This window comes from Bos mutus, chromosome 11 (assembly GCF_027580195.1).
Source record: "Bos mutus isolate GX-2022 chromosome 11, NWIPB_WYAK_1.1, whole genome shotgun sequence".
NCBI classification, from domain to species: domain Eukaryota; kingdom Metazoa; phylum Chordata; class Mammalia; order Artiodactyla; family Bovidae; genus Bos; species Bos mutus.
In genome coordinates, this window is record NC_091627.1 from 99,424,621 (window position 1) to 99,496,709 (window position 72,089).

Here is a 72,089-nt window from a genome sequence, read left to right on the forward strand (position 1 = left end):
CCGACCTCCAGGCCGGCTTCTGTCCCCTGAGGTTCGCCCAGGTGACATGGGACCCACCCCCAAGGACAGGGGACACAGCTCCTTTCACCTCACCAAGCCCAGCTGCTGAAATGAGTGAATGAACCAGTGGTGGCCTTTGGCTCTCCTACATCCTGCCTTTTTGTCCATTTCCTTGACACTTAAACCTTCTGTTTTATGCACATTGAGCGTGAGCCCTTGTCAGCTGAGTTGCTTCTCTGGTGGCTCAGTATTAAAGAATCCAGAAGCAATGCAGGGTTCAATCCCTGAGTCAGGGAGAACCCCTAAAGTAGGAAATGGGAATCTGCTTTATTCTTACCAGGGAAATCCCATGGACCGAGGAGCCTGGTGGCTACAGTCCATGGGATCGCAGAGTCAACACGATTGAGCGACTACATACATACACCCGCACGCACGCCTTGTCGGCTGACAAATGAATATTCTCAGCTCTTTACCAGCCAACCTACATTTCAGTGGCAAAGCCAGTCTAACTGAATTATTTGTCTTTTCACCTTATTGCTTTCCTACGATTTCATTAAAATTTGAGTGGAAATTAAAAATGAAGGTGCTGAAATAGAGAATGATTTGACAATTCTTGGGTATTCACAATGGCAAATATTTCACTTGAAATTTACAATTTGTGATCTTTAGCATCTTAGAGATGTGTTCAGCTGCTGAGAGAAAATATTAAAGGATCCCAAACTAGTGAAAATGCACATGTTAAGGACTGCCCACAGGCCGACCCCCACCAGCCTCTATGATGCTTCCTTAGGGTCATACTCTAGTCTGCTTGGCTGCCGTGACAAAATACTATAGACTGGGAGGCTTATAAGCAACAGAAATTTATTTCTCAGTGTTCCAGAGGCTGGGAGCCTGAGAGCAGGGTGCCAGCATGGCCGGGTCGGGGGGGGGTCCCCTTTCCAGCTGGCAGATTTCTTATTATATTCTCATGTGGCAGAAGGGGCAAGGGTCTGGGGTCTCTTTTATAAGAACACTGATTCTATCCACCAAGGCTCCTCCCTCAGGACCCAGTCACCTCTCAAAGGCCCCACCTCCTAAAAGTATGATGCCAGGAATTGCTGTTTTTCATTCGCTCAGTCATGTCTGAGTCTTTGTAAGACCGTGGACTACAGCACGCCCAGGATTCCCTGTCCTTCATTATCTCCTAGAGCTTGCTTAAACTCATGTCCATTGAGTTGGTGATGCCATCCAACCAGGTCATCTTCTGTTGCCCCCTTCTCCTCCTGCCCTCAATCTTTCCCAGCATCAGGATCTTTTCCAATGAGTCAGCTCTTTGAGTCAGGTGGCCAAAGTACTGGAGCTTCAGCTTCAGCATCAGTCCTTCCAATAAATATTCAGGGTTGGTTTCCTTTAGGATTGACTGGTTTGATCTCCTTGCAGTCCAAGGGACTCGCAAGAGTCTTCTCCAACACCGCAGTTCAGGTGTTAGCATTCAAATATATGACTTTAGGGGATAGGAACTCTCCGAGCACAGCAGCCACCTTTGCAAGCTGCTGTTGTCAACCACAGTATAAGAGCTGGACTGTATCTGAGCTCCTCCATGTCGGGGTTTGAAAGCACTGATAAGACTTTATAGTCAATTTTAATGTCGACGATCCTTCTGAGCTGTTCAGTCATGAACTGGCCTGTGAAGAAGGCACGCTGGCTGGATGACTTTGTCTGCTCAGAATAGAACTCCATCATCTTGGTGTGGTGACGTGTCTACCACGGGTGGCTCAGAATTCTGGCTGCCAGAGGCCAACTGGAAAAATAAGGGCCCTCTGACTTGTTTTGGTTGGACAGGCAAAGCAGGAGGCCCACCAGCAGCGGGGATTCATGGGCAACCAGAGTTGGTCCCCGCAGGTCTAGGTGACTTCCAAGTTTCTTCCAGTGTCAAGGTGCCCAGACTGCAGTGTCACAAGTGTTTATTTGCACAAGAGGCGTGAGAGGGGCTGAGGATGGGGCCCTGGCAGGCTGGTCAGGTGTGCCCTCTGCCAGCCCTCCCCAAGCCCACAGGGTCCCCCCATGGATCTGACCACCTAGGCTCCTGTCTCCAGCCCCATGGGGGTCACACCACCTGCCAAACCTCCTGACAGCTGAACCATGACTCAAACCCTCCAAGGCTCCTGCCCAGGGGCTCAAAGGTTAATCCTCCATGTGCACAAGTCTTCATGAATGTTCAGAGCCAGTCAGTTAATGAGGGCTTCTCGAGAGGTGCTTCTTCCCCTAAAGAAGTAGCTCTGAGCAAAGGCAGCAGATAAACCCAGGTCTTTCCATAGGACACAACAAGAAACAGTGAGCTTCAAGCAAACAGCCCAGATGCAAGGCTTCCTTGTCTAACTGTGCACAACCCTTGGGATGATATTCTTTCCATCAGGGGAGATGAACCCCGTGTGGGCCTCCCACTTGCTGGCCGTGAGGTCAAAGGGCGTGTGCTTCAGCAGCTGCACAGGAGGAGAAGGTGGCCACCTCTTGGGAGGCATGCGATATCTCACTTTTTTCCAGAACTCGGTCTTCGCACACTGGGACTGTTCTGTGAAGTCTCCACTCCACTGGACGGCCCCGTGCTTCTGTTTGATATACTGAATGGACTCCGGCAAGGCCGTGTAGTCCTTGACCTTCCCCAGTTCAATCAGGATGACCTTTATCCCGTCCTGGATGAGAGCACTGTAGACCGCAATTTGTTCTTCTGACAGGTTCTTTGATAGGTCAAAGCTCAGCTCGTCAGGATCGATAATGATGATCAATCTTCTGCACAGCCTAATATTTTCATCGATGACATTGACCACAGCTGGAAATTAAGAAAGAAGATGTAAAACAGCTCACAATGAAAACAGCCCCACAGGGACTTCCCTGGTGGTCCTGTGATTAAGAATCTGCTTTGCAATGCAGGGGACACGGGTTCAATGCCTGGTCGGGGAACTAAGACCCCAAATGCCTGGAGCAACTAGGTCTTTGAGCCACAGCTTGAGAGTCCATGCGCTTTAACAGAAGATCCCACATGACCAAAGGCAGCCAAATCAATAAATTTTTAAAATAATAATAAAATAATAAATGAAAAAAAAAAGCCACTGGTTATGAACTACTCAGAACAAGGATCTTATCATGTCTAACCTTTTTTTTTTTTTTTTAGGTTTCTAACTTTATTTCCCCAAAACTGCATTCCTATGGGAAGTACAGGGCTTCTAGAATTTTCTCCACCTGAATAAATAAATTTTTAGTAAAGCATTTTCTTTATTGACTAAGATCCATAATATCTAGAATCCACTGTCTGAATTAACTATTCTGGTGAAAAGTCTATTATTGTCTGTTTTATAGTAAACCACTGGGATCTTTAAATTTTTATTGATTAATGCAAAACTTATTAAGCTCATAGTATATAATTTACTTGCATATGTATAAATATTCAGTATTTGTTATAATTCCCATTTTTATGTCTAACTTTGTATATCGAAACTTAGCTAAAGGTCTGGTATATATTAGAGGATAAATGCTTTTCTTTTTTTAAATAACAGACTTTTAAAGGATAGGACACATGTACTCAGCTCAAATGTACTAATCTCATTTGTGTTTCCCGCTTGTGCTTCATGGCTATTTAAATGACTAGGACTTACAGGACTAACTTGAAACCAAATAACATATTCTGCTGACTTGGGGAAGGGAAATTAACTTGGGGTCTTTTAGAAATAAAGACCAAGTTTTATATCACCCTTATCCTTAGGATATAAGAACAGACTGTAACCTCCCCAAGAGCACGTCCTTCTTCTCTTTGGTTTATTTTAATATTTCTAGTGCCTACAACATTGCCTGGCACACAGCAGGGGCTCAATAAATGTTTGTTGAAGAAGTGAATGAATGCAGCGTTACTGAAACACGAGCTCTTCTGCATGTTTGTAACAAGCCCTGGATCATACTTTCATTTCTTCCTGGAGAAGGATTTCATAACTTGAAAAGATGTGATAAGCTATGGATAGGAGCAGCCTACAAAACCAAGGTACTTAGAAACCTTTTATTTATTTATTTAAATTTTATTGTATATTTTTGGCTGGGCTAGGTCTTTGTTGCTGCAGGGGTTTTTCTCTGGTTGCAGCAAGCGGGGGCTATTGTCTAGTTGCGGGGCATGGGCTTCTCATTTCGGGAGCTGCTCTTATTGTGGAGTACAGGCAGTAGGCACAGGCTCAGTGGTTGTGACACATGGGCACAGCTGCTCGGTGGCATGCGGGATCTTCCCAGACCAGGGATCAAACTGTATCTCCTACATCGGCAGGTGGATTCTTTTACCACTGAGCCAACAGGGAAGCCCTATTCATTTTTTATCAAATTATTTCTTTATTCGGCTGTGCCAGGTCTTGGTTGCGGCACATCGGATATTTGATATTTGTTCTCACATGCAGGACTTTTAGTTGAGACAAACTATTTGATCCTAAAGGAAATCAACCTTGGATATCCACTGAAAAGACTGTTGCTGAAGCTGAAGCTCCAATACTCTGGCCGCCTGATGCGAAGAGCCGACTCACTGGAAAAGACCCTGATGCTGGGAAAGATTGAAGGTGAAAGGAGAAAGGGCCCGCAGAGGATGAGATGGTTAGATAGCATCACCGACTTGACCGACATGAATTTGAGCAAACTCCGAAAGAGAGTGGAGGACAGAGGAGCCTGGCATGATGCAGCCCATGGAGTCACAGAGTTAAACACAACTTATTGACTGAATGACAACAACGAGGGGAGGATTGGAGGTGATTGAAGCTCATAAAAACCAGCTTTAAATATGTATTAATTTACATATGCAAACCAACAGAAAATACTCAGTGATTAGTCTCAAGGATTCCACAGCCAAGGACCAGTTGTCTGTTTTGGGTCTCTTGGTCAATGCTAGGTATCTGATCGACCGAATTGTCCTACAAATGCGTCAACCATATCCGTACCCAGCCAGGAATCACAGTTATCCTGTCAGAGGAATGAACCTAAAGAAAGAAGAGAGATTGATCCTAACCTCCTCAGCTTGGGGGCTGTGGGCAGAGGAGGTGAAGGGCTCCCTGTGGTTCCATGTGGAAGGCAATCATACTTCCCGCCATTTGTGAAGTACAGGAAGAGAGAGATCCCTTTCCATTTTCTTTTTCTTTTTTTTCAATTGAGTCTCAGCATGAGGGATCCTAGTTCCTGGACCAGGAACAGAACCCATGCCCCCTTGCAGTGGAAGTGAGGAATTCTAACCCCTGGACCACCAGGGAATTCTTGTTCCTTTTCATTTTCTTCATTTCTTATTTTTAGACCTCACTGAAAACATACCTTGTCCAGGAAACTCATCCCTGCCAAATATGAATAACTTGTATCCACACTGCCTCTCCAGCACCTCCGGAAGAATTTTCAACACCAGCGTGTCCACATCATGACTCTGGCTTTCTCTCTGAGGCTTGGGATATAAAACATAAGCATCGTACAGCTTCCCATCTGAAAAGGAAATGGGGCAAGCTCGTGAAATTATTCCTACCAAACTGTGTGTGTGTGAGTTGCTCAGTCATGTCCAACTCTTTTCGATCCCATGGACTATAGCCCACCAGCCTCCTCTGTTCGTGGACTTCTTCAGGCAAGAATACTGGAGTGGGTTGCCGTTTCCTCCTCCAGGGGATCTTCCTGACCCAGGGATAAAACCCCTGTCTTCTGCATCGGCAGGCAGGTTCTTTACCACTGAGCCACCTGGGACACCTCCCTAATGCAAGCAGCTTCTCAAAGACATAAAATATTGATAGATGACTAATGAGAACCTACTGGATGGCACAGGGAACCCTACTCAACGCTCTGTGGTGACCTCAACAGGAAGGAAGTCCAAAAATCTCCTTGCAGGAGGCCCTTTTGTCCTGTCACTCAGCAAAGCTATATTTCAATTTAATCTTTACATCAGGTGCCTCCATCCTTAACTCATCTCTGTCTGAAGCACACCTTTCAAATATTTTGATCACATAATACCTTGCCTAACCTGTTGACTCCTTTCTTAGATTAAAGAAGCTAAAATGAAGAATAAGTAATTCGAGATGACCAGATCTCTTCCCCAGCTTCCCCTTCAGTCAGCTCACAAGCTGACTGTGTGAACAAGAGAGCTTCTAAAGAAAGACCCCAAGGAGTCAAGGAGCCTGCCTGCAGTGGGAGATGGCAACCAGCCTGGCCCCCATCTTGATGATTAACTAAAATTACTTCTCCTTTTCCCTTTAAAAACGTTCATGGCCAAGCAGAATCTTAGGAAGTAGTTCTGGGACATTAGTCCACCCTCTCCCAGGTTGCCAGCCTCCTGAATAAAGTAGCCTTTCGTTTTCCAACCAATCCCAGTCTCTCGAATAGTGGCTTTTGAGAGGCGAGCAGTTGGAGCTGAGTTTGGTAACATGTATGCCACTAGGGCTCCTCTGGTGGCTGAGACAGTAAAGAATTTGTCCGCAGTGTGGGAGACCCAGGTTCAATCCCTGGATTGGGAAGATCCCCTGGAGAACGGAATGGCTACCCACTCCAGTATTCTTGCCTGGAGAATTCCAAGGACAGAGGAGCCTGGAGGGCTACAGTCCATGGGGTCGCAAAGAGTCAGACATGACTGAGCAATTAACAACAACACAATAACATGCTACCCGTCACAAGTCCAGAGTGTTACCTTTGCTTCTGACTACCCAGCTATAAACTGGAGATTCCCATGAGCCCCGCCTTGGGTTCAATTATTTTGCTAGAATCACTCACAGACTCAGAGAAACATGCTACTATTAATAACTACATCACTGATTTATTATAAAAGGATTTTTAAAGGATATGAATCAAAAGGCAGATGAGAAGATGCACAGGGCAAAGGATGGGCAAGGATGCAGAGGCTCAATGCCCTCTCCAGGGCCCTATTCTCCCTAGACTCTACCTGGTCACCAGCCCAGAAGCTCTCCAAACCCTGTCCTTTAGGGCTTGTATGGAGGCTTTGTTACATAGACTCGTTTGATGAAATTAGGAAAAGGAAGCTTCACAAAGTTCATCCCTGAGTCATTATGGGCAACTGGGTCAGATTGTATTTTCCAAAAATAGCTCCAGAAGTATTTCCAGTCCCGCAGGCTCTTTTCAAACTTCGCCACACCCATAAAGAGCAGGATTCAGTTTCCCCTCCCTTTGCATTGGGTAAGACTCTGCAGCAGCCTTGATGCATGACCGTGGTAGAACCGACACTAGAAATCCAAGGTCTGAGTCATTTTAAAAACTATGTGGGTGAGAGGGGAGGGCTTCTCTGCTGGTCCAGTGGTTAAGAATCTGCCTGCCGATGCAGGGGACATGGGTTCAATCCCTGGTCCAGGAATACTCCATGTGCTGCGGGGCATCTACACCTGTGTGCCCGTGGGCCACAACTACTGTGCCCGTGCTCCTTAACAAGAGAAGCCACCGCAGTGAGACGCCTGTGCACTTCAGTGCCCACTCCAGTATCTTGCTGGGAAAATCCCACGGTCACCAGAGGAGCCTGGTGGGCTAGAGTCCATGGGGTCGCAGGGTATCGGACACAACTGAAGCGACGGACCAGGCACGCATAAAATATTGATCGATAACCAATGAGAACCTACTGTACAGCACAGGGCCCTCTACTCAGTGCTCTGTGGAGACGGACCCTAAATGGGAAGGAAATCCAAAAAAGCGGGGATGTATGTACACATATAGCTGATTCACTTTGCTGTACAGCAGAAACTAACACAACATCGTTAAGCAACTATACGCCCAAAAAAAAAAATTTTTTTTTTAACAGACAATACATAGAACTTATGGACTTTAGCCAAGACCGTCCAGGACTACTTAATCAAACTGTGAATTAGACACACCTCACTATGAATCACTCCTGCAGCTTGACTTATCTTGTTGGAATAAACTTATCAGGAGAAGGACGCATTTTCTCTTCTTCATTGGTATTTGCTGCCGCTGACTCCGCATGTTCCCAAATAACCAGAGAATGTCCTCACAGGGCACAAAGCTGGGAACAGCATCTGGGTTCCCCTCAAGAGTCTCATCACTCACTGACTGTTGAAGTCACACTCAGAGGGGAATCAGCGAATGAGCTGGAGGAAATGTAGCTATAAAGGACGCATGCACTTTGCTGACTTAAAGAAGAAGAGAACCTCTGGCTGACTGTTCCCGTCTCAAGTCCTCAGCCCACTGGCTCCGATCATGGTCAGCAGCCCGGTCTGAGCAGAGGGCGGGGCTCCCTGAGTCGCTTGTCTGTCCAGCTTCCGCCCTCGGGATGAGATGCCATACAATTCCTTTTCCTCTTCCTGCTCCATCTGACTCACCCTCGGCAGCTTCACCGTGGGCTCTGCACTCACGCTCCCTGGAATCCCGGTGAGTCAGAGAGACGGAGCTCTGGGGACACCCCAACAGGCCCCTGTCCGTCAACGCATGAAGCAGCTCTGTGTCAGGAAAGACAAACAGCTTTGCTGCCCTGAAGCCTCTTCTCAAACAGATGCAGGAGGATCACGGGCAGAGACGGGCTGACATGGAACAGGCTCTCCAGGGACCACAGCCCAGCTCAGCCCAGACCACTGCCCACAGAACTAAAAGAGTTTCAGGGCACACATAGGGAACAGACTTGTGCACACAGCCAGGGAAGGAGAGGGTGGGATGAACATGGAAACATATACTTACCATGTGTAAAACAGATAGCCAGTGGAAAACTGCTGTGTGACAGAGGAGGCTCAGCCCAGTGCCCTGTGACAACCTTGAGGGGCGGGATGGAGTAAGGGGTGGGCGGGAGGTTCCAGAGGGAGGGGATATATGTCTGCCTATGGCTGATTCATGCTAATGTATGGCAGAAAACAACACAATACTGTAAAGCAATTAACCTCCAATGAAAAATAAATTTTTTAAAAAATCTTAAGAAAAAAGAGCTTCAGGTTGCACTGGTCACACACAGCCAATTTCCACAAGTTAATTTTGCTATCAAGAAAGAATTCATTGTTTCCCAGGTTGCTCAATGGCTGCTGATTTTGAATTCTGAAATTTCATTTAAACTCCAAGTTAGGACACCTATGCTTTATCAAACCTGTGCACAAGCATGTGTTTTTTCCTATGCAAAGGCAGGCACTTCATGTGAATATTGCCCTTCTGTGCAACAAGGATTCCTAACGCGTGCCTGGACTCCCCACTCCCCTGAGTTCCCATCAGCATTGCAAGTCTGGGGACCTGAAAGTGATGCCTCCGCAGATCTCCGTGCAGAAAGCTGCTCAGACAGACCTCTCCCAGCCGTGTATGCCTTTTTCTATCCAATTAAGAAAGATTAAAGCAGATTTAATGATGATGAAGCTGAAGCTCCAATACTTTGGCCACCTGATGGCCCTGATCCTGGGAAAGAGTGAAGGCAAAAGGAGAAACAGGCAGTAGAGGATGAGATGGTTGGATGGCATCACCGACTCAATGGACATGAGCTTGAGCAAACTCTGGGAGATAGCGAAGAACAGGAAGCCTGGCGTGCTGCAGTCCATGGGGTTGCAAAGAATCGGACATGACCTGGTGACTGAACAACAGCAAGTACGCTCACCTTCTATGGGCCCTGCAGAATGGAAGGAACTTCGATACCAAAGTACAATGTCGATCTTAAAAATGTTGTAGATACACATGGCAGACACCACTGCACCAGTCAAGATGAGAAGCCCTCCTATCAAGTAAGCTCGAAAATCTGGAACTACAAATGACAGAAAAAATAAAAATAAATAATAGTACTATGAAGAGTCATTTATGCACTTTACTTATATGGATCCCATTACATATGCCAAATAGAAATGCACTAAATGTTAATGAGAATAACACAAAGATTTCTTTACAGTTAAATAATAGGTTTTTGTTATTGCCGTTTAGTCACTCGTCATGCCTGACTCTCTGTGACCCATGGGCCTGACTGTAGCCCACCAGGCTCCTCTGTCCATGGCATTTCCCAGGCAAGAACACTGGAGTGAGTTGCCATTTCCTCCTCCAGGGGATCTTCCCAAGAGAGGGATCAAGCCCACGTCTCCTGCATTGGCAGGAGGATTCTTTACCACTGAGCCACCTGGGAAGCCCAAAAATCTCTTCACAGTTAAATAATAGGTATAGGGAGTAGATGAACTTGGTCTTGGCCATGAATCTGAGGAAGAAACGTGCTCTTGGGAACTTGGAGAGGGAAACTCTGTAGACACCTAGCTCCGGATGGTAGATGTGATACAGCTCTGACTGCAGAAGACTGCTCACCTGTCAAAGCACACCTGGCCAGGTAACTCCTTACTCATCGCTAGACTCTCCAGAGGTCAGACACCACTTAGCGACTGAACCACAACAGGTGGGACTAGGGGGAAAGGATCTGCCTGCCAATGCAGGAGACACAAGAGACACGGTTTCAATCCTGGGTGGGGAAAATGCCCTGGAGCAGGAAATGGCAGCCCACTCTAGTAATCTTGCCTGGAGAATTCCATGGACAGAAAAGCCCGGTCATCTATAGTCTGTGAGGCAGCAGAGAGTCAGACAACACTGAGCACGTCTATCTATCTATCTACAGCTGATTAACGTTGTATTAGCTTCAGGTGTACAGCAAAAGGATTCAGTTACACATATACATGTATCTATCCTTCAAATTCTTTTCCCATTTGGGTTGCTACATAATATTGAGCATATTCTTGATTCTGTTGTATTACTCTTATAATCACCTTCCCAGTGACTCAGAATTGAGCCCCATCGAGGGGCTTCCCAGGTGGCGCTAGTGGTAAAGAACTCGCCTGCAATGCAGGAGACATAAGAGATGCGGGTTCGATCCCTGGGTCAGGAAGATCCCCTGTAGAAGGAAACGGCAACCCACTCCAGTATTCTTGCCTGGAGAATCCCACGGACAGAGGAGCCTGGTCAGCTACAGTCCATGGTGTAGCACAGAGTCAGACATGACTGAAGTGACTTAGCATGCATGCACACGCCCCATGATAGACAAAGAACCACCAGTTGCCACCCCTGGAAGCCATCCCCATGGCTGCACAAGACTGGCCAAGAGCCAAACTCCAGCCTCATCTGCCCTGTTCACCAGCAGCAGCCAGGGAGGCACCTGTCTGCAAGACACTAGCTCAGGAAGGGCGTTTACACCTGGTTGTGTTTTGTGAGCACCTTGCTGAGCAATTAAGGCAAAAAGCAGTGGGCAGATGTCCAAGGAGCAGAACCAGTTTCTCTGGAACTCCAAGTCCCTGAGAACATGCTTCTACATATCTGAGAAGAGGAACAGCCCACAGCTTTCTGCCTTACCATGGCCCGAAGTTGTGCTGCCAAAGAAGGAGGCTCCAGGAGGGAGAGAATCAGAAAAGAGGAACCAGGACAGGGGAAGAGAAATTCTGTCCATTCTTAGAATCCACCGCACGTCTACCACTTCCTTCATCCTCCCTGGTCCTCTGGTCCCCACTGGAAAGTGTGTGTGTGGGTAGGGAATGGGGGGGGGGCGGCGGGGAGGGGAGCTTACTAAAGAGGCAATCACAAGCTGCCCCAGGCCACACCATGTTGCAAACATTTTGCAAAGAAATCCTTATGCACACTTGTATGTCTTCAAATCCATGGCACAATAAAGCACGATAAATAAAAACACCTTCTGTACCCTAAAATCAATCCACTGATGAAGTCCCAGCCCTGCCAAGTGGAGCTGCTCTGCACTCTGGTGCCGTTGCTCCTGACCTCTTGTCTGAGCCTCTAGCTCCTAACTATTCAATGGATTCTCCTCCTCCTCCCTCCCACCACCCCCGATTTCTTCACCCTTTACCAGCTCTTGGACCAACTGTACCACCTGTCTTTTTAGGAACACTGCGTCTGGGGACCTTCACTGTACACGTCAGGGATATTGGCATTATAAAGAGATCATGCCCACAATGTTTATGAGATTCAAAAAGCCCCTGGTAAAGTAGACAGGAGTGATGGCCAGATATTCTTAGGTTGATCATTCACTGCATTCAGGAGTGTCAATTCCCTCTGCTCTATAAATAAGCTAAAAGACGATGACATTCAAAACAGGAAACTAACGAATACGTTCAAAGGGAGTATTGGCTTTGAAACTGAAATAAGTGGGAATCTCTCTGTTGAGACATCAGGTATCCAAGTGAAAACTCTATTTAAAGTGGGATTTCTCATTTGGGTCCACATGGCCACCACCAGCCTTAAGCTGAGATGGTAAGCCAAGAACAAGCGATTAAAAGAAATTTATAGAAGGGCACACCCAATCCAAACAACTCTCTAGAGATCCTGATAAACGAAATCAGACTCACACCTATAGGTGTCTTCAAGAAAAATCAGGAAGTCTAACGGAGAAGCTGTCATCTTACCTCTGGTTTCAAGTAAACCAAGATGAGGCTTGAATTTAAGTTCCTAAGAATTTAGGGAAAACAAAACCAGAGAGCACCGGTCCAGAAATACATTGCATGTGAGATATGAAATAAGCGTTAACAGGAACAGTGATGAATTCAGTGAGTGTAGGTTTCTTAACTAACCTAAAACAAAGTGGACAAAGGACCCTTTCCTTCTGTATGATTAAGCAGGTGTTCACCGCCAGCACCATTCATTTGCTTTGAGCCTCAGAATCCTTCTGAACACAGTGCTTCCATGTGGTCAGTATCTCTAAGTCAGTATTGACATGGAAATCTCATCTTCAGTCTAGTTGAGGCAGATTTCAGTCATAGCCATTTCAGGTCTTGTGCGAGCTCCAAGGTTTCCCTCAGTCAGATTTCCCTCTTTCCTCTGGGCTGGACACTGAGATACTCTGTCCAGCAAATCTACTCCTGATGATGAACCACAGAGAACTGCTTCTACATGAGTACTGCTGGCAAATCAAAGCCTTCTCTCTTGTGTGAAGAGATGCGAAAACTAAAGAGTTGATATTAATAGAATTATTTTTTTAAAAAGCTGTCTTGGGAAACCACAGGCAAGTCTCCTACAAGGTACTTCAAACCCTTCCTCTGACTTTTCTCCAGATGATTTCACCCTTCACTTTCTACTCTCTGGTTCCACTGCCTCCATTAGACAATGAGCACACTCTGCACAGTGCTAAGTTCACTATCTGCATACACACACGAGGCAAAGTCCAGGCTCCAGGCAGCTAATGATGTTAGCAATTCACCCCTGCTGATGACACGAGAGAAGAGAAGGGTCCCTCCTGCTCGAATACCTGAATTTAGCCTCTATCGATAATTTTACACAGCTACATGAAAAAAATATACATTGGCATTTTATAGCACATGGCCTCTAATAAACAACCGAAAAGCTGAAAATCACAAGCACGTGATTATAAAAGTTGAGCAAATCAGGTGTCATAAAGGAATACCTCTGCTTCCTGGAGTGCTGATACATAAAATCTCAATGAATATTCAGAAGGAGCTTTCCAAGGACACTGCAGTGAAAAAACAGCCTGACCCCAAGAGCATATTCAGACAGGGTATCAGCTTTTAATTAGATTTCATATTGAGTTTCCTTACTCCAAACCACTCTGCGGGCTCGCAGCAAGCATTTAATGCTCTTTCCTGTGTGTTTCCTTGCCATCATCTGGAACTCTCTGAGCAGTGCCCACCCCAGAAGGACATTACCTGGGAGCGTTAGTATAAAGTAAGCAGCAGACACTCCAGCATGGCACACGAAAGGGTGACCATAATCTTCCATTTTCACTTCTAAGAAGGTTATGTTCACTGTGTAAAAAATATGTTCTGGAAAAATAGTGTAGTTTCTATAAAAGAAAAGAGCCCATCATTAATACGTACATGAGCTGTCTTTACCCACCAGATTTTTATGAACTTTTGTCTGGAGAGTAAAGTTCTTTCTTGGAGTACACTTGGAACCATTATTTTACCCTGAGAATACCCCGCTGGCTCAATGAGGCAATGGATTATGTAGCTCCAAATGTAATGTACATTTTCTTTCAGAAAGTGACACAAAAGTGCCCTCCTTCTCATTCGAGACACTGTCCTCAGCCCTAAGGGGTCCTCCCCTGTTCTTCTCCACCCATTCTAACTTATTTACACTGCAACACCCAACACACGTCTGTCCTTTGACTTCATTCGCCTTCTTTTCTACCACTTGGCTTAAACCATCATCAGTTGGGTTTGTACCACTCCATGAGCTAATGATCATGCACCATCTCCCCCAAGAATCCCCATGTCACTGTCCACTTCACTGCTTAAGCCTTGAAGGCCCATGGCTCATGATATAACCAAGTAGGAATGAATGAGACTGATTATAAGGCCTAGCTGAGGCTGCTTGAAGCCATGTTTGATTGTTTTGCCTCCTTTCTCTAAGACGTAAGCAGGATTGGTAGCATGAGCATCTTTTTTAAAAATCATTTTTACTACTGATTGATTGGCAGCCCTGCGGGACATGAGGGATCTTAGTTCCCTGACCAGGGATGGAACCTGTGCTCCTTTCGGTGGAAGCTTGGAGTCTTAACCACTGGAGCACCAGCAAAGTCTCTGAGCATCTTCTCTGACCCAGATGCTTGGCTTTCTGAAACATAGCACCAAAAGGAATGAGGGAGAGGCTGTGAGAGTCACCTAACAAGCAGTACCAGCACCAATGTCATTTAGATGGGGAAATTCTTGCTAGGTTTTAGAGAAGCCAGGAAAGCAGGACACCCACTCAATCCCTTCCTGAATGCGCTTGGATTCCCCGTAGTAGTCGTCCACCAGGGTGTTGTTGACCCTCCAGCAGCGTGGGTTTGTGTTGTCCCACGAGTCTGTTATGTTGCAGTTGACGATGAGCGTGGAGCCTGTACAATCAAATTCAGAAACACTTAGTGAGATCCCAGCCAAGGTGACCTGCTTCACAAAGGCACCTTGCTGCTGAACCTTGAATAGCTTTCAATGACCAAAAATATCCTCCCTGAGGTCAACATCCATCTGCTTTGTTCTCTCCCTGGACAGAGATGAGGAGGACACGAGACCGTGCGGGATGTGTACTGCACGCAGACAAGAATAAGCGGCCAAACATCACCAGGCTGGGGCCAGTGTTTGTCACATCAGGGGCACAGATACTACTTCTCCTCTTAGCAAAGAACGTTACAATTTAAAAAGTATTTCACACATGTTTTGGTCTTCATCTCTAAAACACTCCTACAGAGCAGAAAAGGAGTGGTGCCATTATCCCCATCTTACAGATGAGAACATTGAGGTCCAGGTAGATCAAGTGACTTGCTCAAAGTCACACATTAGAGGAAGGAGCAAGATATGAACTCTGGTTTTCTAATTCCAAATCCAGTCAGATTAAGCACATTCCGTTTCATTTCTAATTTTAAAAGATTTTTATTTTTAAATAATGAATTCTTAGTTCAAGTTTCCTAAATGACTTTTCAGTATCTATGCAGTAAGTGTATCATTTTTTTTTCTCCTTAAGCTCATTTATGCAAAAGATGAATTATCTAATATTAAACAAGTTTGCATTGCTCCATGTAACCCCAGTTTTGCCCTTTATGTACATTGTTAAAATAAATTTGCTAGCAATGTGCTTTACATTTTTCATCTGTATTTATGAATGATTTGGTCTGAAATTTTCCTTTGTAATAATGTCCTTGTTAGGTTTGGGTGTCCAGGTTTTCCTGACCTTATGAAATGACATAAGGATTATTTCCTCTTTTTCTTCTCTCTTAAACAATTTGTTGAAAATTGGTGTTAATTCTTTATTAAATGTTTTTTAGAATTCACCAGGAAAGCCAAATAAACCCAGATTTCTGTTTGTGGGAAGATTTTAAATTAATTTATATGACTATTTTGCTCTGCCAAGGCTTATCTTTTCTCTCTTAATTATCTAAGCACAATGACTAGAATTTTCAAAGACAGGAGAGGGGAACAAAGTTAACTGAGAGTTAATAACCGCTATACTTACCTTGTCTAGGTGTTTATGAAATCCACAAGAGTATTCACATGGTGAGTGATTTGTAAACAAATATCCTAATTGTTATTATTATTATTATTGAACTTTCCTTGAAAATTCAAGAGGACGAAAGAACCCTCCTTAAAACATGTGGGTCCAGAGACTTTTAAGCAGATGGGCTTCCCTGGTGACTCACATGGTAAAGAATCTGCCTGCAGTGCAAGAGACCTCAGTTTGATTCCTGGGTTGGGAAGATCCCCTGGAGAAGGGAATGGCAAACCACTGCAGTATTCTTGCCTGGAGGATCCCATGGACAGAGGAGCCTGGTGGGCTATAGTCCATGCGGCCACAAGGAGTCGGATATGACTGAGAGCACGCACACATCTGATTTCCTATTTTGCTTTATAAGCTTTCTCATCTCTGTCTTTAATGTTTGAGTTTCTCTGCATTTGAGAGATTCAGTTTGCTGGAGCTTTCTCTCCCTTTTTTATTCTGCCTCATACCTGCCCCAAGCCTTCGGCCCTTAGCAACTTCAGAGGCTCCGATAAGTTTACTCACCAAGTTTTACTTCAATTGAATTGTTTTTTGGATAAATGATCTTAGGGATTCTTCCTCCATTCCCTACTTTTTCTGCTAAAAAAATCATAACACATGAGATTGTGTTAGAAACATACTCAACTACTTGAATGCAATCATACCATAAAACATGGCACTGAGCAGACCTTCAATAAACATTGGTCAAGAAAAAAACAAAACTCATGGTGCGACCAAATATCACTCCATAAATGCATATTTTTCAACCAGGTTATCATTGAATTGCTAAGGGGAAAATCTGAACGCTGGGCTACCAAGAGAAGTCATGTCACTGTTATATATATGACATAAATATAAACAGATGAGATCGTGTGATAAATTCTCACTGCCTGGTCATCCAATATACTTCCAATATACTGCTTAGTGGCAATAAGTGAAGCTCTGACCTGAGTCCTAGACAGAAATAGTAACCCTAATGGTCTATCGCCAGTTCCATTCTTCCATCCTCCGACTCTGCCCTTCTGCATTCTTCACGCCGTTCCTCCCCTGTGTCCTTCACCTTTTGCATCCCTCTCCCTCACGTTATAACCATCTTCCCTGTGTTGACTCTCCAACCCTTTGACTTTCTCCATGTCTTCCCTTCTCCATTTGTCTACCAATATTTAGCAACTGGGCATCCCAGGTGGCTCAGCGCTAAAGAATTCACCTGCTGAGGCAGGAGACAAGGGTTCGATCCCAGGTCCAGGAAAATCGCACATGCCACGGAGCAACTAAGGCTGTGCGCCACAACTGCTGAGCCTGTGCTGTAGCAGCTGTAACTGCCAAAGCCTGCACACCCCAGAGCCTGTGCGCCACAAGAGAAGCCACTGCAATAAGCCTGCACACCACACCTAGAGAGTAGTCCCACTCCCCACAACTGGAGAAAAGCCCATGCAGCAACGAAGCCCCAGCACAGCCAAAATGAAATAAGTGAAAAAATTACCCATCTCATTCATGAATCATCTGATTTATCTCGGCCTCTTTCCCACTCAGACTTCAGGGCTCCATCAGAGCAGCGGTCACGGCTCTTCTCATCATCATGATCTCCCTGCCCGGCACAGGACCTGACCTTGATGAGCACCCAGTAAAGGGTCCATACGTGACTGCCTGAAGAACAGTCCCCTACCGCTTGCAGCCAAGTGCAGATGATCACACCCAGAAGATGCTATGGCAGCTTTCTAAGTGGTCCCTAGATCTCAAGACCCTCTTCAACTCCTTCTCGAACCATCTCGGAACTGATCTCATCCATCGCGAGTGCAGCCTTGGGGCTCCGCATTTGCATGCATTCAAGGACTCCTCAGTGGCAACTTGGTAAAGCCAGTGTATAATCGGCCCCCTTGACCTTGCCCCTCTAACTCCACGACCTCAACTCCCATCACTGCTTAGCTCACACTTCTATATGCCCTAGAAAGATTACTCTTAAAGCCAACATGAACTATGATGGTACACATTTCTATGCATTGTCTGAGGCTCTTATCTCTGCCTTTCCTCCCTCTTCTTTACTTCTGTAAAACCTGCTCATCCTTCAAACTTCAGATGAGAAGATACTTCCTCTTGGAAGCCTTCCAAGACCATTTATTTATGTGCCACCCATGCATCTACTTTTGATTTTTTCCTGCTCCCCCAGACCCTGTCTATAACTCTCTCTTTGCCACATAATGTTAAGACAATCCATTTATATCTCTAGCTCCACTACAACTGGGCTGATAGCTCCTCAGTAGAAGAAAGAATTTAAAAATTTTTCTTATCATCACATTTTAACAAGTTTTGGCACATAACAGATTACAAGTAAACGTTTATTGCAAAGATGTGACATATAGATGATTGGACTCAACGATTCCTTAAGGTATTCTTCATTTTGCCTTTGAAACTTCACCTTATAAAGAACTCCCAATGTAATACTAAAGCATAAGAGTAGTCAATCATTCAGTTCATTGATAGATTTGTGTGTAGTCTAAGTCAGGCTCTGGAGTATGTGTTGGGAATTCAGTGCTCAATAAGACAATGATTGTGCCTTCTTCTGGGGAGACATATTTTTGCTGTTGTTGAGTTGCTGTCATGTCCCACTCTTTGAGATCCTGTGGACTGCAGCATACCAGGCTTCCCTGTCTGTCACTATCTCTCTGAGTTTGCTCAGACTCATGTTCATTGAGTTGGTGATGCCATCCAACCATCTGATCCTCTGCCGCCCTCTTCTCCTCTTGCCTTCAATCTTTCCCAGCAACAGGGTCTTTTCTAATGAGTTGGTTCTTCGCATCAGGTGGCCAAACTGTTGGAGTTTCAGCTTCAACATCAGTCCTTCCAGTGAATATTTAGGGTTAATTTCCTTAAGGATTGACTGACTGGTTTGATCTTCTTGTTGTCCAAGAGATTCTCAAGAGTCTTCTCCAGCACCACAGCTCAAAAGCATCAAATCTTTGGCGCTCTACCCTCTTTACGGTCCAACTCTCACCTTTGTTGAATATCTGTACTTTTTCAGGCACCCCATGAGCCTCTCTATAGACACAATCTCATTTAATTTTCATGCATAAACCAGGAGTTTTGAGTCTTCTGTTTTTTTCAGATGAGAAAATTAAACTGCTCATGCCCTTTCACCCCACTATTCCTAACTTCTGATCCTAATAAAGACATATTTGAGAGCCTGTTAATCCTCAGGAAAATCAGGATGGGGAAACTCTTCTGCCCAAAACCACTCATCTCGAGCAAACCCAAGAGCAGTCAAGGTGAAGGGTAAGTGCGTACTTACTGACAGTCACAGAGATGCTATTGAAAACAGTGTGCTGTTTCTTTGCGTGTGTGAGGCTGGCTTCACATTCATAGTTCCCTCTGTCCTCCACCGAGACATTCTTTACTAAAAGCTTTCTTCCCCGAGAAATAAACCGTTCTCCTTCTATCTCTATACAGTCCTTAAAAAACAAAAAACAAAAAAAACACTTTTTTTCAATTCAAAGAGTATCTTAGGGTATCAGTTACATTCATAATTAGCACCAGTCCATGAACCACGGAGAGACAAGAAATCTATGTGATCTCTAGACCTTAGGTAATTTATAAGCTAATTGAAGACATATATATTTATATAGTGAAGCAGCTCAGTTGTGTTTGACTCTTTGTGACCCCATGGACTGTACAGCCTACCAGATTCCTTCTCCAAGGGATCTTCCTGACCCAGGGATTGAACCTGGGTCTCCTGTCTTGCAGGCAGACAGACATTTTATTGTCTGAGCCACCAGAGAAGCATATATTTATATAAGATATATATTTTATAAAATACATATATATTATCTCCTGCAGAAGGGAATGGCAACCCACTCCAGTATTCTTGCCTGAAAAATTCCATGGACAGAGGAGCCTGGTGTTACAGTTCATGAGGTCGCAAAGAGTCAGCCACGACTGAGCACACCAGTACGTATGTATGTGTGTGTATATATATATATATATATATATATGTATATATATATTTATATAAAACATATATCCCCAGAAAATTTGAAAAAGAGTATTCTACAGGCTAGAGTGATGTTATAAACATGAGTTGAGAGAAGAGAAGCCTGCATAGACAGGAAGTAAGACTTCATGGGGAAGGATTACACCTGCTCCATAAAGGAGCTTGGTAGGAGGATGTGATCAAGCAAGAATGTCTTCCACCCACCAGAGCCCAAGTCCCCCAGTGCACCACAATCCAATGGCACCAAGTAAGGCTGCAAGCCCAGGTGAGTAAGGAATGCCCCCTCATTCCATCCGTTCTACCTCACACACTGTCTTGATGATCCCCACTTCCTAACTCAATTTCTCAAATAGCCTAAAGATCAACGTGGCACCATACTCAAGTCCTTCTGATTGATTCACCAAGTGAGGACTTGACTGAAAAAGTGGGCATCAACAAATGAATGGATAAAGGAGATCTGAGGTATATATCTGCAACTATCTACCTATATTTCAATATTACTCAGTCATAAAAAGAATGAAATAATGTCATCTGAAGCAACATGGATTGACCTAGAGGTTATCATACTGAATGAAGTAAGTCAGACAGAGAAAGACAAATATCATATGATATGACATATATGGAATCTAAAACAGGATACAACTACTTATTTACAAAAACAGACTCAAGATATATGATTGTCAAAGGAAGGGATGGCGGAATAAATTAGGAGTTTGGGACTAGCAGATATAAACTACCACATATAAAACAAACAACAAGGACCTACTATACAGCATTGGGAACTAGAGTCAATATTTTGTAAGAAACCACAGTGGAAAAGAAAAAATAAAATAAAAGGCAGGGAAAAGGACATTCATTGCCACATTCCTGTGAGAGAAGAAAACAGAAACAAACTCAATGAATGTGAAATATATAACAGAGACGATCAACAAAGGCGAAGATTGGTTCTTTGAAAGGAGTAACAGAACTGACAAATCTCTTACGAGACTGAATAAGAGAGAGTATGTGTGTGTGTGTGAGACAAACAGAGATACAGAGAAACACACTGTAGTAGGGAGTAAAGGTAAACCTTACTATAGGAGACATTAAAAGCAGAGCATTGAAATTGTTTAGTAATTTCACGCCAGAGCATCTGTAACATTTAATGAAAAGAACAACTTCCTAGAAAACAAAATCTTACCAAAACCCATTCAAGATAAGCAAGAAATCTGTATAATCCTATGACCATTAAATAAATGAAGTCAGTAGATGGAAACATTCCCACAAAGAGAACTTCTGACCCAGATGGCTGTACTGGCAAAGGGCTAACAGGCAGAGCCAGAGGAAAACTAGCTTAAATGTTAAATACTATGCTAGACGGTGCTCCTGCTTGCCCAGGATTATGCCTTATACATTATTATCTGCTGATACGGTCAAGAAAGGAGAAAGTCTGAAGGTAAAAACACAACGTGTAGAAGGGTGAGCATATGATGCCCCATTTCCATAAAAAAGGAAGGACTAGGACACATGGCGACCTTCTCCAAAAGGATTTAAGCCAGCATGCTGAGCCTCCCAGGACGGCTGCTACCAGTATGCTTGTATGGAATTACACAAGGATGATGCAAAGCCTGCAACGAACTAATGATAGCAGCCAATGGGCCCAGGAAATATGGATCAGAACTGAGAAGGAGACTTTCCAGGGCATGCCTTCCGATACTTTGTGATTCTTGAATCCTGCGCGTGGACTGTGCATGCAGAGAAACCACTATCCATTCAGTGAAACTACTTAATTAATCTTAATGAAAAAGAATAATGAAACATAGTCTGAAAAGCAAAAATAACTGGGGCAGGAGTGGATACAAATAAGCAATTACAAAGCTCTAATAACTATAAATTAAAAATAAGTAATTTGCAGGGTTAAATTATCAATTGCAATTAGGTCACAAATCTCTCTCTTTAGCAATTTTGCTTTAAAAGGTACAACGAAGTGTTTCTGTGGTGGGAAGACCTGGGTTTGATCCCTGGGTTGGGAAGACCTGGAGGAGGGCACAGCAATCCACTCCAGTATTCTTTCTTGGAGAATCCCCATGGACAGAGGAGCCTGGTGGCTACAGTCTATGGGGTCAACAAGAGTCAGACACGACTTAGCGACTAAGTACAGTACAACACAGGGCTTCCCTGGTGGCTCAGTGGTAAAGAATCTGCCTGCCAAGGCAGGAGACATGGGTTCAATCCCTGGTCTGGGAAGACCTCGCATGCCACAGAGCAACTAAGCTAGAGCACCCCAACTACTGAGCCCACACACCCGAGAGTCCATGCTCTTCAACAAGAGAAGCCACCGCAATGAGAAGCCTGAGGACCACGCTGAGAGTGTATCCCCTGTAGCCACAACCAGAGAAAAGCCCACACAGCGGCAAAGACCCAGTACAGCCAACGAATAAAGTTATTTTTAAAAAAAGGAAACTTTAAAAAAAACAACAAAAAAACCTGAGGTTTTAAAGAGCAGGAAGGAAAATATCATTAGAATTTTTTTTTTTTTTTACCTTATACCACTTTACTGAATCCAAATAAAAATTGTTCGGGAAGTTGAGGTGACATATAAGGATGTCATCTCTTCCGACCTGCAGGATCTGCTTGTACTCATGAGACACATTCAGTTGACTGTTTTCAGAAGCACTACACCAATATTGTTCAAACACAGTGAGGTTGACTTGCATTCTGGGACAGATGTCCGTATCACTGTAAGAAAACAACAGGTTGTAACTTCAGGAACTCAAACAGTCACAGAACCAAATGATTCCGTCCATCTCCAAAAATTTCCTGATCCTCTTCCAGGCACTGTGCGCAACCCTTTACCTCAACAAGACAACATACATCTCACAAGTCATTCATTACAGAAGGAAAAAAAAGCATTTGGCTTGTGGAAACGTGGGAGGACATCTTATCCAAATAATCAAAATGAACATCCCCAAGAACAAGCATGTGAACAAGAGGCACCTCTGAGTGTGCTGTCTGAAAAGAATGCAAACCACTTGCATAGCGTTCCAGCCAAGGAGGCTCAGCCTGAACCGCCTGAGGAAGAAATATCTGGCAAACCCAACTTAAGAGATAGAATATAAAATAATTGCCTATACTCCTTAAGAATGTCAACGTCACACACTTTCTCTCTCTCTCTCACACACACACACACACACACAACAAGCTGAAGATCTGTTCCCAATGAAAAGAGATTAAAAATAAACAAGTCCATTCTATTCATCTGAGTCTCTATTCCACAAATAGATTCATCAGTACCATTTTTCTAGATTCCATGCTGCTGCTGCTGCTGCTGCTAAGGCTCTTCAGTCATGTCTGACTCTGTGCGACCCCATAGACGGCAGCCCACCAGGCTCCCCCATCCTTAGGATTCTCCAGGCAAGAACACTGGAGTGGGTTGTCATTTCCTTCTCCAATGCAAGAAAGTGAAAAGTGAAAGTGAAGTCGCTCGGTCATGTCCGACTCTTCGTGACCCCATGGACCGCAGCCCACCAGGCTCCTCCATCCATGGGATTTTCCAGGCAAGAGTACTGGAGTGGGGTGCCATTGCCTCCTCCGCTAGATTCCATATGTATTAATATACAATATTCATTTTTCTTTTTCTGACTTCACTTCTGGACATAGCGGGGAAGGAGAGGGTGAGATGAATTGAAAGAGTAACACTGACATATTCACACTACCATGTGTGAAATAGACAGCTAGCACGAAGCAGCTCTATAGCACCAGGAGCTCAGCTCGGGGCTCTGTGATGATCAAGAGGGGTGGGATGTGGGGTTGTGGGAGCGAGGCTCTCCAGGAGGGGACACATGTATACTTACAGCTGATTCACACTATTGTACAGCAGAAACCAACACAGTGTGTGTGCATGCTCCATTGCTTCAGTCATGTCTGACTCTTCGTGACCCCACAGACTGTAGCCCGCCAGGCTTCTCTGTCCATGGGACTCTACAGGCAAAAATACTGGAGCGGAATAATACTGGATATAATTTAATAATATAATAAAAATACTGGAAGGGAAACTTCCCAAGGATCGAACCCGTATCTGCCTGCGCTGTCTCCTGCATTGTGGGTGGATTCTTTACCCACTGAGCCAGCAAGGAAGCCCACCAACACAACACTGTAAACCAATTATCCTCCAATTTAAAAAAAACAAAAAATACAGCTAAATGCAATGCAATGATCCTGAATTGGAACCTCTACAGGAAAAGGAAGAAAAACATTTATAAAAATCATCCTGTAGAAGATAGATAAAACTACTATATGAATCAGGGAGTAGATAAAACTATTGTGTTGATTAAATTTCCTGAATGTGATAACTATCTGGTGATGATGTAAGAGAATATTCTTGTTGAGAGAAAATACATATTGAAATGAGAGAAATACATCAGGGTCCCTGATGTCTCAGAAGGTAAAGAATCTGCCTGTAATGCAGGAGACCAGGATTTGATCCCTGGGTCAGGAAGATCCCCTGGAAAAGGGAATGGCAACTCACTCCAGTATTCTTGCCAGAGGAACCTGATGGGTTGCAGTCCATGGGGTCACAAAGAGTCAGACACGACTGAGCAAAGAAAACTTGCACTTTTCATATGTATATAACTGAATCACTTTGCTCTACACCTGAAACTAACACAACACCGTGAATCAATTATCCTCCAACAAAAATAAAGAAAAATAAAGCCCCAGTTAGAGTAGAAAATGAATAAATCCAGACTGGACAACCAGACAGATTCATGTGACATCAGATCTCCAACTCCAGTTAATTAATAACCTAGAGGAAACGGGAAATCAGACCCCATAAGACATGGGCAGCTGGTCTGCAGAGAATGAAATTGTGGGACGGGACTACCGGCGCTCGCACGTGTGTCTCTGAGTAACAGCGTACCCTGAATCAATCACACGGAAATGAGGAATCTGGCAGCAATCAGAGAGACATGTGGTCATCTGGAAACACAGAAAAGGACCTAGAGACCCTAGGGACTGTGAAAGAGGAAAGATGCAACTGCATTTCTGGGGTACTTCACATGGGATCTGGGGTAATTTTTACTTCAATCCTATCTGACTGGCCTGATTTCCACTTTACAGATAAGAAAGCCAGGCTCGTGGAGGTTAAATAATTCATGCAGGTCATGCCTGTTGGCTGCTGCTGCTGCTGCTAAGTTACTTCAGTCGTGTCTGACTCTGTGTGACCCCATAGACGGCAGCCCACCAGGCTCCCCCATCCCTGGGATTCTCCAGGCAAGAACACTGGAGTGGGTTGCCATTTCCTTCTCCAATGCGTGAAAGTGAAAAGTGAAAGTGAAATCGCTTAGTCGTGTCTGACCCTCAGTGACCCCATTGACTGCAGCCTACCAGGCTCCTCCATCCGTGGGATTTTCCAAGCAAGAGTACTAGAGTGGGGTGCCATTGCCTTCTCTGGCCCGTTGGCAAAGGAGGATAACAAAATGGGACCCTCAGCCAAAATTAGGTCTGCAGAAGTGTTTTAATTAGGACACACACACAAAGCTTATTGGAAAGGTAACCACATACACACTCATTCTAATTTCCAGGTTACCTTGACAATTTGGAAGATGTCTTTGAACTAAATGAGTATGTGTGTTAGTCGTTCAGTTGTGTCTGACTCTTTGCGACCCCAAGGACTATAGCCTGCCAGGCTCCTCTGTCCATGGGATCCTCCAGGCAAGAATAATGGAGTGGGTTGCCATTCCCTTCTTCAAGGGATCTTCCCAATGCAGGGATCCAGGTCTCCTGCATTGCAAGTGGATGCTTTACTGCCTGTGCCGCCACTGAACTGAATAGACGGCCGATTTTGGTGAGGCATATGTTTTCCTGTTCACCGCAGTCCCCGCCAGACTCAATTACCTCCCACCAGACCTGTATCACTCACTTGAGTTACTTCCTAGCACGAGCCTTAGTGTGAGGTCTGGAACACACCTGATGCTTGGACACTGTTAATTCCTACAACAGATTCCTTACAAAAAAACCTTTATTTCAAGAAAGAAGGCAGCAATCATATTAGGATAAATAGGCTTTGTAAGCTGGGCTGACCTTTGGCAGCATTTCAATGAGAAAAGATGCATTTCCTGTTTCAATAGCCGATTTACAAACTTCTTCTGTTTAAAAGCCTATTCACTGAAACCATCTCATAACAATCACAAAAACTATACTCTTCTCATTGAGTTTTCTACATTGATTAAGAGTTTATCAAGAATTTTTCTAAAAGAATTATACCCATATGTATATACACATATATACACAGGGTTTCCCTGATGGCTCAGTGGTAAGGAATCTGTCTGACAATGCAGGACACTTGGGTTCAATCCCTGGAGCAGGAAGATCTCCTGGAGAAGGAGATGGCTACCCAGTGCAGTATTCTTGCCTAGGAAATCCCATGGACAGAGGAGTCTTGTGGGCTACAGCTCATGGAGTGACAAAAGAGTCGTACACAACTTAGCAACTACACAACAACAACTGTGTATATGCACATACATATATGAGTAAGAGAGAGTTCTCTTTTGAATGAGGAACTTACTTTGTGTGACATTGGTAGATCCCAGAGTCCTCCCCTTTCACAGGGAGAAACAAAATCCAATTTTGGTCCTGGTGAATTCTAGACTGTGTGTTTTTGGATATTGGGATTTTGCTAGGATATTTATACCACGTTGCATCTACTTTCCCTGATGTTGGCAGAGAGTAGATGCAATTAAAAGCTGTAGGCTGGTCTACTGATGCCATCTCTTGCAGAGTCAAGTCCTCGCAAGTATCTAGGGAAGGAAAGGGAAAAAATAATCACCACTGAGAGTGCTGGTTGAACAAACACCTCAATTTTCTTGCTGATTTGAAATTTTATTTACAAATTTTCTCAGCGTGAGAGTTTCCTAAAAACAGTCTGCTGATGTGGAAGTATAACCCAAACTCCTTCCATCTGTCCCTAAGGGGATTTACTGAGTCCAATCCTCCCCCCATCCCCAAATCATCTTTCCCATTTGGAATGATTTTCTCTTTCCCTACTCTTCCCTTGTGGCTCAGCTGGTAAAGAATCCGCCCGCAATGCGGGAGACCTGGGTTCAATCCCTGGGTTGGGAGGATCCCCTGGAGAAGGGAAAGGCTACCCACTCCAGTATTCTGGCCTGGAGAAGTCATGGACTGTATAGTTCATGGGGTCTCAGAGAGTAGGACACAACAACTTTCACTTTCTTCACACTTTCTTCTATTCTAAGACCCTAATTCCTTCATCCTCTTCCTTCAGAGAAAACATTCCTATTCTGAGCCCCATTTGACCTGTTTTTCTTCAGCACTGCCTTCCAGTTAATTCACTCTGTCCCAAATAAAACCTGTAAGTATTTTGTCCCACAGAGGATTGTTAAACAATTCTCTCACATTAAAGTTCGTTTCTAACACCTTGCTTAGTTTTTCTTAGAAGTAATTTGTTCCATTGCTAGTTTCTTTGCTTTTTACCTTGGTCTAAAACATCCCTTTGACATATAAAACAGAGGCATCATAATCTCTTTGTGCGTTTTAACTCGAGTCTTGACTTGCAACTTTGCCCAACTCCTCCCTGCTTTAAGTCACTTTAAAGCTCAAAGGTGACATTCCGCGCAGGGCATCAGACACTGGGAGCTGAAACCTGCAGTTTCCCCATCCCGCTGGATTCTGCCTGCACCACTAGGGCAAGAGTCACCGCACGCGCGATGCTCCAGGGTTCGAGAGGGGGCTCGCACAGAGCGGCGGGGAGGTCTGGAGGGAGCGCAGCCGCTGAGACCCGAACTAACCGGACGTACCTGCTCTGATAAAGCGCGGAAGAGCGATGGACACGACGCAGAGGAGCAAGGACAGCATTCCCCTATCAGCTGCGAGAAAGAAAGAGGATGGCATGGGAAGGGGCGCAGCGGGCACGGCGCGCGCTCCTCTGGCACAGGGCCTGGGTAGTGAGACCTCTCAATCTCAGAGATCCCAGCCGAGCCACCCACCTTCCCTTCTGCACCCGGAGCCCTCCAACTTTGGCTCCCCCACCCCGTATACCCTGACGTGTCCCCCAAGACTGCTCCCTCCCCGGCCCCGTCCTCGCTCTGAGCGCCCATCTCCAGAATCCGGCATCAGTGGGAGCCTCCACGCCCCGGGAGGCGCCGTGGGGGCCTCGGGGCGGGTCCCTTCTTCCAGGCTGCCCAGTCCTCCCTTGAGGGCTCAGCGACATCCCCTCTGTCACCCAGCTCTCGGCCCCTGCTCCCCGTGGTGGCGCCCAGGTCCCCACCCGCGCGTCGCGCGAAGACTCCCCTGCGGGCCCTTGACCTCGGGATCCTTCTGGGCCCCGCAGTCTACACGGAAACTCCAAACACCCACTCACTCCGGAGAAGCCAGCTTAGGCCTACTTGGCAAAGGCCGGCAGGAACAAAGGTAGGAAGACGCACGGGCAGTGGACGGGTGCTCCACACCTTCGTCCAGAGACGAAGTTGTCTCCCCCAAGGTCGCCCAGCCAGAAAGGGGCTGCCCGGGAGTCCGGATCGCCGCCCCCCGCCCCAGTCGAGAGCATTTTCGCCACCTCCTTCCCTGAGCACCTTTCCAGTGCCTGGCGCCCCGCCCGCGAGCTGCTCACCGCCGAGTTCAACTGGGTGTGTGCCTGCCCGACTGGATGGGCGCGCAGGATCACATAGAAAGTGCAGACTGACAGCCCGGGATTGAGCTCTGTGGTGGCATTTCCATACCAGGCTAGTTCCTCACCACCGTGGGCGGGGCAGGCCTGCCTTCCCAGTGGGAGCTTAAGGAGGAGACTGCCATCACACTAGGAAGTGGCTTTGAAGGGTTTTGGCCAGATTGTCTGGCAGCTGAAAAGTCCTCCATACCCAGTAGTTTTAGTCGCTCAGTCCTGTCTGACTCTCTGTGACTCCATAGACTGTAGCCCACCAGGTTCCTCCGTCCGTGGGATTCTCCAGGCAAGAACACTGGAGTGGGTAGCCATTCTCTTCTCCAGGGGATCTTCCTGACCCAGGGACCAAACCCAGGTCTCCAGCATTACAGGTGGATTCTTCACCATTTGAGACACCGGGGAAAAATCCCCATCCCCAGAAATGTCTGCTGAAATCTATTCTAAATTATCCCAGCAAATGAACTATTCCTTCCTTTCTGAGCTCCATTTGAGCAATTATTACATGCATTGGCCTGTATAGGATGCTCCCAAAGTGGAAGCCAACTCAGATGGCTTTTAAGGAATATCATTTATTAATATCTGCCTGAGTCATGTTGGTTAACTTCTGTAAGCAGACATCCCACTGTTGCCTAGTTCAAGCTGATTTGATAGGTGCAGGACAGGTGAATTAATCTGAGACACAAGGTGTCGAGACAAGGAATACAACTTTATTTGGAAAGCTGACTGACTGAGAAAATGGCAGACTAATGTCTTGAAATAATCATCTTGTTCAAGGTCTGGATGCCAGGTTATTTTATGGCTTAGAAATGGGCAGGGGAGGTCAGGAAAAGTAAAAAGGACATTAATCTTACACAACCAGAATTCCAGTTGAGCTATTTCAAGTCCTGAAAGATGATGCTATGAAAGTGCTGCACTCAGTATGCCAGCAAATTTGGAAAACTCAGCAGTGGCCACAGGACTGGAAAAGGTCAGTTTTCATTCCAATCCCAAAGAAAGGCAATGCCAAAGAATGCTCAAACTACTGCACAATTGCACTCATCTCACACGCTAGTAAAGTAATGCTCAAAATTCTCTAAGACAGGCTTCAGCAATGTGTGAACTGTGAAATTCCTGATGTTCAAGCTGGTTTTAGAAAAGGCAGAGGAACCAGAGATCAAATTGCCAACATCTGCTGGATCATCAAAAAAGCAAGAGAGTTCCAGAAAAACATCTATTTCCGCTTTATTGACTATGCCAAAGCCTTTGACTGTGTGGATCACAATCAACTGTGGAAAATTCTGAAAGAGATGGGAATACCAGACCACCTGACCTGCCTCTGGAGAAATTTGTATGCAGGTCAGGAAGCAACAGTTAGAACTGGAGCCGTGGCTGTGCGGGCACAGGAGGGCCTAGAGGAGCTATCCCACGTTGAAGGTCAGGAAGGGCGGAAGTGAGGAGATACCCCTCGTCCAAGGTAAGGAGCAATGGCTGTGCTTTGCTGGAGCAGGCATGAAGAGACACCCCACACCCAAGGTAAGAGAAACCCAAGTAAGACGGTAGGTGTTGCAAGAGGGCATCAGAGGGCAAACACACTGAAACTATGCTCACAGAAAACTAGTCAATCTAATCACACTAGGACCACTTCCTTGTCCAACTCAATGAAACTAAGCCACGCCCTTGGGGCAACCCAAGATGGGCGGGTCATGGTGGAGAGATCTGACAGAATGTGGTCCACTGGAGAAGGGAATGGCAAACCACTTCAGTATTCTTGCCTTGAGAACCCCAAAACAGTATAAAAAGGCAAAATGATAGGATTCTGAAAGAGAAACTCCCCAGGTCAGTAGGTGCCCAATATGCTACTGGAGATCAGTGGAGAAATAACTCCAGAAAGAATGAAGGGATGGAGCCAAAGCAAAAAGAATACCCAGCTGTGGATGTGACTGGTGATAGAAGCAAGGTCTGATGCTGTAAAGAGCAATATTGCATAGGAACCTGGAATGTCAGGTCCATGAATCAAGGCAAATTGGAAGTGGTCAAACAAGAGATGGCAAGAGTGAATGTCAACATGCTAGGAATCAGCGAACTGAAATGGACTGGAATGGGTGAATTTAACTCAGATGACCATTATATCTACTACTGTGGGCAGGAATCCCTCAGAAGAAATGGAGTAGCCATCGTGGTCAACAAAAGAGTCCGAAATGCAGTACTTGGATGCAATCTCAAAAACTACAGAATGATCTCTGTTCGTTTCCAAGGCAAACCGTTCAGTATCACAGTAATCCAAGTCTATGCCCCAACCAGTAATGCTGAAGAAGCTGAAGTCGAACGGTTCTATGAAGACCTACAAGACATTTTAGAACTAACACCCATAAAAGATGTCCTTTTCATTATAGAGGACTGGAATGCAAAAGTAGGAAGTCAAGAAACATCTGGAGTAACAGGCAAATTTGGCCTTAGAATACGGAATGAAGCAGGGCAAAGACTAATAGAGTTTTGCCAAGAAAATGCACTGGTCATAACAAACACCCTCTTCCAACAACACAAGAGAAGACTCTATACATGGACATCACCAGATGGTCAACACCGAAATCAGATTGATTATATTCTTTGCAGCCAAAGATGGAGAAGCTCTATACAGTCAGCAAAAACAAGACCAGGAGCTGACTGTGGCTCAGACCATGAAATCCTTATTGCCAAATTCAGACTTAAATTGAAGAAAGTAGGGAAAACCACTAGACCATTCAGGTATGACCTAAATCAAATCCCTTATGATTATACAATGGAAGTGAGAAGTAGATTTAAGGGCCTAGATCTGATAGATAGAGTGCCTGATGAACTATGGAATGAGGTTCATGACATTGTACAGGAGACAGGGATCAAGACCATCCCCATGGAAAAGAAATGCAAAAAAGCAATATGGCTGTCTAGGGAGGCCTTGCAAATAGCTGTGAAAAGAAGAGAAGTCAAAAGCAAAGGAGAAAAGGAAAGATATAAACATCTGAATGCAGAGTTCCAAAGAATAGCAAGAAGAGATAAGAAAGCCTTCTTCAGCGATCAATGCAAAGAAATAGAGGAAAACAACAAAATGGGAAAGACTAGAGATCTCTTCAAGACAATCAGAGATACCAAAGGAACATTTCATGCAAAGATGGGCTCGATAAAGGACAGAAATGGTATGGACCTAACAGAAGCAGAAGATATTAAGAAGAGATGGCAAGAATACACAGAAGAACTGTACAAAAAAGATCTTCACGACCCAGATAATCACGATGATGTGATCACTGGCCTAGAGCCAGACATCCTGGAATGTGAAGTCAAGTGGGCCTTAGAAAGCATCACTACGAACAAAGCTAGAGGAGGTGATAGAATTCCAGTTGAGCTATTTCAAATCCTCAAAGATGATGCTGTGAAAGTGCTGCACTCAATATGCCAGCAAATTTGGAAAACTCAGCAGTGGCCACAGGACTGGAAAAGGTCAGTTTTCATTCCAATCCCAAAGAAAGGCAATGCCAAAGAATGCTCAAACTACTGCACAATTGCACTCATCTCACACGCTAGTAAAGTAATGCTCAAAATTCTCCAAGCCAGGCTTCAGCAATACGTGAACTGTGAACTTCCTGATGTTCAAGCTGGTTTTAGAAAAGGCAGAGGAACCAGAGATCAAATTGCCAACATCCGCTGGATCATGGAAAAACCAAGAGAGTTCCAGAAAAACATCTATTTCTGCTTTATTGACTATGCCAAAGCCTTTGACTGTGTGGATCACAATAAACTGTGGAAAATTCTGAAAGAGATGGAAATATCAGACCACCTGACCTGCCCCTTTGAAACCTATATGCAGGTCAGGAAGCAACAGTTAGAACTGGACATGGACCAAGAGACTGGTTCCAAATAGGAAAAGGAGTACGTCAAGGCTGTATATTGTCACCCTGCTTATTTAACTTATATGCAGAGTACATCATGAGAAACGCTGGACTGGAAGAAACACAAGCTGGAATCAAGATTGCCGGGAGAAATATCAATAACCTCAGATATGCAGATGACACCACCCTTATGGCAGAAAGTGAAGAGGAACTAAAAAGCCTCTTTATGAAAGTGAAAGTGGAGAGTGAAAAAGTTGGCTTAAAGCTCAACATTCAGAAAACGAAGATCACAGCATCTGGTCCCATCACTTCATGGGAAATAGATGGGAAAACAGTGGAAACAGTGTCAGACTATTTTTCTGGGCTCCAAAATCACTGCAGGTGGTGACTGCAGCCATGAAATTAAAAGATGCTTACTCCTTGGAAGGAAAGTTATGACCAACCTAGATAACATATTGAAAAGCAGAGACATTACTTTGCCAACAAAGGTTCGTCTAGCCAAGGCTATGGTTTTTCCTGTGGTCATGTATGGATGTGAGAGCCGGACTGTGAAGAAGGCTGAGCATCGAAGAATGGATGCTTTTGAACTGTGGTGTTGGAGAAGACTCTTGAGAGTCCCTTGGACTGCAAGGAGATCCAACCAGTCCATTCTGAAGGAGATCAGCCCTGGGATTTCTTTGGAAGGAATGATGCTAAAGCTGAAATTCCAGTACTTTGGCCACCTCATGCGAAGAGTTGACTCATTGGAAAAGACTCTGATGCTGGGAGGGATTGGGGGCAAGAGGAGAAGGGGAAGACAGAGGATGAGATGGCTGGATGGCATCACTGACTCGATGGACGTGAGTCTGAGTGAACTCTGGGAGTTGGTCATGGACAGGAAGGCCTGGCGTGCTGTGATTCATGGGGTTGCAAAAAGTCGGACAGGACTGAGCGACTGATCTGATCTGATCTGATCTGACATGTAACAAAAGCAATGGAAAGCAAGTCAAAGAAACAGTTCCACGGTGGAGTCAGAATTGGCTTTTCCCTGCAACACCTCTGGAATTCTAGATACCACAAGCAAGTAGACTGCTCCAGTCTGAAACTTCCAACTATGATGATATGAGGATGAGATGTTTTGATAGCATCATAGACTCAATGGACATGAGTTTGAGCAAACTCCAGGAGATAGTGAAGGAGAGAAGTGCCTGGTGTGCTGCAGTCCATGGGGTTGCAAAGAGTCGGACACAACTTAGCAATTGAACAACAACAAATAATGATATCCACAGGGACTCATTGCCCTGATCATCAGGAGATACCCAGACAGATCCCTGAGGGTGCTGAGACTTAGAAAAAATGTATAAAATGTAATCTCCTTTCAGAACCAGCCAGTCCAGTTTTGGTGGTCCTTTGGCCATTCCAGTGAGACAGATGCCACAGTAGCAAAGGGAGATGCCAGCAGAGCTTTGTGTGATAAACTGGGAGCCAGCAGTTTGCAAATGTCTGCATTCTTTAAAAGCAATTAAGGATTCCAAAGTGCTTTTAGTTATGTCTGCATTTAGTTATGTCGGCATTTACTATGTTAGAAATTAAGATGGCGAGTGTTTTAAACATTTATTTTCTTGTTTATTTTCTTGTTAAAGATTTCGTGTGGGCCATTTTTTAAAAGCCTATTGAACCTGTTATAATATTGTTTCTGTTTTATATTTTGTTATTTTGGCTGCAAGGCACTTGGGATACCAGCCCCCCAACCAGGTGTCTAATTCACACCTCCCTGCCTTGGAAGGTAAAGTGTCCCTTCTTATTTTAAATAATGACAATAAACTGTCTACGTATTAATATAAATACCATATATTTTATGGAAAATAACTCTACTTTCCAAAACACACAGACATATTGGGAACAGTGGTATTATTCTACATAGCACTACATATCCATACTTAGAGTTCGGAAATGTCTCACTTAACAAGAGAGTTGAGTTTTCATATCCAGTCTCTTATGATGTAACATGTCATATAACCTCTGAGAAAGTCCACTGTCCACAAGTCAGAGAACAAGTATAAAAAGACAAAGAAAGTGTTAATATTACAATGCAAATGACTGACTTCAGAGATCTTTTTAAAGGCTCTTGGGGATGCCCTGGGGCTCTCTACTCCAAGGTCCCCTAGGTAAGCCAGAAGTGAGGATCTTTATTACTTTTCCCCTGGCATTAGCATTAAGTGAGGTTCCTCTGTATTAAGAGCAAAGAGTCGGACACAACTTAGCGACTAAACAACAAACAACAACACATTATCATTTTAAGCAGCTGACACCAAAATTATATACCTTCCTCTCCCTTCACTCTTCCAAACCTCAGAATTTGAAAAAGATTTTCTTGATTAAATAAATGTGTTCTTTTATTTGAACAGATCAAGAGATATAATTAAGAACATATATTTTGAGACTCCATCTCTGCTGCTGCTGCTAAGTCGCTTCAGTCGTGTCCGACTCTGTGCAACCCCATAGACGGCAGCCCACCAGGCTCCCCCATCCCTGGGATTCTCCAGCCAAGAACACTGGAGTGGGTTGCCATTTCCTTCTCCAATGCATGAAAGTGAAAAGTGAAAGTGAAGTCGCTCAGTTGTGTCCGACTCTTTGCGACCCCATGGACTGCAGCCTACCAGCCTCCTCTGTCCATGGGATTTTCCAGGCATGAGTACCGGAGTGGGGTACCATTGCCTTCTCTGGATTCCATCTCAGATACTGACAAAAACTTTCTGTAGTAGGGGAAAACTTTGAATTCTGTTACAAGTTAATCACTAAAGGGATGTTGCCTGTAAGCTTTAATTAGACATAATGGCCCATCTCTGAGAACCCTGCAGCCCAGGTAATGATCATTAAGCCAAAAAGACCTCGGATTAGCTCCCAGCAGAGAGCCAGATGAGGTTCACCTGTGACTGACTGCAGAGAGGAAGAAATTCCCAGGTCACCTCCAGAGGCTGAGGTGAACCAGGAAGTGTTTGACTTATTTCCGCCCTCCCTACCTCGCCTCCCTGCCCCGCCCTCCTTAATATAAAAGAAGCCAGAATTCTAACTCAGGCAAGATGGCTCCCTGAGAGGGTGGCAGTCTGTTATATTTTGGGTCTGCTGGCTTTCTAAATGAAGTCCTTATTCCTTGCCCACCAACTCGCCTCTGGGCTTACTGGTCTATTATGTGGCGAGGAGTATAAAATTAGACTTGGTAACAAGTTTTGATGAAACTTGCCAGGAGCCATTGGGGCTCACGGCCAGCCGACCCTGGTTGGGGAATATTTGGGAAAGGCACTGACAGTTGCCAGGACCACTTGGCCAAGGAGCTTCCCTTCAGAGTTCTGGCTGCCTCAGCACCGGGCAGCTGAAGCAAGGAATCAACATTAAGGAGCTGAAGTGCTGCCCCCATAGATAAGGTAGTCCCTCTGGTGTGTACAGCCAGAAACTTTATTTCCTCTTGTTTGGGGATTTTTTGTTTTTTCTTCGGTGGAATAAACCAGTTTGTTTTGTGTTTGTTTTGTGAGTGGAGCACCCAGAGGGAAGAATCGCTAGGCGTTTTTTTTAACCCAATTTCTGTGTCTATCCAGCCCCAATTCCTGACGTGCTTAGAACTACCCCTCCTTTTTAAAGATTTATTCATTTGGCTATTCTGGGTCTTTGTTGCATCGAGGGCTTTCTCTAGCGGTGAGCAGGGGCTACCCTCTAGTCGTGGTTTGCAGGCTTCTCATGCTGCGAAGTGCAGGCACTAGGGTACCTCAGTAACTGTGAGGAAGGAGAGGAGCAGGTTGCCCTGACTGGAGTGACTCCATTTTAAAAGAAAGGGAACTCCATCTTACACTCTCGGTGAACTTTGGACTATATATCTGGGAAGCCATGGAGATAAAACACTAAAAACCAGCAGGCCTCCCGGGCACCTGGAAACCAGACCAGGCTGACCCTATACCTAGACCTCCCAGAGTCAAAAGGAATGCAGTGTCCTCCATGTAATCATTCACTATCTGTAATCTTAATAATACCCATTGATGTAAGTTAGACTATATGACCAGAAATGTAAATTTATGGCTGTTACCTGATTGTATCTTGTACTAACATTGTCCAGGGTGGGCTTTAGAGAATTTGAGGGTTGTGGGCTTGGTCATGTATGCTTTGGGTATAAAAGGTTGTCACAAAAATCAGTTAGGGTCCCTGGCTAGAGAGGAAGCTCTGCCTTGGACCCACCGGTGTAATAAACTGCTCTCTGCTATCCACACTGTCCTTCTGAGTGAATTTGCCTCCCAGGGCATTTGGCTATAAAAGTGGTGGCTCCCGGGCTCTAGAGCACAGGCTCAGTCATTGTCCTTAGTTATGCCACGGCATATGGGATCTTCCAGGACCAGGAATCGAACCTGTGTCTCCTGCCTTGGTAGGTGGATTCTGAACCCACTGAGCCAGCAGGGAAGCCCAGAACTATCCCTCCTCATAGGAATCAATTAGAAAATCCAGTGTTAGTTCCTGGGGCACAGGAACTTGGCCTGGTATTGCCATCTAAGACCCAACAGGGCCCCCAGTTTGAATCAGAAACCACTCCCAAGGCAGGCAATTTCTCTTATATAATCAGCTTGTGCTGCTTGTGTACTAAGTTCCTTCAGTCATGTCTGATTTTCTGCGACCCTGTGGACTGTAGCCCATGAGGCTCCTCTGTGCATGGGATTCTCCAGGGGAGAGTACTCAAGTGGGTTGCCATGCCATCCTCCAGGGGATCTTCTTAACCCAGGGATCGAACCTGCATCTCTTATGTTTCCTTCATTGGCAGGTGGGTTCTTTACTGCTCGCCCCACAATCAGCTTTTAGGGGACCTAAACACAAACAACCAGCCAGGTGGGTTTCTCAGACTCCTTTAATTGGAAAGATTGAAACCCTCCTTACAGAGAGGATCTGTTCCACCTGAAGCCCTCTTGGCAGCACGCACAGCTGAACCACACTGGGACCCTGGTGAGGGAAGGATTCCCTTATCAGAGCACTCCCAAGGGTGCAAGTTGATGGGGGTCTTTGAAAAAGGGAATGCAAGCAAAGCAACTTGAACAAAATACAAGAAATTCATAATAAGTACTCCTTTGACTTCTTGGAAAAGCTTTATTGGGCCTACAGACATACTAATGCAGGTTCCAAGGCCCTTGAAAATATTAGAATGGTAAATTTGGCCTTTTTTGAAGAGACGGGGTGCAAAGTGCCTCATATTAGGAGAAAAATTGCCAAATTGAGTGTATTTGGAATGAACCTAATGCACTTTCTGAATTGGTAGATGATGTTCTTAAAGTGTTCAGTTTTGGAGAATGAACATAGAAGATAAATATGCAAAACAAAAATGCCATTTTTTTGGCAGTGGCATTGGATTCCTGGAAGGCAAGTAACCCGAAGAAATTAAGCTACCATTGGGGAAGGAACAATGCCCTACTGTCAGGAGGAATAACATTGGAACACAGAATGTTGTTGTTCAGTCACTAAGTCGTGTCCAACTCTTGGCGACCCCATGGACTGCAGCACACCAAACTTATCCATCACCAACTCCCCAACTTGCTCAAACTCATGTTCATTGAGTCAGTGATGCCATCCAACCATCTCACCCTCTGTCATCCTCTTCCTGTCCTGCTTTCAATCTTTCCCAGCATCAGGGTCTTTTCCAATGAGTCAGCTCTTCGAATCAGGTGGCCAAAGTATTGAAGCTTCAGCATCAGTCCTTCCAATGAATATTCAGGGTTGATTTCCTTTAGGGTTGACTGTTTTGATCTTCTTGCAGTCCAAGGAAAACACTTTGCACTAAGCTAAAACTTAAGAGGAAAATTTTTTCTAAATGTACAATGTGAGAGTTGCGAATTAAGTTTTATTTGGAGCAAAATGAGGATTCTATGGTCCAAGGGACGGCATCTCAGATAGTTCTGAGAAAATACTCCAAAGATGCAGGGGAAACGTCAGTATATATGTGATTTTAGTGAAGAAGTGCATGCAGTCTGTACATATATTTTCACATAAGGTTTCTACTAGTCAAGAGGAGCAGTCGTCACCATGAAGGATTTTAGTGTTTTTTCTAAATAGAAGGGGCTTCCCTGGTGGCTCAGTCGGTAAAGATCCCGCCTGCCAATGCAGGAGACTCAGGTTTGATCCCTGGGTAGGGAAGATCCCCTGAAGAAGGAAATGGCAACCCCCTCCAGTATTCTTGCCTTGGGAATCCCATGGACACAGGAGACTGGCTGGCTACAGTCCATGGGGTTGCAAAGAGTTGGACATGACTGAGTAACTAAGCAACAACAGATATGAGGAGTTTGGGCTCCCCCTCCACACCCAAGCACAGAATGCTGCATTGCTGCTCTCCACCCTGAACTCCTTTTAGGGAGTGTTGAAAATCAGTAGCTGCAGCAGCACCTGATTTAATCCTTGTAGAGGAAGATGGCAAGTGCCAATTTGTAGTTGACACAGCAAAAGAGGTTCTCCTCTATCATGCCTCTATCATGGTAGAAAGAAGGGAACACTTGGTAGAAAGAAGAGTGAACAGGGAGTCCAGGGGCTCCTATGGACCTGAGGTGCCCAGTTCCCCACAGGAACCCAGGTAAAAGCTGACAGTGGGGGGAATGAGCTGGTGAACTTTCTGATAGACCTCACCCTGAAGTTTTTCACCAGAACATGGTTTCAGCCTGCAGATGGTGCTCATGACCACCCCAGCCAAGGAGACACAGCTCCATCCCCCCGGAAGGTCGATGAAAAGACCAGAAGTGTGTGTAGGCTCGTATGCAGTCTTCTCAGTGTCTGGTGATCTTTTTTCTTTAGATACTATCTTGTTAACACAGTTTGTTCATGAGATTACTGAAAGGGGATCTAGAAGTAATACAGCTATTAATAGCAGGATTAGTAAGGTCATATGTGTATTCACTTAATTGCACAATCATGTCCGATGAGACCCCATAGATTGTAGCCTGCCAGGCTCCTCTGTCCATGGGATTTTCCAGGAAAGAATACTGGAGTGAGTTGCCTTTTCCTTCTCTGGGGGATCTTCCCAACCCAGGGATCGAACTTGCACCTCCTGCATTGGCAGGTGGGTTCTTTGCCACTGAGCCACCTGGGAAGCCCCAGTAAGGTTGTAAGTAACAAGTTATAAAGTTCTACTAGGTGCAGCCCAGTATACTGCAGGTCATCTGACTTAGTCTATACCAATTCTTATCTTCAAGGGAAATTATCTATTGGCATTGTCCATAAGACACCCAGCCCAATTTCCTAGTGTTACTAGGCTTAGTATTTAATTGTTCCCAACAAAAGGGAGTTTTTAAGCTTAAATGACCAATGAGTGAAGTGAGTGAAGTTGCTCAGTCGTGTCCGACTCTTTGCGACCCTGTGGACTGTAGCCCCCCAGGCTCCTACATCCATGGGATTCTCCAGGCAAGAATACTGGAGTGGGTTGCCATTTCCTTCTCCAGGGGATCTTCCCGACCCAGGGATTGAACCCAGGTCTCCCGCATTGCAGGCAGATGCTTTATCATCTGAATTGAAGGGTTTAGAGGCTGTCAAAGGTACATGACCTATAAAGGCAATTTTGATGGTTTTACATAGAAATGACCTCTGATGGAGGAGAACACAAATGGGAACTATTTGAGGTACATTTCTATGTAAAATGTAGTTTGCATATAATTCAGCATTTTAAATGAGCACTCTGCAACCGAGACCAAATATCAATCATCTCTTGAGGTTTTCTACTATGTACCAACATCAAATCTACATAGGAACATATGTTACTACTGCTTTTCTCTTCTATATCAAATGTCCTGAAGCCTTTGTGTCTCTCTGGAGCGAGGCCGAGTTTCTGAAGGCACATTCCAGTATAAACATCATCGATGGGGTAGAAAAGGACCCGATCAGTCACATTGTACAGTCTCAGGGCCAGGTGGCCAGAGTAGAGGAATCCGCCTCCTCCTGCATAAGGCGGGTAGACGCCAGTGTAAACAACTTCCGGGATGTAGTACTTGAGTTTCTTATCCCGATGAGATCCAGCATTATGAATCACGTCACCAATAAACAAATCTTTGGCTTTGTTCCCGGATAAGCTATTCAAGTAATTCAGGAGATGATGGGTGTTCACAAAAACATCATCATCGCCCTTGAACACAAACTCGGCATTTGGGCAGGAAGTGCTCACCCAAAAGAAAGAGTACTTCTTTCAGAGACAAGTTGAAGAATGTATCTCTGTAGTTCCACGAAAGAATGTCTTGGTGCTTCTCACTCTCAAATTTCAGCATATCTGAAAGGTCAGGATGGTTGTCCTCTGTGGGGGTCTGGCCCAGTAAGAAGACTCGCACCACTGTTTGGTTCCCCACATTGGTTTCTTTGCCCCAAGATTCCCAAATCGCTTGCTTTCTATTGAAATGTGAAGTTAGGGACTTAATCACCAGCAATAAGAAGGGCTTCTTTGCACACTTGTCTGGTTGGTCTATAAGCAGTGAATAATTTCAACATCTCTTATATAGCAGAAAGTCTTTAAATCTGTCTGGCAAACTGTCGAAACCTGAAACCATTGACATGACCCTCAGGTCAGGTTCACAGTAATTCACATGGCTTATATTGGAGAATCGGTATGCTTCTCCTGTCTGGTTGGCTAACGTGTTCAAAATGGGATTGAACCTCCTGTTCAGCTTTTCTTGTTCCTTGTTCCAGTATGCCCGAGGAAGGTCAGCTATCTTCCAGAACCTTTCTTTAGGTATTATTACTTCCCCCTTTCCATTTTTTTCTTGGCTACTGCTTTTGGAGACTTCCACAATCAAATAAATGAAGACATTTACCATCATCAGGATTCCCAACAACTTTATTCTTCGACGTCCAACACTCATTTCTCATATCTTGTCTGGGAGCAGCTCCTGCTCGGCGGGGCGGGGGTGGGAGATCTTGGCTGCATCCACGTCCCGGCCGCTCCACGCGGCTCAGCCCGGCGACCACAGCCGCTCTCACTCCATGCGTGGCCTATTAAATGACCAATAGCCTGATGTTAATAACAAGAATCCATCCCATAAAATTTTGGCTAAATTTTTTCTTGTTTCCTTGATTGAGCTTGAGTAACTTTAGAGGAAAATTCATATCTATGGTCAAGGTCAGAGCATATATTACTAATTGGCCAGGTGAGGGAAACCCACCTAGTAATGTCAGTAGTCTCTGAAACAGACATTAATTTCTTTCCTCTAGAATAAATGTCCTAAGAGCCTAAGGGCCATGGAGTGGAGAAATCCATCAAAGTAACCCAAGAATATTGGGTATAGGTGTGTATATTAGTGGCTCAGTTGTGTTCGACTCTTTGTGATACCATAGACTGTAGCCCACCAGCCTTTTCTGTCCATGGAATTCTCCAGGCAAGAATCCTGGAGTGGGTAGCCATTCCCTTCTCCAGGGGATCTTCCCAACCCAGGGATTGAACCCAGGTCGCTCACATTGCAGGCAGATTCTTTACCGTCTGAGCCATCAGGGAAGCCCGTTGTGTATAGGTAACTGACCATAAACCAAGCAATTGTGTTAACTTTGCATAAGAGCATGAAATACAGTTGGTTCCTAAGCAAAAGTGTGAGCAGTTATCAAAGCAATTGGTATGCATGTCTGGTCCAGCGTCTTGGGTCAGCTCTCCACTTCAGATGTCATCTTCTCCTTAACCTGATCTGGTAGCTTTTTCTCTGAGCGGTGTTTTAAGGTGATTTTGAGGTCAATAGTCCTCTATATGGACAAGTGCAGTGCCCTTTCTAAGTGGAAATATTAATCCAAGAGTCAATTCCCATTTCTTTTGCTGTAGAGGCGATAGTTCAGAGTATCTAATAAAGGTCCTTCCATCTTAATTGGAGACAGGCCTTTTAATTACTGTATTTTCATGGGGCATCTGATCTCTATCCAATGATTACTGAAATAAGCATTAGAAACTCAGTATCCTTTTAATAAATTAATTAAACATTGAAACAATATAACATAACAGCAAGGAACTATCTGGGAACTGAGCCTTAGTCAATACACCTTAATTAACAAAACTAGAATTTAATATCTTCTGAAACATTCTTTTTCTCTCTAAAATTACACTTCTACCAAATACAGCCAAATAAAGATTAAGCGTTTTTTTTTGTTTTTTTGTTTTTTTTTCAAAATGAGCTCTGGTTCTTTATCATATAGGCTCTTTTTTCATTTGTTTTATTTTTTTTAAACATACTCTTTCTTAGTTGCTTTATTTTAAACAACAAAGCACTATTTGGGGAAATCACATTAGCCCTCCTGACTCAGTCAATGTTAGTTTCAGATGTTTAAAGGGGTCACCTACCAGATATGGGAAAAAAAGACAAAGAAGTTTGACAGGGATTTAGCATTTATTCTGGGGGTTATGAACTCATAGTTATCGTGTAGGCTTCTTTACTCTGGCCCTGCTAGAAATTTCCATAAAGTATCTTGATATTAAACCTTTTATTTTTTATTGAAATATATTTACAATACATTGTTAGTTTCAGGTGTACAGCAAAGTGATTCAGTTATACACTTCTATATCTACTCTTTTTCAGATTCTTTTCCTTTATCAGTTCAGTTCAGTCGTTCAGTCATGTCCGACTCTTTGTGACCCCATGAACCGCAGCATGCCAGGCCTCCCTGTCTATCACCAACTACCGAAGTCCACCCAAACTCATGTCCATTGACTCGGTGACGCCATCCAACCATCTCATCCTCTGTTGTCCCCTTCTCCTCCTGCCCTCAATCTTTCCCAGCATCAGGGTCTTTTCCAGTGAGTCAGCTCTTCGTATCAGGTGGCCAAAGTAATAGAGTTTCAGCTTCAACATCAGTCCTTCCAATGAACACCCAGGACTGATCTCCTTTAGGATGGACTGGCTGGATCTTCTTGCAGTCCAAGGGACTCTCAAGAGTCTTCTCCAACACCACAGTTCAAAAGCATCAATTCTTCGGCACTCAGCTTTCTTTGAAGCCCAACTCTCACATCCATACGTGACCACTGGAAAAACCATAGCCTTGACTAGACGAAACTTTGTTGACAAAGTAATGTCTCTGCTTTTTAATGTGCTGTCTAGGTTGGTCATAACTTTCCTTCCAAGGAGTAAGCGTCTTTTAATTTCATGGCTGCAATCACCATCTGCAGCGATTTTGGAGCCCCAAAAAATAAAGTCAGCCACTGTTTCCACTGTTTCCCTTATAAATTATTACAATATAGTAGAGTTCCCTGTGCTATACATGAGATCCTTGTAATCTATTTTATATATAGTAGTGTGTACTTGTTAATCACAAATTCTTAATTTACCCCTCCTCACTTTCCCCTTTGTTAACTGGAAGTTAGTTTTCTATATGAGTATATTTCTGCTTTGTACATAGGTTCATTTGCATAATTTCTTTTAGATTCAACATATAAATCATATCATATGATATTTTTCTTTGGCTTCACTTCTCTAGGTCCATCCATGTTGCAGCAAATGGCATTGTTTCATTCTTTTCTATGGCTAAGTATTCTATTGTATCTATGCACCACATCTTTATCCATTTGTCTGTCAATGGACATTTAGACATTTAGGTTGCGTCCATGCCTTGGCTATTGTAAACAGTGCTACTGTGAACTCTGGGGTGCATGTATCTTTTTGAGTTAGAATTTTTGTCTTTCCTGGCTGGATATATGCCCATGAGTGGGATTGTAGGATCGCATGATAGCTCTAATTTTTTAAAGGAATTTTCATACTGTTATCCATAGGGGTGTACCATTTCTCCAGTCCTTTCTTTCTTTTTCTGGAACCCCATTATTGCACCAATAATGCACACATTGGTGTATTTGATGTTATTCCACAGGTCTCTTAAACTGTCCTCATTTTCTTTCATTCATTTTTTTTTCCCATTCCATGGCAGTGATATCCACTACTCTGTCTTCTCATTTAACTTCTGCCTAGTTTTTCTGCTATTGATTTCTTCTCATGTATTTTCATTTCAGTAATTGTAGCCTTCAGCTATGCTGGGTGATTCTTTATAATTTCTAACTCTTTTTTAAAAATTCCTTTAATTTCTCTTGCTGTTTCTCCATTCTATTCCTGAGTTCTTGGATCATCTTTACAATCATTGCTCTGAACCCTTTCTCAGGTAAATTTCCTTCTCCGATTATTCTTCTGGGGTTTTATTTTGTTCCATCTTGTAAAACATTGGGTTTTCGTGGTGGCTCAGTCAGTAAAGAATTCCCCTGTAATGCAGGAGACTTGGGTTCAATGCCTGGGTCAGAAAGCTCCCCTCAAGAAGGGTATGGTAACCCACTCTAGGATTCTTGCCTGGAGAATCCCATGGACAGAGGAGCCTGGGGGGCTACAGTCCATGGGGTCACAAGAGCTGGACATGACTTAGTGACTAAACCACCAATGAAATGTATTCCTTTGCTGTCTCATTTTGTGTCAATTTCTATGTGTATTTTTATGCATGTGGACGTTAGTTATGTTTCTTGACCTTGAAGACGTGGCCTCTGTAGGGAATGTCCTGTTGTCCCATCAGTAACACCTCCCTCTCATCACCCAGGGGCCAGATAGTCCCAGGGTAGATTCTGATCTGTGTTAGCAGACTCATCTCTGCAGGCTGTGGGACCATAATTTTCTTGCTTCTGGTATCTACACCCTAGTGCATGAGACTGTCTAGAGACTTGTTTGGGTGTCCTGGTGGGAGGGTGCTGGTACTGGCCCACCCGTGGTAGAGCTGGGTCTTGGCACTTTGGTGGGTAGGGTCCTGTCAAGTGGTGCATCTAGAGGTGGGTGCTGTGGGCTCAGGAAGTCTTCAGGCCTGTCTGCTGATGGGTAGGACTGGGTTCCCTCCCTGTTGGTTGCTTGGCCTGAGGCATTGCATCACAGAAGCTGATAGGATGTTGTCAAGGTCAAGTCTTGGTGCCAAAATGCAGCTGTCCAGGAGAGCTTGTGCTGATGAATGCTCCCTGATAATTCTGCCCCCAGTGTCCTTTCCCCAGAATGAGCCACAGTCACCCCCACCCCCATATCCTTAGGAGATCCTGCAGACCAGCAGGTAGGCATGGGCGAGCCCTCTAGGAAGTCACTACTTCTGCCTTTGGTCATGGGCACCCTCCATGGCTGTAGTGTCTGTTTCCCCCAGTCCCATGGGGCACCTTCTGTCAAGCCCTGCTGGCCTTTAAATCAAATGCTCTGGGGACTTCTCCTCCCAAGCCAGACTCCCAGGCTGATGTGGGACTCAGAACTCTCACTTGTGTGGGACAACCTCTGCAAAATAATTATTCTCCAGTTTATGAGTCACTGACCCAATGTGGTAGGAGATTTGATTACCTAGGCAGTGTATCACCTCCTACCATCTCATTGTGGTTTCTTCTTTGTCTTTGGGAGTAGAATATCTTGTTTGCAGCAGAGGAGGACAGAGGATGAGATGGTTAGATAGCATCACTGACTCAGTGGATATGAACTTAAGCAAACTCCAGAAGATAGTGAAGGACAGGGAAGCTTAGCGTGCTGCCATCCATGGTATCGCAAAAAGTGTGACTCAACTTAGGTGACTGAATAACAACAACTTGTTTGCTAGGTTCCAGTTTGTTTCATTAATGGTTGAGCAGTTGTGGTTTTGCTGTGCTCGTAAGAGGAGGTGAGCTCAAGGTGGTCTACTACATTATCACCTTTCCAGAATTCTTGTGTGAACCCACTGGAGAGCTTGTCTAGTGAGGTGACAACACTGGATCACTGGGTAGACACATCTTCAACTGTATTCGGTGATCCTTAGCTTTCTCCACATTAGTATCCTTTAGAGCAGGGGTCCCCAACCTCCGGAGTCTAATGCCTGATGATCCGAGGTGGCGCTGATGTAATAATGAGAGAGGTAAAGTGCACAATTAATGTGCTTGAAAGATCCTGAAACCATCTGTCCCACCCCAGTCCATGGAAAATTTGTCTTCCATGAAACCGGTCTCTGCTGCCAAAAAAAGTTAGGGGCCCCTGCTTTACAGGGTAAGCATTTCTTGCTTCATGTTCCTACCAACATTTGGTAATTTTGGTAGGAATATCTGGCATATTTTACATTGTGCCAGTTTTTGCCAGTCCAGTGATATAAAGGCTATCATATGGTTTTATTTTACATTCTCTAATTAATAGGAAGGTGGGATATCCTTGCCCGTGTATATCCTGTGTCCTCTGTGTGAAATTCCTTCTTTCTCATGTTTTTTTTTTTTTTTTTTTTCCATTTTACCCACCTGGTTGTTGGTCTTCCTCTTATTGATTTGTAGTGAGTGAGTGAGTGAAGTTGCTTAGTCATGTCTGACCCTTGCGATATCATGAACTGATACCATGGACTGTAACCCACTAGGCTCCTCTGTCTGTGGGATTCTCCAGGCAAGAATACTGGTGTGGGTTGCCACTTCTTTCTCCAGGGGATCTTCCTGACCCATGGACTGAACACATGTCTCCTGCACTGGCAGGCAGATTCTTTACCACTGAGCCATGTGAGAAGTCCTCCTTGACTTTTACTCTGAGTAAATGAATCTCAGGCTGCCCTTGTGGCTTAACTGGTAAAGAATCTGCCTGCAATGCGGGAGACCTAGGTTCAATCCCTGGGTTGGGAAGTTCCCCTGGAGAAGGGAAAGGCTACCCGCTCCACTATTCCATCCTGGAGAATTCTATGGACTGTATAGTACATAGCGTCACAAAGAGTTGGATGCAACTGAGAAGCCCCAGCAAGACGGTACTACACACTGGAGTGGTGGCTGCGTGGAGCTGGAGTGACTGTGAAAAGATACCCCATGTCAAAGGGCAAAGGAGAAGCCCCAGCAAGATGGTAAGAGGGGCGAATTTGCATTTGGAATCAAACCCCATTCCTCCCAGAGACCCTCAGAGGGCTCAAACAAATATTGTGTGCACCAGGACCCAGAGATCCCACAGAGACTGAGCCAGAACTGTGTTTGGGTGTCTCCTGTGGAGGTATGGATCAGCATTGGACTGCTGCAGGGCCAGGGGCTCTGGATGTAGCAGACTTGGGTATGGCATAGGCCCTCCTGGAGGAGGCCACCATTAACCCCATCATTGAGCTGCTGGAACTTACACAGGACTGGGAAGCAGACACTTGGAGGGGCACAAACAGAACCTTGTACACACCAGGACCCAGGAGAAAGGAGCAGTGACCCCACAAGAGACTGACTCAAACTTGCCCAGGAGTGTTCAGGAGTCTCTGGTGGAAGCCTGGGTCAGCAGTGGCCTGCTACAGGGTTGGGGGCACTGAGTGTAGCAGTGTGTGCATGGGACCTTTTGAAGGAGGTCACCATTAGCTTCATTACCTCCACCATAGTTCAATTCAGTTTAGTTGCTCAGTTCTGTCCTACTGTTTGCGACCCCATGAACTGCAGCACTCCAGGCCTCCCTGTCCATCACCAGCTCCTGAAGTCCACCCAAACCCATGACCATTGAGTCGGTGATGCCATCCAACCATCTCATCCTCTGTCATCCCCTTCTCCTCCTGCCCTCAATCTTCCCCAGCATCAGGGTCTTTTCCAATGAGTCAGCTCTTCGCATCAGGTGGCCAAAGTATTGGAGTTTCAGCTTCAACATCAGTCCTTCCAGTGAACGCCCAGGACTGATCTCCTTTAGGATGGACTGGTTGGATCTTCTTGCAGTCCAAGGGACTCTCGAGAATCTTTTTCAACACCAGAGTTCAAAAGCATCATTCTTCAGCGCTCAGCTTTCTTTATAGTCCAACTCTCAAATCCATACGTGACCACTGGAAAAACCATAGCCTTGACTAGACAGACCTTTGTTGGCAAAGTAATGTCTCTGCTTTTTAATATGCTGTCTAGGTTGGTCATAACCTTCCTTCCAAGGAGTAAGGGTCTTTTAATTTCGTGGCTGCAATCACCATGTGCAGTTTGACCCCAGGTAAATAACAGGGAGGGAACACAGCTCCACCCATCAACAGAAAATTGGATTAAAGATTTACTGAGCATGGCCCCACCCATCAGAACAAGACCCAGTTTCCCCCTCAGTCAGTTTCTCCCATCAGGAAGCCTCCATAAACCTCTTAGCCTTTTCCATCAGAGGGTAGACAGAGTGAAAGCCAAATCACAGAAAACTAAGCATGTGATCACATGGTCCACAGCCTTGTCTAACTCAGTGAAACTATGAGCCATGCCATGTATGGCCACCCAAGATGGGTCATGATGGAAAGTTCTGACAAAATGTGGTCCACTGGAGAAGGGAATGGCAAAACACTTCTGTATTCTTGGCTTGAGAACCCCATGAACAGTATGAAAAGGCAAAAAGATAGGATCCTGAAAGTTGAACTCCTCCACTTGATAGGAGCCCAATATGCTCCTGGAGATCAGTGGAGAAATAACTCCAGAAAGAATGAAGAGACAGAGCCAAAGCATAAACAACACCCAGTTTTGGATGTGACTGGTGATAGAAGTAAAGTCTGATGCTATAGAGAGTAATAGTGCATAGGAACCTGGAATGTTAGATCCATGAATCAAGGCAAATTGGAAGTGGTCAAACAGGAGATGGCAAGAGTGAACATTAACATTCTAGGAATCAGTGAACTAAAATGGACTGGAATGGGTGAATTTAACTCAGATGACCATTATATCTACTCTTGTGGGCAAGAATCCCTTAGAAGAAATAGAGTAGCCATCAGAGTCAACAAGAGAGTCCAAAATGCAGTATTTGGATGCAATTTCAAAAACAACAGAATGATTTCTGTCATTTCCACAGCAAACCATTCAGTATCACAGTAATCCAAATCTATGCCCCAATGAGTAATGCTGAAGAAGCTGAAGTTGAACGGTTCTATGAAGACCTACAAGACTTTCTAGAACTAACACCCAATGTCCTTTTCATGGTAGGGACTGGAATGCAAAAGTAGGAAGTCAAGAAACAGCTGGAGTGACAGGAAAATTTGTCCTTGGAGTACAAAATGAAGCAGGGCAAAAGCTAGTAGAGTTTTGCCAAGAGAACGCACAGGTCATAGCAATAACCCTCTTCCAACAACACAAGAGAAGACTCTACACATGGATATCACCAGATGGTCAATACCAAAACCAGATTGATTATATTCTTAGCAGCCAAAGATGGAGAAGCTTTATAAGGTCAGCAAAAACAAGGCTGGGAGCTGACTGTGGCTCAGATCATGAACTCCTTATTCCCAAATTTAGAATTAAATTGAAAAAGTAGGGAAAACCACTAGACCATCAGGCATGACCTAAATCAAATCCTTTATGATTATACAGTGGAAGTAACAAATAGATTCAAGGGATTAGATCTGAAACAGAGTGCTGAAGAACTATGGACAGAGTTCATGACATTGTACAGGAGACAGGGATCAAGACCATCCCCAAGAAAAATAAATGCAAAAACGCCAAATGGCTGTCTGAGGAGGGCTTACAAATAGCTGTGAAATGAAGAGAAGCAAAAAGCAAAGGAGAAAAGGAAAGATACACCCGTTGGAATGCAGAGTTCCAAAGAAAAACAAGGAGAGATAAGAAAGCCTTCCTCAGCGATCAATGCAAAGAAATAGAGGAAAGCAACAGAATGGGAAAGACTAGAGATCTCTTCAAGAAAATTAGAGATACCAAGGGAATATTTCATGCAAAGATGGGCTCGATAAAGGACAGAAATGGTATGGACCTAACAGAAGCAGAAGATATTAAGAAGAGGTGGCAAGAATACACAGAAGAATTGTACAAAAAATATCATCATGACCCAAATAATCACGATGGTGTGATCACTCACCTAGAGCCAGACATCCTGGAATGTGAAGTCAAGTGGGCCTTAGGAAGCATCACTACAAATAAAGCTAGTGGAGGTGATGGAATTCCAGTTGAGCTATTTCAAATCCTGAAAGATGATGCTGTAAAAGTGCTGCACTCAATATGCCAGCAAATTTGGAAAACTCAGCAGTGGCCACAAGACTGGAAAAGGTCAGTTTTCATTGCAATCCCAAAGAAAGGCAATGCCAAAGAATGCTCAAACTACTGCACAATTGCACTCATCTCACACGCTAGTAAAGTAATGCTCAAAATTCTCCAAGTCAGGCTTCAGCAATACGTGAACTGTGAACTTGCAGATGTTCAAGCTGGTTTTAGAAAAGGCAGAGGAACCAGAGATCAAATTGCCAACATCCTCTGCATCATGGAAAAAGGAAGAGAGTTCCAGAAAAACATCTATTTCTGCTTTATTGACTATGCCAAAGCCTTTGACTGTGTGGATCACAATAAACTGTGGAAAATTCTATAAGAGATGGGAATACCAGCCCACCTGACCTGCCTCTTGAGGAATTTGTATGCAGGTCAGGAAGCAACAGAACTGGACATAGAACAACAGACTGGTTCCAAATTGGGAAAGGAGTATGTCAAGGCTGTATATCGTCACCCTGCTTATTTAACTTATATGCTGAATACATCATATGTAGTACTGGGCTGGATGAAGCACAAGCTGGAATCAAGATTGCTGGGAGAAATATCAATAACCTCAGATATGCAGATGACACCACCCTTATGGCAGAAAGTGAAGAAGAACTAAAGAGCTTCTTGATGAAAGTGAAAGAGGAGAGTGAAAAAGTTGGCTTAAAGCTCAACATTCAGAAAACCAAGATCATGCATCTGGTCCCATCACTCCATGGCAAATAGATGGGGAAACAGTGGAAACAGTGACAGACTTCATATTTTTGGGCTCCAAAATCACTGCAGATGGTGACTGCAGCCATGAAATTAGAAGAAGTTTGCTCCTTGGAAGGAAAATTATGACCAACCTAGACAGTATATTTAAAAGCAGAGGCATTATTTTGCCAACAAGGTCCATCTAGTCAAAGCTATGATTTTTCCAGTAGTCATGTATGGATGTGAGAAATCAAGTAAGCTGAGTGCTTAAGAATTGATGCTTTTGAACTGTGGTGTTGGAGAAGACTTGAGAGTCCCTTGGACTGCAAGGAGATTCAACCAGTCCATCCTAAAGGAAATCAGTCCTGAATATTCATTGGAAGGACTGATTCTGAAGCTGAAACTCCATTACTTTGGCCACCTGATATGAAGAGTTGACTCATTTGAAAAGACCCTGATGCTGGGAAAGATTGAAGGCAGAATGAGAAGGCGACGACAGAGGATTAGATGGCTGGATGGCATCACCGACTCAATGGACATGAGTTTGAGCAAACTCTGGGAGTTGGTGATGGACAGGGAGGCCTAGCGTGCTGCAGTCCATGGGGTTGCAAAGAGTTGGACACGACTGAGTGACTAAACTGAAGTGAACTGAAATGAATCTTCCCACTGGTTGAGCACAAAGTAAGTCAACAGGATCCTGTTAGTCTTGCTGATTCAGGTGATCCAAGCTCAGCTTCCCTTGTGGCTCAGCTGGTAAAGAATCCACCTGCAATATGGGAGACCTGGGTTCAAAACCTGGTTGGGAAGATCCCCTGGAGAAGCGAAAGGCTACCCACTCCAGTATTCTGGCCTAGAGAATCCATGGACTACAGTCCATGGGGTTGCAGAGAGACAGGACCGATGGACTTTCACTTTTCATACCAAAAATGTCCTTCTCAGATGTCTCCCCATGAACATTTTTTCATGCATTATCTATTTCTCCCTATCTTTTAAATTCTTGCTGCTCTCATGATTCACTCGTGCTTTTTATTTTAGTAAAAATAAAATTCCCCTTTGAATCTCAGATCCTTCTTTTTCCCACCTGCTACCCTCTGTGGGGCCTCCACATTAAGTCAAACTCAACACACACACAAAGATTCTTGCCTCAACATTAAAAAGATTTCCTTTTGACAAAATCACCTATGGAAATCTCTGATTTCCTTACTGTATGCTATTTATAATTAGGCCTCAGTTAATGTTTTGGTAACCTACTGTATCAAAAACACCAAACCAGATCCCCAAACCTAGAACCAATAATCCTAAAATATACATGAAATCATACATGACCCAGACTTCCCAAAGCAGTCGTGACAACAAATAACAAAGTAGGAGACATAACCCTCCCAGACACAACGCATTGTAAGCTACAGAACTCAGAGATCCTGGCACAAAAACGTGTAAAACAAACATTCTGCTAAAATTGGGCTAAATAGACACTATTATCATTTTAGGACTTTCCGGGAAACTCAGCAGGTAAAGAATCCACATGCAATGATGGAGATCCCAGTTCAATTCTGGGTTGGGAAGATCCCCTGGAGAAGGGATAGGCTACCCACTCCAGTATTCTTGGGCTTCCCTGGTGGCTCAGCTGGTAAAGAATCCACCTGCAATGTGGGAGACCTGAGTTTGATCCTTGGGAAGATCCCCTGGACAAGGGAAAGGCTACCCACTCCAGTATTCTGGCCTGAAGAATCCCCATGGACTATAGCCCACCAGGCTCCTTTGTCTGTGGGGATTGTCCAGGAATCCTGTGTCCTGCCAGGCTCCTTTGTCCATGGGGTCACAGAGTCAGACGTGACAGAAGCAACTTAGCAGGCACACACCAACAGTGTAGGAGGGCTCCCTTTTTTCCACACACTCTCCAGCATTTATTATTTGTGTAGATTTTTTCATGTCCACATTTATTATTTGTGTAGACTTTTTCATGAAGGCTATTCTGATGGGTGTGAGGTGTTACAAATGAAAACCATGTTATGGTTTTGGTTTGCATTTCTCTAATCATTATCGATGTTGAGCATCTTTTCATGTGCCTTTTGGCCAGCTGTAAGTCTTTGGAGAATTATGTTGTTATGTCTTCTGCCCAACTTTTGATTCAGTTGTTTGTGCTTTTTGAATTGGAGCTGAATGAGCTGGAGATGAGTGCCTTATCTGTCACATCATTTCCAGACATCTGCCATTCCATAGATACTTTTTCATTTTGTTTATGGCTTCCTTTGCTGTGCAAAAAGCTCATGAGTCGATTAGGTCACGTTTGTTTGTTTGTTTGTTTTTTCTATTGGGAGAACGGATCTAAGAAAAAATGGTAACGATTGCTGTCAGAGAATGTTTTGCCTATGTTTTTCTCTATGAGTGCATGGTATGATGTTTCCTGTTTAAATCCACAAGCTGTTTTGGGTTGCTTTTTGTTGAAGGGTGTGCATGAGGTTGTGCTTTCAGCAATTTACTGCGGCTGGCCAGCACCACTTGCTGAGGAACCTGTCTTTCCCCCTTTGTGTATTCCTGCTGCTTCTGTCAAAGACTGGCCGTGGGGGTAGACCATAGGTGTGTGGGTTGGGGACTGGGGTTTCTGTCCTTTTCCATTGTTTCACACGTCTGTTTTTGTGCCAGGACCTCTTTGCTTTGAATTCTGCAACTTACAGTGTATTGTGTGATGTCTGTGAGGGTTATGTCTCCTGCTTTGTTCTTCATTGTCAGGATTGCTTTGCCAGTTCTGGGTCACATATGATTTCCTGTGTATTTTAGGATTATTGGTTCTAGTTCTGTGGAAAATGGCATGGGTAATTTGACAGGGATTGCATTAAATCTGTAGATTGCTTTGAATAGTATAGTCATTGTGAAAATATTACTGCTATCAATCCAAAAGCATGGGATATCTTCCATTTCTTTGAGTCCTCTTCAATTTTACTTTTAGCATATTATGGCTCTCAGCATGTAAGTCTTTCATCTCCTTTGTCAGGTTTATTCCTAAGTATTTTATTTTTATGTGATTTTATATTTTTAACACTTTTTATTGTGGTACAATATGCATAACAAAACATTTATCATCTTAATCATTAAAACTTTTTTCTTTTTATATTGGAGTAGAGTTAATTTGCAATGTTGTATTAATTTCATTTGTACACCCTAGTGATGTGCTTATATATAAATTCTTTTCTTTTCAGATTCTTTGCTCATATAGAATGTACAGAGTTTTAAGTAAAGTTCCCTGTGCTATGCAGTAGGTCCTTGTTGATTATATATTTTGTATATCGTAGTTTGTAAATATTAATCTGAAACTTCTCATTCATTCTCTCCCACCACTTTTCCACTTTGGTAAAGATAAGTTTGTTTTCTCAGTCTCTGAATCTGTGAGTGTGTTTCTGTTTTGTAAATAACTTCATTTAATTTTTAAGGAACTTCTATACTGTACTTCATAGTGGCTGAATGAATGTTCATTCTCAAAACAGTATAGAAGGGTTTCTTTTTATCTATGACATCCCCAGAATTTCTTTGTAGACATTTTAATTTTGGAGATTCTGACACTTGGGTTCAGTTCAGTTCAGTCTCTCAGTCATGTCCGACTCTTTGAGACCCCATGGACTGCAGCACACCAGGCTTCCCTGTCCATCACCAACTCCTGGAGCTTGCTCAAACTCATGTCCATTGAGATGGTGATGCCATCCAACTATCTCATTCTCTGTCATCCCCTTCTCCTCCTCCCCTCAATCTTTCCCAGCATCAGGGTCTTTTCAAATGAGTTAGTTCTTTGCGTCAGGTGGCCAAAGTATTGGAGTTTCAGCTTCAGAATCAGTCCTTCCAAAGAATATTTAGGACTGATTTCCTTTAGGATTGACTGGTTCTCCTTGTAGTCCAAGGGACTCTTAAGGCTCTTCTCCAACACCACCGTTCAAAAGCATCAGTTCTTTGGTGCTCAGCTTTCTTTACAGTCAAACTCTCACATCCATACATGACTAATAGAAAAACCATAGCTTTGACTAGACAGACTTTGGTTAGCAAAGTAATGTCTCTGCTTTTTAATATGCTATCTAGGTTGGTCATAGCTTTTCTTCCAAGGAGCAGGTGTCTTTTAATTTCATGACTGAAGTCACCATCTGCAGTGATTTTGGAGCCCAAAAATACAAACTCTGTTTCCATTGTTTCTTCATCTATTTGCCATGGAGTGATGGGACCAGATGCCATGATCTTAGTTTTCTAAATGTTGAGCTTTACACCAACTTTCCATTCTCCTCTTTCACTTTGATCAAGAGACTCTTTAGTTCTTCTTCACTTTCTGACATAAGGGTGGTATAATCTGCATATCTGAGGTTATTGATATTTCTCCCGGCAATCTTGATTCCAGCTCATGTTTCTTCCAGTCCAGCATTTCTCATGATGTACTCTGCATATAAGTTAAATAAGCAGGATGGCAATATACAGCCTTGACATACTCCTTTCTCGATTTGGAGCCAGTCTGTTGTTCCATGTCCAGTTCTAACTTGTCCAGTTCTGTGCTTCTTGACTGGCATACAGATTTCTCAGGAGGCAGGTAAGGTGGTCTGGTATTCCCGTCTCTTTCAGAATTTTCCACAGTTTGTTGTGATCCACACAGTCAAAGGCTTTGGCATAGTCAATAAAGCGGAAATAGATGTTTTTCTGGAACTCTCTTGCTTTGTTGATGATCCAGCGGATGTTGGCAATTTGATCTTTGGTTCCTCTGCCTTTTCTAAATCCAGCTTGAACATCTGGAAGTTCACAGTTCACGTACTGTTGAAGCCTGGCTTGGAGAATTTTGAGCATTAAAATTCAATACTTTACAATACTTTACAATCTACAATACCCAAGTGGATACTTGGGTAGTGATCCCTGATTGTAGATTTTATTTGCATTTCTCAAATAAATACTAATGTTGCATATATTTATATGTGATCTTTGGCCATCTGTATGTCTTCTTCCTTCCCTCATTCCTCAGACAGTAAAGAATCGGCCTGTAATGCAGGAGGCCTGGGTTTGATGCCCAGGTTGGGAAGATCCCCTGGAGAAGGGAAAGTCTCCCTACTTCAGTATTCTTAAAGAGCCTGGAGAATTCCACAGACAGAGGAGTCTGACAGGATCCAGACCATAGAGTCACATAGAGTTAGACACAATTGAGTGATTAACACACAAACACACACACACACACGTGTGTCTTCTTTGGAGAAATGTCTATGTAGATCTTCTGCCCATTTTTTGAATGGGTTCAAAACACTTTGTGAATATTGAAGTGAATGAGTTATATTTTGCGAATATTTAGGTGAATGAGCTGTTTGTATATTTTGGAGATTAGTCCCTAGTCTGTCCCATTGTTTGCAAATATTTTCTGCCATTCTGTGGATTGTCTTTTCATTTTGTTTGTGGTTACCTTGCTGTGCAAAACTCATGAGTAAGATTAGCTCTATACAGTCAGCAAAAACAAGACCAGGAACTGACTGTGACTCACATCATGAACTCCTTATTGCCAAATTCAGACTTATATTGAAGAAAGTGGGGGAAACCACTAGACCATTCAGGTATGACCTACATCAGATACCTTACAATTATACAGTGGAAGTGAGAAATAGATTTAAGGGACTAGATCCGATAGAGTGCCTAAAGAACTATGGACAGAGGTTAATGACATTGTACAGGAGACAGTTATCAAGACCATCCCCAAGAAAAAGAAATGCAAAAAATCCAAATGGCTGTCTGAGGAGGCCTTACAAATAGCTGTGAAATGAAGAGAAATGAAAAGCAAAGAAAAAAAGGAAAGATGTATCCATCTGAATGCAGAGTTCCCAAGAATAGCAAGGAGAGATAAGAAAGCCTTCCTCAGTGATCAGTGCAAAGAAATAGAGGAAAACAATAGAATGGGCAAGACTAGAGATCTCCTCAAGAAAATTAGAGATACCAAGGGAATATTTTATCCAAAGATGGGCACAATAAAGGACAGAAATGGTATGGACCTAACAGAAACAGAAGATATTAAGAGGAGGTGGCAAGAATACACAGAAGAATTCAACAAAAAAGATCTTCACAACCCAGGTAATCACGATGGTGTGATCACTCACCTAGAGCCAGACATCCTGGAATGTGAAGTCAAGTGGGCCTTAGGAAGCATCACTACGAACAAAGCTAGTGGAGGTGATGGAATTCCAGTTGAGCTATTTCAAATCCTGAAAGATGATGCTGTGAAAGTGCGGCACTCAATATGCCAGCAAATTTGGAAAACTCAGCAGTAGCCACAAGACTGGAAAAGGTCAGTTTTCATTGCAATCCCAAAGAAAGGCAATGCCAAAAATGCTCAAACTACCTCACAATTGTACTTGTCTCACACGCTAGTAAAGTAATGCTCAAAATTCTCCAAGCCAGGCTTCAGCAGTGCATGAACCGTGAACTTCCAGATGTTCAAGCTGGTTTTAGAAAAGGCAGAGGAACCAGAGATCAAATTGCCAACATCCATTGGATCATCGAAAAAGCAAGAGAGTTCCAGAAAAACATCTATTTCCGCTTTATTGACTATGCCAAAGCCTTTGACTGTGTGGATTACAACAAACTGTGCAAAATTCTGAAAGAGATGGGAATACCAGACCACCTGACCTGCATCTTGAGAAATCTGTATGCTGGTCAGGAAGCAACAGAACTGGATATGGAACCACAGACTGGTTCCAAATTGGGAAAGGAGTATTTAAGGCTGTATATCGTCACCCTGCTTATTTAACTTATATACTGAATACATCATATGAAGTACTGGGCTGGATGAAGCACAAGCTGGAATCAAGATTGCCGGGAGAAATATCAATAACCTCAGATATGCAGATGACACCAACCTTATGGCAGAAAGTGAAGAACTATAGAGCCTCTTGATGAAAGTGAAAGAGGAGAACGGAAAGTTGGTGTAAAGCTCAACATTCAGAAAACTAAGATCATGGCATCCGGTCCCATCACTTCATAGCAAATAGATGGGGAAACAGTGGCAGACTTTGTTTTGGGGGGCTCCAAGATCACTGCAGGTGGTGACTGCAGCCATGAAATTAAAAGACACTTAGTCATTGGAAGAAAAGCTGTGACCAAGCTATACAGCATATTAAAAAGAAGAGACATTACTTTGCCAACAGAGGTCCATCTAATCCAGGCTATGGTTTTTCCAGTAGTCATGTGTGCATGTGAGAGTTTGACTATAAAGAAAGCTGAGCGCCAAAGAATTGATGCTTTTGAACGGTGGTGTTGGAGAAGACTCTTGAGAGTCCCTTGGTCTGCAAAGAGATCCAAGCAGTCCATCCTAAAGGAAATCAGTCCTGAATATTCTTTGGAAGGACTGATCCTGAAGCTGAAACTCCAGTACTTTGGCCACCTGATGCGAAGAACTGACTCATTTGAAAAGACCCTGATGCTGGGAAAGATTGAGGGGAGGAGGAGAAGGGGATGACAGAGGATGAGAAGGTTGGATGGCATCACCGACTAAATGGACATGAGTTGAGTAAACTCCGGGAGTTGGTGATGGACAGGGAGGCCTAGTGTATTGCAGTCCATGGGGTCACAAAGAGTCAGACACAACTGAGTGGACTGAACTGAACTGAAGATTAGGTAGCATTTGTTTCTTTTTGCTTTTATTTTTATTGTATTGAGAGACTAGCCTAAGGAAACACTCATACATTTTATGTCAGAGAATGTGTTGTCTATGATTTCCTCTAAAACTTCTATGGTGTGCTGCCTGGGTTCAAGTCCTTTAGTATTTTGAGTTCACTGCCATGCATGATGTGAGGGTGTGTTCTGATTCCATTGATTTCCATGCAGCTGTCCAACTTTCCCATCACTTGCTGAGGAGACTCTTTTCCCCATTGCATATCTTTGTTTCCTTTTGCAAGATTAATTGACTGTAGGTGTGTGGGTTTGCTACTGGGCTTTCTCTTTTGTTCCATTGATCCATGATGGTCAGTATCACGTTGTTTTGATGACTGTTGCTCTGCAGTATTGCCTGAGGTCTGGAGAGGGCCCCCTGATCTGTTCTTTGTTCTGAGGATTTTTTGGCAATATTGGATCATTAATGCTTCCATATAAATTTCAGTATTGTTGGTTCTAGCTCTATAAAAACATGTTCACAGATATTTTGATAGAGATTGCATTAAATCTGTAGATTTCATGGGGTAGTATGGCCATTTTAACAATTTAATGCTTCCAATAAAATAGCTTGTGATATTCTTCCATTTCAAATTCCTTTATTAATATTTTTTAGTTTTCACTTCTTTTGTCAGGTTGGTTTCTATTTATATAATATTTTGCAACCATTTTATTTTCATTTCAACTTTATTCAAATTTCTTGTGATATAATATGTACAACATAATTACCATTTACTCACTTTTTAAAGATTTTATTTATATGAAAATAGCATTGATTTAATGCAGCATTAGTTTCAGTTGTAGAGCCTACAGATTTATTTATACATGTGTCTATTCTTTTTTTTTTCTTTTCAAAATACGATATAGAAAGTGTTGAGTAAAGTTCACTGTGGTCCTTGTTAATTGTAGAGAGTAGTGTGTATAAATTATCCCCAAACACCTAAACTATTCCTACCCATCTCTTACACTTTGGTAACCATAACTCTCTTTACATACTCTGTGAGTCTGTGGCTCTGTTTCTCAAGTCTGTGTCTCTGTTTTGTAAGTCAGTTCATTTAATTTTTGAGGAAATCCCTTACTGTTCTCTCTAGTGGTGGTACCACTTTATATTCCCCCCAGCAGTTAGCAGGGTTCCCTTTGCTCCACTCTGTGTCCAGTAATTCTTATTTGTGAGCATTTTAATTATGGAAATTCTGATAGTTGTGGTGATACCTTACAGTGGTCTTGATTTTCATTTTGTCTGATGTTGAACATCTATTCCTGTGATTTTGGCTATCTGAAGGTCTTCTCTGGAGAAATGCCTCTATAGATCTTCCATCCAGTTTTTGATATGGTTGCTAGTGTTTTGATATTGAGGTGAGTGAGCTTTTTGTACATTTTGGAGATTAGTGTCTTATGGATCACATCCTTTGCAATTATTTTCTCCCATTCTCTGTTATTTGCTTTTTGTTGTACAAAAAGCCATAAATTTGATTAGGTCTCTTTTTTTTTTTTCTATTGCCTTGGGAGCCTGACATAAGAAAACAATGGGAGGATTTCTAACAGAGTATGTTTTCCCTTCATTTTTCTCTAGGTGTTTGTGGTGTGATATCTCCTATTTAAGTACTCTAGCCATTTTTGAGTTCTCTTTTTTGGCAGGTGTGTAATTATTTAACTAACTTCAGTGATTATCTGTGGCTGTCCAATTTCCTTATCCCCACTTGCTGTGGAGACTGTCTTTCCCCCATTGTGTATTCTTATTCCTCTGTCAAAGATTAATTGACCATAGACGTGTGGGTTTGTGCCTGGGGTCTGTGTTCAGTTCCATTGTCCCATAGGCCTGTTTCTGTGCCAGGATCTCCTTGTTTTGAATACTGTAGCTCTTTACTGTTTTGTGAATTTAGGGAGGGTTATGCCTCTTGCTTTGTTCTTGGTCTTCTGGATTGCTTTAGCAATTCTGGGTCATGTATGGTTCCATGTCAATTTTAGGATTATTGATTTGAATCCTGTGAAAAACATCATGGGTAATTTGACAGGGATTGCATTAAATCTTTGGACTGCTTTCATAGTATGACCGTTTTAGCAACATTAATGTTTACCATTCAAGAGCATGGCCTATATTTCCAATTTTTTGCATCACCTACAGTTTCCTTTCTCAATATTTTATGGTTCATAGTATATAAGTCTTTTGCCTCTTTGGCCAGCTTTGTTCCTGTGTTTTATTTATTTTGATGTAATTTTATTTTTTTCAAATTTCTATATTATGGTAAAATATGCATAACAGAACATTTATCATCTTAATCATTTCTTAAGTTTTTCTTTTGTATTGGAGAAGAGTTAATTTGCTTTGTTGTATTAGGTTTATTTGTATAGCCTAGAGTGTGCTTATACATAAATCTATTTTTTTTCAGATTCTTTTTCTATATAGGTTATACAGTGTATTGATCAGATTTACCAGTGCTATGCTTTAGGTCCCGTCGATTGTTTTGTGTATAGTTGTATGCATATGTTAATACTACTCCTAATTCATCCCTTCCCACCACCTTTCCCCTTGGTAAGGATGTTTGTTCTCTTGGTCTCTAAATCTGTGTGTTTCTGTTTTATAAATAAGTTATTCTTTAAAACATATAACCTTATTTACTCTTTTCTGTGCTGGTCTTTGTTGCTGCGTGAGCCTCTGTCTTGTTGCAGGGATCAGGTTTGTGCGTGGGCTTCTCGTTGCTGTGGCTTCTCTTGTGGCGGAGCACAGGCTCTGGGGCCTGCAGGCTTCAGCAGTTGCAGCACATGGGCTCAGTAGTTGAGGTTCCTGGGCTCTACAGCATAGGCTCAGTAGTTGTAGGGCACGGGCTTAGCTGCACATTGGCATGTGGGATCTTCCTGAATCAGGAATCAAACCATGCCTCCTACTTTGGCAGGGGATTCTTTATCACTGAGCCACCAGGGAAGCCCTAAATAAATTAATTTTTAAGGAACCTCCATACTGTTTTCATAGTGGCTGAACAAATATATATTTTGACTGTATAGAAGGGCTCCTTTTTCTCTACAACCTCTCCAGAATTTATTTGGAGACATTTTAATTATGGAAATTCTGATACTTTTGTGGTGATCACTGACTGATAGATATCATTGAAGTGAAGTGAAGTGAATTTGCTCCGTTGTGTTTGACTCTTTGCGACCCCTTGGACTGTAGCCTATCAGGCTCCTCCGTCTATGGGATTTCCCAGGCAAGAGTGCTGGAGTGGATAGCCATTTCCTTCTCCATTAGCATTTCTCTAATAATTATCAATGTCGAACATATTTATATGTGCCTTTTGTCACATGGACTTCCCTGGTGGCTCAGACGGTAAAGTGTCTGCCTTCAATGCTGGAGACCTGGGTTTAATCCCTGTGTCGAGAAGATCTCCTCGCGAAGGGAATGGCAACCCACTCCAGTACTCTTGCCTCCCCCGCCCCAAAACAGGGGCTCAAATAAATATTTGTCTATGGACATACCACCCTGAACGCACTCGATCTCGTCTAATCTCGGAAGCTAAGCAGGGTCAGGCCTGGTTAGAACTTGAATGGGAGACCACCTGGGAATACTGGGTGCCCTGGGCTTTTTTTCTTTGGACTTCCCTGGTGGCTCAGATGGTAAAGCGTCTGTCTACAATGCGGGAGACCTGGGTTTGATCCCTGAGTTGGGAAGATCTCCTGGAGAAGGAAATGGCAATCCACTCCAGTACTATTGCCTGGAAAATCCCATAGACAGAGGAGCCTAGTAGGCTACAGTCCATGGAGTCGGACAGAGTCAGACATGACTGAGCAACTTCACTTTGGCCATATGTCTTTGGGAAAATGTCTATGTAGATCTTCTGCCTATATTTTGAATGGATTTTTTTTTTTTATTGAAGTGAATGAACTGTTGTATATTTTGAGGAGTGGCCCCTAGTCTGGTCCATCATTTGCAAATATTTTCTCCCATTCTGTGGGTGGTCTTTTCATTTTGTTTATGGTTACCCTGCAGTGCAAAAGCTCCTGAATTTGATTAGGTAAGATTTATTTCTTTTTGATTTTATGGTTATTGCTTTGGGAGACTGGCCTATGGAAACACTCATACATTTTGTGTCAGAGAATGTTTTGTCTGTGATTTCTTCTCAGACTTACATGGTGTGATGCCTTAATCATTTTGATTTCATTTTTGTGTATGGTGTGATATAGTTTCCGTGTGATTTCCATGCAGCTGTTCAGCTTTCCCAATGCCACTTGTTGAGGGAATTATCTTCTCCCCATTGTATATTCTTGTTTCCTCTATGCCAGATTAACTGATTGTGGGTTTATTACTGGGCTGTCTCTTCTGTTCCATTGATCCATAGGTTGGTTTTGTTCTTTGTCCTCAGGATTTCTTTGGCAATACTGGGTCATTTATGATTTCATATAAATTTCAGTATTTTTGGTTCTAGTTCTGCATAAAAATGTCCATGACCATTTTGATAGAGATTTCATTAAATCTGTAGATTTCTAGTGGTCGTATGGCCATTTTAACAATTCTTCTGCTAAAAGAACATGTGATATTCCCCCATTTATTTAAATCTTTTTCAAATTCCTTTATTAATGTTTTATAGTTCTAAGGATATAAGTATTTCACTTCTTTGTTTAGGTTGATCTCTAAATAATTTAATCTTTTGCTACCATTTTGTTTTCATTTCAGTATTATTCAAGTTTCTTTATTGTGATACAATATGTACAGCATAACATTGACCATCTTAGTTATTCTTTAAGGTTTGCATTGATAATAAAATTGTGCCAATTTATAGTGCTCTGTTGGTTTCACTTGTAGAGCCTAAGGATTTATTTATTCATATATCTATTATTTTTCTCTTTTAAAAAGTACCATATAGTGAGTACTGAGAAAAGTTCCCTGTGGTCATTGTTGATTATATATTTTGTGTAGTGGTGTGCATGTTTTTGTTGTTCAGTTGGGCAGTTGTGTCCAACTCTTTGCGACCTTTTTGACTGCAATACACCAGGCTTTTTTGTCCTTCAGTATCTCCCTGAGCTTGCTCAAACTCATGTCCATTGAGTCAGTGATGCCATCCAACCACCTCATCCTCTATCACCCTCTTTTCCTCCTGCCCTCGATCTCGCCCAGAATCAGGGTCTTTTCCAAGGAGTCAGTTCTTCACATCTGAGTCTTGATCTCAAAGTTTGCAACTATTTTCTCCCATGGGTTTTTTTTTTTTTTTTTTTAATCATTATCTTTCTGGGTTTCCCTTGCTGTGTAAAACATCGTAAGCTTGATTAGGTCCTATCTGTATATCTTGAGTTTATTTTTTACTGCCTTTAGAGACTGACCTATGATTTCTGTCAAAGAATGCTTAGCCTACTTTTTCCTTTAGGAGTTAATGGTTTGTTGCCTCTTATTTGAGTCTTCAAGCCAGTTTAGTTCCTTTTTGGTGAATGGTGTGTGTGTGGGTTGTAATTTCAGTGACTGTCCTATGGCTGTACCACTTTCCCAAGAGCACTTGATGGGAAGATGGTCTTCTCTCACTTGGGTTGGGTTGGCCAAATTGTTCCTTCAAATTTTTCTGTAGCATCATACAGAAATATCCAAATGATATTTGTGGCCAACTCAATATATTCTTGCTTCCACTGTGGAAGATTAATTGGCCATGAGCGTGTGGGTTTGATCCTAGGGTCTCTGTTCTTTTCCATTGTTCCATAGGACTGTTTCTGTGCCAGGACCTCCTTGTTTGAATATTGTAGCTCCATAGTGTTGTGTGCAGTCTGGGAGGGTTATGCCTTCTGCTTTGTTCTTGGTTCTCAGGATTGCTTTGGCAATTCTGGGTCATGTATGTTTCCGTGTAAATTTTAGGATCATTGGTTCTACTTCTGTGAAAAATATGCTGGGGAATTTGATAGGGATTGCATGAAATCTGTAGATTTCTTTGGGTAGTATGGCCATTTAAAAATATTACTGGTATAAATTCAAAGCATGGGATATATGGTTCTCAGCATATAAATCTTTCATCTTTGTAGTCAGGTTTAATCCTAAGTATTTTATTTACATTAATCTGATTTTATTTTATATTCCTAAAATTTTCTTTATTGTGGTAACATGCATATTATAACATTTATCATCTTAATCGCTGAAAAAAATTTTGTTTTATGTTGGTTTAGAGTTAATTTACAATGTTGTGTTAATTTTATCTGTACAGCCTAGTGATGTGGTCATACAGAAATCTGTTTTTTTTTTTTTCAGGTTCTTTATCATCTAGGTTACATAGAATATTGATTAGAGGTTGTTGTGCAAAAGCTCACAAGTTAGATTAGGTCGCATTTTTTTCTTATATAATTTTATTTATCTACTTATTTATGGCTGTATTGGGTCTTCTTGCTGAGTGGGCTCTCTCTAGTTGCAGTGCATGGGCTTCTCATGCAGTGGCTCCTCTTCTTGCAGAGCACAGGCTCTAGGGCTCGAGTGCTTGGGTAGTTCTGGTTCCCGGGCTCTGGAGCACAGGCTCAGCAGCTGTGGCACAGGGGCTTTGTTGCTCTGCCCCAGGTGGCATCTTCCTGAGCCAGGGATTGAACCTGTGTCTGCTGCATTGGTAGGTGTATTCTTTACCACTGAACTACCAGGGAAACCCTGTTTCTTTCTATTGTTTTGGGAAACTGGCCTAAGGGAACACTGGTACGATTTATGGCCCCAAATAGTTTGCCTATGATTTCCTTTAAAACTTAAATGATGTGATCTTTGGATTTAAGTCCTTAAGTATTTTGAGTTCGTTGTTGTGTATGGTGTGAGAGAGTGTTCTAATTTCATTGATTTCCATGTGGTGGTCCAACTTTCCTAACACCACTTGCAGAGGAGACTGTCTTTCCCCCATTGTATATTCATGTTTCCTGTGTGTCAAATTGACTGTAGGTGTGTGGGTCTGCTGCTGGACTCTTTTCTGTTCCATTGATCCATAGGTCTGTTTTTGTGCCAGTACCACATTGTCTTGAGGACTGTTGCTCTGTAGTATTGCCTGAAGTCTAAAGAGCGTTATGCTTCCTTATTTATTCTTTGTCCTATAGATTTCTTTGGCAATAATGGGTCATTTTTGGTTCCTTATAAATTTCATTATTACTGGTTCTAGCTCTATAAAAACATGTCCATGGTTATTTTGATAGAGATTGCATGTAGTTTTCATGGGGTAATATGGTTATTTTAACAATTTAATGGTTCCAATAAAAGAAAAGCATGTGATATTCTTCTGTTTGTTTGAAATTTTTTCAAATTCCTTTATTAATATTTTGTATTACTCAGGATATAAGTATTACACTTTTGTCAGGTTCATTTTAACTATTTAATATTTTGCTAACATTTTATTTCAATTTTATTAAAATTTCTTTATTGTGGTACAGTGTAGATAACATAATATTTGCCATCTTAATTGTTTAAGATTCATATGATAATAAAATTGCATTAATTTACAATGCTGTGCTTCTTTCACTTGTAAAGCCTGAAGATTTATTTATACATATATATTGTATTATTTATTATATATTATTATATATAATTTTTCTTTCTTTTTCAAATAATAAGCTTGAAAGTGAAGTCACTCAGTTGTGTCTGACTCTTCACAACTGTAGCCCATGGACTGTGGCCCACTAGGCTTCTCCATCCATGGGGTTTTCCAGGCAAGAATACTGGAGTTGGTTGCCATTTCCTTCTCCCAGGGATCTTTCCCACCCAGGGATCAAACCTAGGTCTCCCACATTGCAGGCAGATGCTTTACCCTCTGAACCACCAGGGAAGCTTGATATTTGTATATCTTAGGTTCATTTTCTCTTGGCTTGGGAGACTGGCTTAAAAAGAGAAGAGTTCAATTTCTTTCAGAGATTGTTTCGCCTAATTTTTTCTCTAGGAGTCCATGGCATGGTGTCTCTTATTTAAGACTTCAAGCTGGGGGTTGTCCTAAGATGGTGGAGGAACAGGACGGGAGACCACTTTCTCCCTCACAAATTCATCAAAAGAACATTTAAACGCTGAGTAAATTCCACAAAACAACTTCTGAATGCTGGCAGAGGACATCAGGCACCCAGAAAAGCAGCCATTGTCTTCGAAAGGAGGTAGGAAAAAATATAAAAGACAGAAAAAGAGACAAAAGAGGTAGGGACGGAGCTCCATCCCGGGAAGGGAGTCTTAAAAAGAGAGAAGTTTCCAAACACCAGGAAACATTCTCACTGCTGAGTCTGTGGCGAGCCTTGGAAGCACAGAGGGCAACATAACAGGGAGGAAAAATAAATAAATAATTAAACCCCACAGATTACGAGCCCAACAGTAACTCCCCCAGCGGAGAAGCAGCACAAACGCCTGCACCTGCCACTAGCAAGTGGGGGCTGGGCAGGGAGGCGCGGGCTGCATTGCTTAGAGTGAGGACCGGGCCTGAATGCCCCCAGGGCAATCTGAGGGAACTAACTTGGGCTAGCAAACCGGACTGTGGGATAGCTACCACGCGAAAAGCCCTAACCTAAGACACTGCCAGGCCCCTGCACAGAACAAACGACTGAACAGAACTAGCTGGCTGCAGACCATCCCCCTTCGGTGACAGGCAGCCAGAGCCAGAAGGGGGCAATTGCAGCCCCAGAGAGACATTATCTACCAAACTGCAAGCAGGCTTCTTTGCTAACTAAGACTTCTTGGAGTTCTGGACAGTCAACATCCGCCTGAGAGGGTGCGCCGCTTGTACACCCAGAAAACCGAGCGGTAGGGAGCAGGGAGGCGATAAGTTGCAGCAACCGTGCTCGCTAAACACCTCATCACCTGAGCTGCTCAGACCTGGGAAGGGCTAAAAATGCAGGCCCAACCGAGTCTGCGCCTCTGAGGACTACCTGAGTGCCTGAACCTGAGCGGCTTAGACCTGGGAGGTGCATGCAGCAGAGGGCCGGCCTTGGATGGTTCCTGGCGGAGCAACATAAAGCCTGAGCTGTGTGGGCAGGGAGGGCACACGCGCTGTGAGCAGGGGCAGGCCCAGTGTGGCTGAGGCACTGTGAGCACACACCAGTGTTATTTGTTTGCAGTGTCCCTCCCTCCCCACAGCGCGACTGAACAAGTGAGCCTAAAAAAAGTGTCCACCACCGCCCCCTTTGTGTCAGGGCAGAAATCAGACACTGAAGACCAGCAAACAGAAGAAGCTAAAACAGAGGGAACTGCCTTGGAAGTGACAGGTGCAATAGATTAAAACCCTGTAGTTAGTACCGACTACATAGGAAGGGGCCTATAGATCTTGAGAAATATAAGCCAGACCAAGGAACTATCTGAAAATGAACTGACCCCACACTGCCCACAACAACACCAGAGAAAGTCCTAGATAGATTTTTTACTATTTTTACGATCATTCTTTTTTTTTTTAATTTTTAAAAAAATTTAAGTCCTCTATTACTCCTTTAATTTTCATTTTTATAACCTACTATTACTTTGCAAATAACCTACTATTACTTTGCACAAAAAAAAAGACCCTATTTTTTAAAGCAAATTTCATATATATATATTAATAATTTTTGTGACTTTGTTTTGTTTTGTTCTTTTCTTTAATATTGTATTTTTGAAAATCCAACCTCTACTCTAGATTTTTAATCTTTGCTTTTTGGTATTTGTTATCAATTTTGTACCTTTAAGAACCCAATCTTCAGTACCCATTTTTACTTGGGAGAAAGATTACTAGCTTGACTGCTCTCTCCTTCTTTGGACTCTCCTCTTTCTCAACCAGGTCGCCTCTGTCTCCTCCCTCCCCCTTCTCTTCTCTACCCAACTGTGTGACTCACCAGTGTGTTCCGGATGGTGGAGAACACTTAGGGAACTGATTACTGGCTGGATCTGTCTCTCTCGTTTTGATTCCCTCCTTTTATCCTCCTGGCCACCTCTGTCTCCTCCCTCCCTCTTCTCTTCTCTGTATAACTCTGTGAACATCTCTGAGTGGTCCAGACTGTGGAGTGCACATAGGAAGTGATTACTGGCTAGCTTGCTGTCTCCTCTTTTGATTCCACCTCATCTCATTTGGGTCACCTCTAACTCCCTCTTCACTCTTCTCTTCTCAATGTAACTCTGTGAACCTCTCTGGTTGTCCCTCACTGTAGAGAAACTTTTCATCTTTAACCTAGATGTTTTATCAACGGTGCTGTATAGAAGGAGACATCTTGAGACTACTGTAAAAATAAGACTGAAAACCAGAAGCAGGAGGCTTAATTCCAAATCCTGAGAATACCAGAGAACTCCTGACTCCAGGGAACATTAATTGATAGGAGCTCATCAAATGCCTCCATACTTACACTGAAACCAAGCACCACCCAAGGGCCAACAAGTTCCAGAGCAAGACATACCATGCAAATTCTCCAGGAACACAGCCCTGAACTTCAATGTACAGGCTGCCCAAAGTTACTCCAAAACCACTGATGTCTCATAACTCATTACTGGACACTTCATTGCACACCAGAGAGAAGAAATCCATCTCCACCCACCAGAACACTGACACAAGCTTCCCTAACCAAGAAACCTTGACAAGCCACACGTACAACCCCACCCACAGTGAGGAAACTCCACAATAAAGAGAACTCCACAAACTGCCAGAATAAAGAAAACCCACCCCATACTCAGCAATATAAACAAGATGAAGAGACAGAGGAATACCCAGCAGGTAAAGGAACAGAATAAATGCCCACCAAACCAAACAAAAGAGGAAGAAATAGGGAATCTACCTGATAAAGAATTCCAAATAATGATAGTGAAAATGATTCAAAATCTTGAAATCAAAATGGAATCACAAATAGCCTGGAGACAAGGATTGAGAAGATGCAAGAAAGGTTTAACAAGGACCTAGAAGAAATAAAAAAGAGTCAATATATAATGAATAATGCAATAAATGAGATAAAAAACACTCTGGAGGCAACAAATAGAAATGGAGGCAGAAGATAGGATTAGTGAAGTAGAAGATAGAATGGTAAAAATAAATGAGTCAGAGAGGAAAAAAGAAAAATGAATTAAAAGAAATGAGGACAATCTCAGAGACCTCCAGGACAATATTAAATGCCCCAACATTCGAATCATAGGAGTCCCAGAAGAGGAAGACAAAAGACCATGAGAAAATACTTGAGGAGATAATAGTTGAAAACTTCCCTAAAATGGGGAAGGAAATAATCACTCAAGTCCAAGAAACCCAGAGCATCCCAAACAGGATAAACCCAAGGCGAAACACCCCAAAACACATATTAATCAAATTAACAAAGATCAAACACAAAGAACAAATATTAAAAGCAGCAAGGGAAAAACAACAAACAACACATAAGGGGATTCCCATAAGGATAACAGCTGATCTTTCAATAGAAACTCTTCAGGCCAGGAGGGAATGGCAAGACATATTTAAAGTGATGAAAGAAAATAAGCTACAGCCCAGATTACTGTACCCAGCAAGGATCTCATTCAATATGAAGGAGAAATCAAAAGCTTTACAGACAAGCAAAAGCTGAGAGAATTCAGCACCACCAAATCAGCTCTCCAACAAATGCTAAAGGATGTTCTCTAGACAGGAAACACAAAAAGGGTGTATAAATTCGAACCCCAAACAATAACATAAATGGCAACGGGATCATACTTATCAATAATTACCTTAAACGTAAATGGGTTGAATGCCCAACCAAAAGACAAAGACTGGCTGAATGAATACAAAAACAAGACCCCTATATATGTTGTCTACAAGAGACCCACCTCAAAACAGGGGACACATACAGACTGAAAGTGAAGGGCTGGAAAAAGATTTTCCATGCAAATAGGGACCACAAGAAAGCAGGAGTAGCAATACTCATATCAGATAAAATAGACTTTAAAACAAAGGCTGTGAAAAGAGACAAAGAAGGACACTACATAATGATCAAAGGATCAATCCAAGAAGAAGATATAACAATTATAAATATATATGCACCCAACATAGGAGCACCACAATATGTAAGACAAATGCTAACAAGTATGAAAGGGAAAATTAACAATAGCAAATAATAGTGGGAGACTTTAATACCCCACTCACACCTATGGATAGATCAACTAAACAGAAAATTAACAAGGAAACACAAACTTTAAACAATACAATAGACCAGTTAGACCTAATTGATATCTATAGGACATTTCACCCCAAAACAATGAATTTCACCTTTTTCTCAAGCATACATGGAACCTTCTCCAGGATAGATCACATCCTGGGCCATAAATCTAGCCTTCAGTTCAGTTCAGTTCAGTCGCTCAGTTGTGTCTGACTCTTTGTGACCCCATGAATCGCAGCACACCAGGCCTCCCTGTCCATCACCATCTCCCGGAGTTCACTCAGACTCACGTCCATCGAGTCAGTGATGCCATCCAGCCATCTCATCCTCTGTTGTCCCCTTCTCCTCCTGCCCCCAATCCCTCCCAGCATCAGAGTCTTTTCCAATGAGTCAACTCTTTGCAAGAGGTGGCCAAAGTACTGGAGTTTCAGCTTTAGCATCATTCCTTCCAAAGAAATCCCAGGGCTGATCTCCTTCAGAATGGACTGGTTGGATCTCTTTGCAGTCCAAGGGACTCTCAAGAGTCTTCTCCAACACCACAGTTCAAAAGCATCAATTCTTCGGTGCTCAGCCTTCTTCACAGTCCAACTCTCACATCCATACATGACCACAGGAAAAACCATAACCATGACTAGACAGACCTTTGTTGGCAATGTCTCTGCTTTTAAATATGCTATCTAGGTTGGACATAACTTTCCTTCCAAGAAGTAAGTGTCTTTTAATTTCATGGCTGCAGTCACCATCTGCAGTGATTTTGGAGCCCAGAAAAATAAAGTCTGACACTGTTTTCACTGTTTCCCCATCTATTTCCCATGAAGTAATGGGACCAGATGCCAGGATCTTCGTTTTCTGAATGTTGAGCTTTAAGCCAACTTTTTCACTCTCCTCTTTCACTTTCATAAAGAGGCTTTTTAGTTCCTCTTCACTTTCTGCCATAAGGGTGGTGTCATCTGCATATCTGAGGTTATTGATATTTCTCCCGGCAATCTTGATTCCAGCTTGTGTTTCTTCCAGTCCAGCGTTTTTCATGATGTACGCTGCATAGAAGTTAAATAAGCAGGGTGACAATATACAGCCTTGATGTACTCCTTTTCCTATTTGGAACCAGTCTGTTGGTTCATGTCCAGTTCTAACTGTTGCTTCCTGACCTGCATACACGTTTCTCAAGAGGCAGATCAGGTGGTCTGGTATTTCCATCTCTTGAAGAATTTTCCACAGTTTATTGTGATCCACACAGTCAAAGGCTTTGCCATAGTCAATAAAGCAGAAATAGATGTTTTTCTGGAACTCTCTTGCTTTTTCCATGATCCAGCAGATGTTGGCAATATGATCTCTGATTCTTCTGCCTTTCTAAACCCATCTTGAACATCTGGAAGTTCACGGTTCACATATTGCTGAAGCCTGGCTTAGATAATTTTGAGCATTACTTTACTAGCGTGTGAGATGAGT

The 72,089-nt window shown here is 43.3% G+C and overlaps 1 protein-coding gene and 2 pseudogenes across 1 annotated transcript; 1 reads left to right on the forward strand and 2 right to left on the reverse strand.

Moving 5' to 3' along the window:
• Positions 1-786: 786 nt before the first annotated feature.
• IL1RL2 (interleukin 1 receptor like 2) lies at positions 787-28,592 on the reverse strand. The gene is made up of 11 exons (XM_005899937.2): positions 28,482-28,592; positions 27,670-27,738; positions 26,421-26,652; positions 22,399-22,594; positions 19,178-19,337; positions 16,417-16,491; positions 14,629-14,758; positions 13,587-13,723; positions 9,554-9,697; positions 5,308-5,469; positions 787-2,809 (listed from the first exon to the last, which is right to left on the reverse strand). Exons 2-11 carry the CDS (start codon positions 27,725-27,727, stop codon positions 2,355-2,357), a joined length of 1,749 nt encoding a protein of 582 aa, XP_005899999.2. The 5' UTR covers positions 27,728-27,738; positions 28,482-28,592; the 3' UTR covers positions 787-2,354.
• Positions 28,593-40,019: 11,427 nt separating this feature from the next.
• Positions 40,020-41,306, reverse strand: LOC102278171 (N-acetyllactosaminide beta-1,3-N-acetylglucosaminyltransferase 2-like; annotated as a pseudogene).
• A 20,761-nt stretch (positions 41,307-62,067) lies between these two features.
• LOC138990066 (5S ribosomal RNA) lies at positions 62,068-62,186 on the forward strand (annotated as a pseudogene).
• The last annotated feature ends 9,903 nt before the right edge of the window (positions 62,187-72,089 follow it).

Coding starts and splice junctions, on each gene's coding strand:
- IL1RL2 (XM_005899937.2), bottom strand. CDS start 27,727: ATGCTGTCCTTGCTCCTCTGCGTCGTGTCCATCGCTCTTCCGCGCTTT. Junction 22,595..26,420: donor ATCTACCAATGTCACACAAA/GTAAGTTCCTCA, acceptor GTTTTCTTACAG/TGATACGGACATCTGTCCCA. Junction 16,492..19,177: donor TAGCATCTCTGTGACTGTCA/GTAAGTACGCAC, acceptor TGATTTTTTTAG/CAGAAAAAGTAGGGAATGGA.